A 72089-nucleotide genomic window follows, 5' to 3' on the forward strand; every position below is an offset into this window, starting at 1 on the left:
ATTTTACCTGCCGTTTCCTGCTTGCCTTTGTTCCCCACATCACTATGGAGGGGAAGGTGATATTAGGGGCTCTAGGAAACTGAGTCCATAGGTTTCTGGAGATTAGGCTACTGATAAGATTGCCTTTTTCTTGTAATTTACTAAAACATTTGTAAACTGATGGAGACTCATGTCCAGTATGACTGTGATCTCTATCAGCTGACCATTTTTCTTTTCTTTCCTTTGTTTTTGGGCAGCCAGGAGTGCCTGAGAAATATCACATATCCTACATTGGGGACGGGGGATTGTGCCAGCTTGTGTTTTGCACTCTGCTTGCCTTATGGTCCCTCAGCAATATCACTTATCACAAAGGACTCTTTTGAGAATTAAATATATGAAACAGCTTACGCAGAGCTTTGAGTAAGGCTCCCCACAAAATGTTAGTTTCCTTCCTCTGACCAAGAGGAAGTTTAGTTCCTCTGATCCTGCTGATCTCCAAGGTCCCAAAAGTTATGTGCTATCCATCTTCATGAGGCTGTTTCTGCCTCCTGGGTTGGTCTGCAATGAGCATTTAAGTAACCAACGATTGACTATATGTAATATATGATATTACCTATATATTACCTATATATATTACCTATATATATGTGTGTGTGCGTGAGAAGTAAGGGAGATGATTCATTTTCAGAAATAACAAATAAAAGCTGTGCTGTCTAGTTAACAATAGGTTTACAACCTACTGGAAATATCTACGAACCCCACATCCGCCCCCCAGTGGAGTGTCAAACCCTTAGACACTTCACTTCTTGGTTTTTCTTCCCCTCTCCTTTTCACGGGCTTATTTTCATGGGCTTTGAAATGAGCATGCACCAAAAAGCAAAGGGAGGAGGGACTGAAAGTCTCTGCATCATCACTTCAGGGAATGTATATTTGTTCCAGTCTGACTACTTTCTGCCTTACATGGGCATAGGTGACGTCAGGGTAAGGCTATAACCTCTGTAGCACTCAGCCAATGAGGAACCAGGGGAGGGACTTGCGCACTAGGAGATAAACTGCCTGCTCTAACTGCCCCGAGTGTGCCTGTCCTTCAGACACCACCTCTTGGAAGGTTGATTAAAGCCTCGCTCCATGGTGCTCCTAGTCTCCTTGTCCCTGAGGGACAAGGTGGGTAGGCTTATTTCTAATTTATGTATGTAAGTAAAATTTGGGCCCAGTATGGCTACACAATATTGTTGGGGAAAAAAATCTTCTTCTGCCATATTGGCATGGATTGTTGGAGTTTGGGAGCAAACGGTCAAGGAAGAATTCTTGAGATGTCTCCGGTGCAAAAAGGGTGATGTTATTAAAGCACGGGGACAGGACCCATGGGCAGAAAGAGCTGCACTGGGGTTGTGAAGAGTATCTGATTATATACTTTTGTGGTAGAGCCCCTCCCTAAGGAATGGGGTGAAAACCTCAAGACAGGGGAAGGCAACCTGGCTATGTACACATGAGCTACCTTCCTCACAACTCTGTAACAGACCGGCCATTCAGACTGTATGTTACCATATATGGGAGACAAAGGAGCAAAAATTGTATAAAAGGCAACCCCTTGATGTGCTCGGGGCTCAGGCTTTTGGCGTCTTAGCCCGCTGAGCCCGTGCAAGCACAAATAAAGTTGCTTTCTGGAAAGAAAAGTCCCGACTCTCTGTGTGTGACTGGCCACTACACTTTCAAGTTGGGAGGGGTTTAGGGATAGGGTAAGTCTCTAAGGAATTTGGAAGCAAGGTTTCCAGGACCTTGAGGGGCTAGCTGCTGTTAGGATAAGGTCATTTACTACTGTCTGTAAAATCTTAATCATGAGACCCTTAAATGTATATCAGAGGTGGATGTTTGGAGGATGATTGTTAACATATATCTTGAGGGGATAGAGACAAAGGAAGTTTCCAAAGGGATTTTCATAGGTTAAAGTCGACTTACAGGATCCTGGAGGTCGGGCTAGTGTTAAGCTAAAGTTGTCTCTTGCCTCTAGGGGAGTATTAACATCCAGGCAGCTAAGCTCCTTGAGGAAGGTCACGCTGCCTGTCTCAAGTACTTTTCAGTGGGCTGTAAGTCGTAAGGAAGTTTAATTTTTCTTTTTCCTTTGCTGTCCCCATCATTGTGGTCCTTCTAGCTTGACTTAATCAAATTGACACGAGACAGATTAACAGGAGAAAATCACATTTAAAAGGTGTATGTATGGGGAGTCCAGATATGCATGAAATTCCAAAGACAATGAGGCCACAGGAAGCTTGTGTGAGCTAAGGAAAAAGGTAGGGGCCTGAGGTAAGAGGACACTTTGGAAAAACAAGGTTGTCCTATTATGCAGATGAATTCCAAGCAAAGAGTAGCCTGTGTTAATACTTCTCTTCCTGATGCAGTTCTTCTTTCCAATATAAATTTAGGCAGTTATGGGGGAAGCACAGAGCTTTTCCTCCATCTGTTGGGTTTTTATTACTTTCAACTCAAAATAATCTTTATGCCAAAGTGGCACATTTTGGGGCAGCCTGCCCTGGGCCCGTATGATGTTAATGAATGGCATTTTACCAAAGTATACCTGTTTACTCCCTATTCCGTATGATATATTCATGCACTACATATGAGTAGTATGATTACATTTACATATAAGAAATTGGAAGGGATGCTTCTATTCTAGAATGAAAAACTATAAAATTCTCAAAAATTATCTCCATCTCAATTTGGGAATTCCTGATTATGGAGCAGTAGCAGCTTGCCCGTAACTTGGTAGCATTAATCATCCAAGAGCCATGCTGTGGGAGACCAGTAAGGCTTGCTACACAAATGGTCAAGGTCCTGCACAGAAAACCACAACAAGGAGATCAACCTTTAAAGATGAATTTTCCTAACAAGGATTTTTATTGTAAACTGCCACGAACATGTACTGTGAGGAAAAGCACTTACGTAACTACTTTTGCTAATTAGACCCTAACAAAACACTACTTTTAACAAATCCCCAAATCCATTATCACCCTTAACCAATGGCATGTGGGCAACCCTGTCTTTTCTGTTGCCAAAGTGACTTCCTACAGATGAGGGAGCCAAAGGCAAGCTGAGGACAAATCACAAGCTAACAACCTCCTAGCAACCTCCCTCCCTGGCAGGTGGGATGCGTGTGACATTCCTCAGGCACTCCTGGCTACCCAAGAACAAAGGAAAGGGGAAAACAAATGGTTAACTGATAGAGATCAGTCGTGCAGGACAAGAGTCTCCATCAGTTTGCAACTGTCTTAATGATTCACAAGAAAAAGGCAACCTTATCAGTAGCCTAACCTCCAGAAACCTATATACTCAGTTTCCTGGATCCCTAACATCACCCTCCCCTCCATAGTGATGTGGGGAACAAAGGCAAGAAGAAAATGTAGATAAAATTAAAATTCACTTAGGGCTTGCAGCCCACTGACAAACAGACAGATAGAGTAGAACATTTCTCTAGAAATTCCCTACTGTCTTAATGTTAATGCCTTACTGGAGAGAAAAACCACCTTAGCTTCACAATAGCTAGACCTCCAGTATCTTATGAGTCCTCTTTAGCATATGAAAGTCCTTCAGGAAAACTCCCTTTTGCCTTGACCTCCCCCAACTCCATAGTTTATAATCAGTCACTCCTCACAACCCCAGTGCAGCTCTTTCTGCCCACGGGTCCTGTCCCATGCCTTAATAAAATCACCTTTTTGCACCAAAGACGTCTCAAGAATTCTTTCTTGGCCGTCGGCTCCAGACCCTCCCTCCCCCCACCCCCACTCCAAAACCTCATCACTACTTCTTTTTATTCCAAGTTTGTCTGAGACAGGGAAAGTCTGCTGTCCATAGTCATTTGTGACAGCTCTCTTCACCTTCAAAATTGTCCCGTTTAGATAATAAAATTTATCACACTTCTTAAAAAAAAATTTTTTTTTAACATTTATTTATTTTTGAGACAGAGAGAGACAGAGCATGAACGGGGGAGGGTCAGAGACAGGGAGACACAGAATGTGAAATAGGCTCCAGGCTCTGAGCTGTCAGCACAGAGCCCGATGCGGGGCTCGAACTCACGGACCGGGAGATCATGACCTGAGCCGAAGTCGGCTGCTTAACCAACTGAGCCACCCAGGCGTCCCTTTATCACACTTTTAACACTACCTACTTTTCATAGCTACCATTTGTTGCATGCCCGCTATGCACCAGACAACTTTTATTATTTTATTTTATTATTTTTTTTTTAATTTTTTTTTTCAACGTTTTTAATTTATTTTTGGGACAGAGAGAGACAGAGCATGAACGGGGGAAGGGCAGAGAGAGAGGGAGACACAGAATCAGAAACAGGCTCCAGGCTCCGAGCCATCAGCCCAGAGCCTGACGCGGGGCTCGAACTCACAGACCGCGAGATCGTGACCTGGCTGAAGTCGGACGCTTAACCGACTGCGCCACCCAGGCGCCCCTCTTATTATTTTATTAAAAAACATAAAAATCCCCATATGTAGTGATTGTCCCCGTTTGATGGCTAAGGAAATTGAGGCTCAGAAATATTAGGAAGCTTTCCTAAAATTACACAACTAGTATTTACGGAGCCGGGACTCAAACTCAGGTCACTATCCTAACTTCAGCCTTTGTGAAAGGCAAGCAGACAAGAAAAATCATCTAAAACATCACTAACTGTGTACAGAAAAGTCCAAAAGCACTACCTGCATTTCACTAATGCAGCTGTTTTCAAATGGTGGCCCATAGATGCCTAACAGCCTCCCAAATCTTTTCATGGGGTCATGGAGATAAAACATATTGTTATATTAATACTAACATGTTATTTGCCTCTTCTGTGTTGACACTTGAACTTCTGGTGCAAAAGTATTTGTGCGCCTATGATGAGATTCTACCTTACACCCACGAGGTGTAATTTTTAAATTTTTAAAAATGAAAAATAGGGCACTTGGCTGGCTTAGTCAGTAGAGCATGCAACTCTTGATCTCACGGTCGTGAGTTTGGGCCCCATGTTAGGTGTAGACATTACTTTTATGTATGTGTGTATGTACGTGTGTACGTATATATGTATGTATTTATTTATTTAATATAATCTATTGTCAAGTTAGCTAACATACAGTGTATACAGTGTGCTCTTGGTTTTGGGAGGTAGATTCCCGTGAGTCCTCACTTACATACAACACTCAGTGCTCATCCCAACAAGCGCCCTCCTCAAAGCCCATCACCCATTTTCCCCTCTCCTCTACCCGCCCTCCCCATCAACCCTCAGTTTCTTCTCTGTATTTAGGAGTCTCTTATGGTTTTTTTTAAACAACAAAATGGAAAATCACAAGTCTGGTGAGGATGTGAAGAAATTGGACCCCTCATACATTGCTGATGGGAATGTGAAAGTGGTGTAGCTGACATGGAAAACAGTATGAAAGTTCCTCAAAAAGTTAAACGTAGAATTGCCAAGTGACTCACCAACGCTACCCCTACATATATTCCCAAAAGAGATGACAATAGATGTTCGAACAAAAACTTGTACAAAATGTTCATGGCAGCATTATTCACAGTAGCTGAAAGGTGTCAACAACCCAAACGTCCATCAACTGATGAATGTATAAAATTGTGGTATATTCATGCAATAGAATATTATTCGGCCATAAAAAGGATGGGGAGCCTGGGTGTCTCGGTCAGTTAAGCGTCTGATTTCAACTCGTGTCATAATCTCACAGTTTGTGAGTTCAAGCCCCACATCGGGCTCTGCACTGACAACTCAGAGCCTGGAGCCTGCTTCGGATTCTGTGTCTCCCTCTCTCTCTGCCCTTCCCCAGCTTGTGCTCTCTCTCTCTCTCTTTCTCTCTCCTCAAAGATAAATAAATAGGCATTTTTAAAAAAATGAATGATATATTGATATATGCTAAATAATATGGATGAACCTTGAAAATCTTGTGTTAAGTGAAAGAAGCCAGACACAAAAGTCACATAGTATCTGATTCCATTTACATAAAATGTCCAGACTAGGCAAAGCCATAAAGACAGAAAGCAGATTCGTGGTTGTCAGGGGCTGGGGTGGAAAGAGGAAGGAGAATAACTGCTTAATGCATATAGGATTTTCTTTGGCGGTAATGAGAATATTCTGTAACTACAGAGTGGTGGTGATTGTATAACATTGTGAAAGTACTGACCGCTATTTTAAAATGGCTAAATGGTGATTTTTATGTTTTTTTTTAATTAATTAATTAATTTGTTTATGTTTAAAGTAAACTCTACCCCAACCTGGGGCTGGAACTGACAGCCTTGAGACAACAGTCACATATTCTACCAGGTGAGCCAGCCAGATGCCCCATGAATTTTATAGTTTAAAATATTTTACCACAATAAAAAAATAGGAGCAAAAAGTAATCATAGGTAAAACTGCTGGTGTCTTAGCACAAACCAAGGCAGGGGTACCGAAGTATCATTGCCATTTTTATAGTTGCACACTCACAGCAAATAAATAAATGATTTTAAAGCCATTTTTACTTAAGAATGTGCTTAATGAAGCAGTAAACGTTACTAACTTTATGAAATCTTACCCAGTGAGTATACATCTTTTTCATATATATAAATAGAAATTTAAAAAATTTAAATTTTATATATAACATATATACTTATACATAATTTAAATATAATAATATATAATAGAATTTATATATATTTCTATATAGCTATCTATAAATATACATGTTAATATATAAATAAGTATATATTACATAGAACATAAATTATATGCTACATTTAATATATAAATATAAGCATATTTTATATACTTTCATGTAAATTATTATGTACAAAAATTGTAATACCTAGAGCAACGATTATAAAAGCTGTATAAAGAGGTACGCTCAAAAACATTATAGATAAACGGATAGATGGATGAATGTTCAATGTCATTAGTCATTAGGAAACTGCAAATTAAAACCACAGTGACAGACCACTGCACACTTATCAGAGTGGCTAAAATAAAAAATAGTGACAAGTGAAAGAAATCACTCTGAAAAGGCTACATCCTTTATGGTTTCAACTACATGACATTCTGGAAAAGGCAAAGCTATGGAGACAGTAGAAAGATTAATGGTTGCCAGGGGTTAAGTGGAGGGAGGGATGAATAAATACGTAGAGCACAGAGGGATTTTTCAGGTGGTGAAACTACCCTGCAGGAGAATGGATACATGTCATCTATACATTTGTCCAAACTCACGGGATATATATCACCAACAGTGAACCCTAATGTAAAGTATGGACTTTGGTCCATACTTTGGTCAATGTAGGTTCACTGATCGCAATAAACTTACCACCGTAGTGATGCTGAGTGTGGAAGACGCTGTGGGCGTGGGGGGAAAGAGGTATATGGGAACTCTGTACTCTCTGCTCAGTTTTGCTGTGAATCTAGAAGTACTTTAAAAAGAATAGGCTATGTAAAAAAAAAAAAAAAAAAAAAAAAGATAGTGACAACACCAAAAACTCGTGAAGATGCAGAGAAACTGGATTCCTCACATGCTGCTTTTGAAAATGGAAAATGGCACAGCCGCTCTGCAAATCAGTCTGGCCGTGTCTTAAAAAACTAAACATGCAGCTACCATATGACCCAGCAATTGCTATCCTGGGCATGTATCCCAGAGAAATGAAGACTTATGTCTACATAAAACCCGTACAGGGCACCTGGGTGGCTCAGTCGGTTAAGTGTCTGACTCTTTTTTTGTTTTTTAATGTTTACTTATTTTCAGAGAGAGAGAGAGAGAGCACAAGCTGGGGAGGGGCAGAGAGGGAGACAGAGGATCTGAAGCAGCCTCTGCGCTGACAGCAGCGAGCCCGATGAGGGGCTCGAACTCATGAACCATGAGATCCCAACTGAGCCACCCAGGCACCCCAAGCGTCCAACTCTTCATTTCAGCTCAAGTCACCATCTTACGGTTTGTGACGTTGAGCCCCACGTGGGGCTCTGTGCTAACAGTGCAGAGCCTGCTTGGGATTCTCTCTCCCTCTCTCTCTGCACCCCACCGTCATAGACTCTGGGTCTAGAGTTCTTTCTCGTCTAGCAAGAAAGCAAGACACAGGATTAAATGCAAGAGATGGCTAATGTCCGGGAGAAGACAAGAGCCCCGAGTTAGGGTCCTTGTTACATGTTTATTAGGATCAGAAGGCTTACAAACATGGTGATGGACGTGCACAAAGAGACAATAAATCTGTGAACATTAACTCACAGGCGTGAGGGAAAGAGGGTTTTCAAGATATACAGTGTTAGGGGTTTAGGTCAATATAAAACAAAATCCTGGCGCCAGGCAGACGGTTAACAGCAGACCTGAGGAGCTGTGTCTGTTTATCTTAGCTAGCCTAGGGGATAGGACAGATAAGGCTTGCTACCTCAGGGTCAACAAGGCAACTTTCTTCTACTAATTAGCTCCGCTCTGGGCAACTTCTACCCACAGCGGTCTATAGCGCTGTTTACCTGCTTACCTAATTTGGTCCCTCCTTCCCGTGAAAGCAGCTTTCTGGTATAGTACTAAATTGGGGGCCATTTCTGGGGGCCTGGGTGGCTCAGTCGCTGGTTAAGCATCAGATCACGATCTTCGGCTCAGGTCACGATCTCATGGTTTCTGAGTTTGAGCCCCGCATGGAGCCCTGCATCGGGCTCCGTGCTGTCAGTTTGGAGCATGGAGCTTGCTTCTGATTCTGTGTCTTCCTCTCTCCCTGCTCCTCCCCAGCTCACGCTCTGTCTCTCAAAATGTGAATAAATGTTACATTGGGGGGCGTTTCCATCCTGAATACCTAATCTTGTTTACCCCATATACCTTTGTATTACCCCATATACCTTTGTATTGGGGCCTTTGCCCTGCCGTCTCTATACCTGTTTACCTCATCTTGTTTATCCAAACTTGGATGTGAGCCTCCTATGGCTTTGTAATTCTTTACGCCTTGTTAACCCGTCAGCACAGGCTCAGGAATTCCTAAGCTTATTCCCACACACCCCCTCAAAATAAACAAATAAGCATTAATAAGACAACAACAACCCTGTGCATGCATGTTTATAGCAGCTTTATTTGTAATAGCCCCAAACTGGCAACAACCTAGAAGTCCTTCAACAAGTAAATGGTTACATTGTGCTGAGTCCACACCATGAACACTACTTGGTGATAAAAAGGAACAAACTCTTGAACATACAACCTAGATGAAGGTACAGAGAATTATGCTGAGTTTAAAAAAAAAAAAAAAGCAATGCCCAAAGGTTCTATAATGTATGGTTCTGTTAGTATAACATTTTTTTAAATGACAAAATTGCAGAAACAGAGAACAGACCAATGGTTACCAGGGGTTAAGCAGCAGGTAGGGACAATCAGGAGATGGAGTGGCTATTTGAAGGCAACTTGAGGGATTCCTGTGGCAATGAAGATGTTCCGTATTTTGACTGTATCAATGTCAATATCCTGGTAAGTATTGCAAGATGTTCCCATTGAGGGAAACTGCGAGATGGGTACAGGGATCTCTCCCTATTTTTTTTTTTTTTTTTAACAACGGCATGTGAATCTACAATTATTTCAAAGTAAAATTTGAATTAAAACAATTGACTGAAGTGAGCCTGTCACTACAAGGAAGACAGTATTTATTGTCAGTGATAAGATTTAAGCTTTCGAGCAACAATCTGAATCTTGGGAGATTTGCCTTTGCCACCACAAGTGTCAGCTTCCCGAGGATTAACGACTTTTTTAATACGATCGTTAGTGATATTAACTAACGTTATGTTTTGATATCATACAATGAAATGTGCCAAAGATTGTATGTGCCGCATAACTTAGTGAACCAGTAAGGTATTTTCTAAATGATCAATACACAGTAGTACAAAGTCATGCATAGATGAACGATCCATTTAATATACACGACAGACTGGTGGATGATACTGAACCGAGTATAAAAGTTCATTCATGCCATTTCAGGTGCCAGTTACAACTAACCTTTAAGAAATTACCATTTGTCAAGTTTTAATAAAGTATTCACAAAGAATATGCACAATTACCTGAAAAGATATTTAAATACACCTCCCTTTTCAACTACATATCTGTGTGAGGTTAGACTTGCTTTATATCCTTCAGTGAAAATAATATATCACAATAGACTGAATGCAGACACATAATGTGAAAATTTAGCTATTTTCTATTAATCCAGACATTAGAGATTTGCAAAAAAGTATAAAACACTATCCCTTCTTTTGCTAAATTTTCTTGTTTTGAAAAATAGTTATTTTTCATAAAAATATTATATCCTAACATGTAAACATTAGGCTTATTATTTCTTAATGATTAACAAATACCTAGTTTTAAGTTTTTCTGACTTGGATTTCTAATAGAGGAAGTACTAATGAATGTGATGCTCACAAACAGAAGCTCTTTGGGGCTCTCAATAACTTTTAAGAATGTAAAGGCTCCTGGGACGCCTGGATGGCTCAGTTAAGCATCCAACTCTTGATTTCAGCTCAGGTCAAGATCTCGAGGTTCATGACTTCCAGCCCCACTTCGGGCTCTTCACTGACAGCACAGAGCCTGCTTGGATTATCTCTCTCCCTCTCTCTGCCCTTCCCTCCCTGTCAAAATAAATAAATAAACATCAAAAAGCAGAAGAGGGCTCCTGGGTGGCTCAGTCGGTTAATCATTTAACTCCTGATTTAGGCTCAGGTCATGATCTCATGGTTTGTGAGTTTGAACCCCTAGTCAGGCTTTGTGCTGACAACTCAGAGCTTGGAGCCTGCTTTGGATTTTATGTCTCCTTCTCTCTCTGCCCCATCCCCACTCACACTCTGTCCCTCTCTTTCTCAAAAATAAATAATAAAACATTAAAAAAATTTTTTCTAAAAAGGAGAAGAAGAATATAGACGCTCTTGAGATCCAGAACTTGGAGAACCCACTGTTCTAGGAGTCAAAAGTTTTCTTGTTGATCACAGTTGCATGTTCAAACAAATTCTAAACCCAGCTCACATACTGAAGGGCCAATGTAAGAAAACAAGAGAGTGGTGAGCTTTGGCAAGAGGGAAAGAGAGCTGCCTTACCACCCCTCCCTATCCTGGGACAGGACGACACAGAAATGTTGAGGTTGCACATGGAAGATCATTCCCATCGGGTGTTTCCAGTGGGTTCCTAGGCAATCACTCATGAGGCCACTACACTTGCCCCCCCTCCCCCCGGGAATGATCAGGAATTTGGAAAGCTATCTCTTGTTTGTTGTGCTCCTTTTTGTGGATATTATTATACTTCCAGAGGAGCCTGAGTTAATTCCCCTCTTTGAAAAACAAAAACACAAACATGTCACCAGTTAGACTTTTAACAAAATAGTGATTTATAGTATGTCCAGCTATTTACAGAGAAGATCCATTTACAGAAGAACAAGACAGTTGTAATATATTCTAGGTGAAATCCATGATGAAGAATCCTTTGTAATTTCATTTGCTGGCCATATTGTTGAGTTAATCTTCAAAATGCATGCTGCTAAAAAGGGAAAGAGCAATTGATGATTTAATTTTTAAATTTAAAGACTGCCATTTAAATGAATCACAAGTCTAATTTTTAAATGAAGTGCCATCAACTGGCTCCTGGCATCCGCCCAGCTGGTGGACTGCCCCAGCCTAGTCTCCAGGCAGACGCACTGGCCTGGCCTGCTCATATAATTCAGATACTAAAACATTAAGAGGAGCACACAGTGCAGCCTCAGAAAGAAGGACATTCTGTTTGGAGACCTAAACTAGATCTGGAGGTTCTGTTATCAGTGAATTCACTGTAGAAATGCCTAGACTGAGGAAAATATAATTTGGTTTCTTGCTCTTGGGAATACGGTGGTCAGGGGTGTGTGTGTTTGTGTGTGTGTGTGTGTGTGTGTGTGTGTGTGTGTGTGTGTTTACTTAATGGCCCTACCATGACCAAATTACTCTGATAATTTTCCCCTTTCTTGATTTAACTTCCTTCTTTCTTTCTCTTCTCTTTATCATTTTCTTTAACTCCTTCCAGTTTTTGCTTCATAAATCCGCCCTTATAATAGCATTTATATTTTCCAGTTTCCAAAAGAATAGCATGGTGGTCCTATCCACCAGCTGCTGTCCTCTCTTTTCTAACCACGACTCTAATTTTCACGTGCATCCCTACTGGCCCAGTGTACCATGCCTGCAGGTGCAGCTTCCACCACGTTGGCCTACTAGGTCATTGGCCAATCTGTCCCTTCTATCTTGAGTCATAAAGTAAGCTGGAAATACATGTCTGAAAAGCAAACACAGCAAAACACCTGTATACATTTTAAGTACTTTTCTAATAAGCTTGTGAAATAATCAGGCCATTGCTTTACTATTAGCTTTAAACACTTCCTGACGTTGAGGAAATGTGACAGCCATGTATAGAATAAAACTGTATGCTTTCTGTTCCTTATCATTGTCCATCTTTTACCTAACTTTGCAAATTTAGTGTCTCAATACCAGTTTTTCCATTCAAAAAGTCATAGTCTTAAAACAGTATGCCTTCAATAACCATTTTTCTGGTTATGGGGCAACCCCCATCCAATGGCTGTTGATGAGGGAGAGTACAACAGCCTGGCCCCCTTGCCTAAATTCAGGACACTATCCCAGCTCCAGAGACCCTCGTAGCAGGGCCGAGGCCTCAAGTGCAAGGTCACCACAGTGCAATCTCACCCTCTGCCCTGTCCCGCTTCTCTCACTCTGTTACTCCTTTACTCTGTGTTGCCGGGAGCACTGTCTCCCAGGGAATCCAATCTGAGACCTTCAAGAGGCTATTGACATTTTAGAGACCTTCTGAGGCAAGACTTTAAACCCTCTACTTGAAAATCTGGACTCACTTCGGTGGCTCAGTCGGTTAAGCATCTGACTTCGGCTCAGGTCATGATCTCACGGTTCATGGGTTCAAGCCCCACATTGGGCTCTGTGCTGACAGCTCAGAGCCTGGAGCCTGCTTCAGATTCTGTGTCTCCCTTTCTCTCTCTGCCACTCACCTGCTCATGCTCTCTCTATCTCAAAAATGAATAAACATTAAAAAAATTTTTTAAAACATCTGGCCTCAAGGTTAGTTACTGCACATGAAGCCAGAATGAACTGGAACATTTTTTTAATGGAAAAGCATCAAACATGCCAGCACTCCCTTCCAACAAACCTGAGCTCAATCACCCCTGAAATACCTTTAGAACAAAAAACACTTATCACCTGTCACCTCTAACAGGAAGGTTGGAACTTATGGCAAAATCAGTTTTGCCTCTCAGAAGGGTCACAGACCCTCATCCCAGAAAAAATGTACAACCAGACACAATTTTAGATACAAGTCCAGGAGGATATAAACTCCTCCCCCAAAGCCTTCATGGACTCCAAGAACCGTTGACTTATAGCGAAGGTAACAGGAATGTATAGTTTCAAAGCTGTTATCCAACATAGGGAATAAAGAGATTTTTTTTTTTTAAAGTATGTAAGAAAGTCCTAATTCTTCTGCATATGATTTCATCAGTAGGTTTTGAATAACCAAATACCAGGCTCAACTTACATTTTCCAGAGTCATGTCTGTTGTATTTGAAGTTGTCCTCCTACGATATCTCTTCCTGGTACAATAGACACTGACGAGGGTGACTATCAGCATCAGGGCAAACACAGCAACGGTAGAAGATGCAGCAATGACAATGGTATCCTGGGTGGAGCCTCTCCTCTCGCACCTTTCGCCCAGGAACCACCAGTCTTCCCCTGACAGACACCTGCACGTCGGAACGTGACCCAGAGTTATGAGTTGATATTTCAGTCTGAAAATCTTCGCCATTAAGGGTGCGGCTCAACATTCGGGTCATTGGCATATGGAACTCAACTGGAGGGGAATGGATAGACTAGCTCCAGAGGGCCAGGCAAGGCCAGTGGTAAGGACATGGAATCACTGCTCATCTGGTACTCAAAATAGTGGCTCTGAGGTAGGAAAGGAAGGTGGTGTAGGTAACGGAGAAAATTTGGTTCTCAGTGTTTCAGTCCCTTAACCTCCCCCCTGTACCTCTTGGCCAAACTCATCCCAGAATTTCTGAGAACAATCTCCATCTAAAAAATAGTGACAGTCACACTTTACCACCCAAGACTGTTGTGAGGACTTAATAAGGTCTATAACACATGAGGACTTTTTCAGGCAATTACAATACAATGTACTATTTCTTCATAAATAATTTTATTCTTCTTGTGGCTATCCAAAGTCCCAAATGGAGACCAAAAAATAAATATCCCATGAATGGCTTTGAGATGAGAATCAACTGATTTCGCTCACAGAAAATATCAGTATCTAACCCCATATTGTGTAAATGATAACATTTCTAACAGGAGAATGGGGAGATCTTGTCCACATGACCCCTTACCTGCACTCGGCCTTGCCATTTCGGACAACGCAGATGCCGTCGTTCTCACATTTGAAGTTTGTGCAGAGGTCATTGATGTTAGAGGTTGGGATTGGTGGAATTTGTGTAGAATTAAGGTGGGATATGTCTAAGGAGGGCAGAGGGAGAGCATGGACGGACATCAGTTTGACTTTAACAAGGATTTGATCCTTAAGTTTCAAAATAGATGCTTAGGTTTCCCAGCCAGTAAAATAATTAATAGGTAGAAATCTAGATACAGACAGGAACTGGACCAGCCTTTGGGGTCATCAACTGAACCACATGCTTACCTGAGCTTGGGTTTGCTTGAGCTAGAAAGGGTCTAAGCTCTTATAATCCACCCTCAAGGGACAGACATGAAGACAAAGCACAGAAATGCAAGGTGACTGATGGGCTTGCCCAAGGTCACAGGATTCTTGCTCAGGGAGAGCAAGTTGGTGGATATCTGACACAAGCTACCAGGCCCCCCTAACAATCAGGGCTCTGATGCTTGTAGTGTTTTCTATTGCTTCTCATCCAAACAGTGTTGAACCGAGGTGATGAATATGTGACTTTTTCTCTGCTACATAAAAGTAGCAGTTGTTTGTCCCTCAACAAAGTTGTTCTTTTTTTTAAAATTTTTAATGACTTTATTTATTTATTTTTTAACATTTATTCATTTTTTTGAGAGACAGAGTGCTAGTGGGGGAGGGGCAGAGGGAGACACAGAATCCAAAGCAGGTTCCAGGCTCCGACCTGTTAGCACAGAGCCTGACGCAGGGGTCGAACTCATGAACTGTGAGATCATGACCTGACCTGAAGTTGGATGCCCAACCGACTGAGCCACCCAGGCACCCCAAAGATTTTATTTTTTTAATGTTAATTTATTTTTGAGAGAGTGTAAGTGGCAGAGGGACAGAAAGAGAGGAGGACAGAGGATCTGAAGTGGGCTCTGTGCCCACAGCAGTAAGCCTGATACAGGGCTCGAACTCACAAACCGTGAGATCATGACCTGAGCCAAAGTTGGAAGCTCAACCAACTCAGCCACCCAGAGGTGCCCCTAAAAGATTTTATTTTTAAGTAACCTCTATATCCAACATGGGGCTTGAACTTACAACTCCAAGATCGAGCGTTGTATGCTCTACCAACTGAGCCAGCTAGACACCCTGCAACAAAGTTATTATTGAATAATTTTTTCCAAGAAGTATCATCTAGATTTACTCTAATTGACACTGACATAAAAATTTCATGGGTTTTGGGGCAGCTGAGTGGCTCAGTCAATTAAGCATCCAACTCTTCTTTTTTTTTTTATGTTTATTTATTTATTTATTTAAAGAGTACTCATGTGGGCAGGGGTGGGGCAGAGAGAGGGAGAGAGAGAGAGAGAGAGAGAATCCCAAGAGTCTCCACATTCTCACAACTGTGAGATCATGACCTGAGCCGAAATCAAGAGTCAGATGCTCAACTGACAGAACCACCCAGGTGCCTCTACTATCCAACTCTTGGTACCAGCTCAGGTCATGAATCTCACAGTCGTGAGATAAAGCCCTGCATTGGGCTCCATGCTGAGTGTGGAGCCAGCTTGGAATTCTCTCTTTCCCTCTCTCTGTGCCCCTCTCCCTGCTTATGCTCGCACGCTCTCTCTCTTAAATAAACTAAAAAAAGATTTCATGGATTTTAATTGCACCACCTTTCATCACAAACAAGATTCTGATTTACAGAGCTGTAAGAGGGTCTTTAATAGTAAATGACTTTAAATTGTGCTACATGAAACACAGAAACCACCAGTATTCCTGAAAAATGTATTTACTAGCTGCCGTGGGTAAGAAATTTAAAAGACAATAGATTAATGCTATTACTGACAAAATATATATGTGTATGCTTATATATGATACATAAAATATACATTTGTGTGCTCATATATATGTATATATGTATGAATATATATTTTAAAGACACAATAGAGACAGTTCATTTCCAGTTTCATTTCATGTGCTTGTGTGATATTTCTATTTCTGGAATCTTAGAGTATAATTTAGGGTATAGTAGCTATACTTTAACTTGTTTCTAGAGAAAATTTCTGTCCTAATTTTCCATTGCTCCATGTAGTGGTAATTAAATTCTATCCTGGAATGGTCACTGTTTTTATTTAAATTACTTTCCTATTGTTAATAATTTATGCCAGAAAGAAAAACTCCCACTCATGCCCATTTACTCCTATACCTAAAAATGGGACCCAGAAGAACGCAGTCAATAATCAATGGCCACGACGACAACAACAAAAATAGCTTGTATAAAACTATTTTTGCTGACATACCTTCCACGGTCAGTAGGATATAAACATCATCTCCTTTTATAAAATCTCTGCTTTTCAGCCTCTTGTAGGTTATAAAGGCAGCGGTTCCAAAGCCCATACCTCTTCTAAACTCCGTTCCATTAGGGAAAAAAGCCACTAATCCCACTTTGGATGGCCTGTCCCAAAAATAGTTTCCATTATCTGAAAAAGCAATTTATATTAATGGATTGTGTTTAGCATCATCATAGCTTTTTGTGGTAGGAAAGAACGGGCAATGTGAAACGCAATTAGGATAGAGCTCAAAATAATTAAATGATGCTATTGACCTGTGATGTATTCTCTGGCAAGTCACTGAAGCTTGTTCATTTATACTGTCCTAAAGAAAATGAGATTGCTAGTAAGGAGGAGCACATTCTGGAATCTGAGTGGAGAGATACCAAAATTTTCCTAGATGCGGTATCACACGTATACTTCCTGACCAGTATAGAAACTCCCTCCCCATTAAAATAATTTCTCAGTTGCCTCGAGTCATAGGTGTTCCTTTTAACGAAGTTGAATCAATACGTTTCTGAGAGAGGTTTTTTTTATTGTATTTTTTAAGTAATCTCTACAATGTGGGGTTCAAACTCATGACCACGAGATTAAGAGTCACATGCTCTACCGACTGAGCCAGCCAGGTGTCCCGAGAGAGTTTTGAATATTAACATAGCACAATTCATCTCATTAACTGAATTATTCACCTAACAGCAAAGTCCTTCTAGAAGACAGTGAGAAGCACTGCTTCTGGGGAAAGGTGATGACCCAACCAACTTTGAGCCATTTTCAATGTCATTCAGGCAAAATGCTTTGGGAAAAAAAAAAGTGAAGAAATCTGAGCATCAAGTTCCTGCAATCCTCTTTGTGAATATTTTTTTTTTTCCTAACAAATTAATGGTTTTCCTTTTTCCTATGTCACACAGGTCCATTTTTTTTTTCATATATAGAATTCAGATTTGGCAATAATAGTCACCTTGCCATAATTTCATTTTTTATTAGGCTTCCAGAAGGCAAAGGATTATTAAAATTAGAAATGTGATCATTGCCTTCTGGGAGCTGTTCCTTTTTGAGACTGAAAAGATGGGGAATGATGTCACCATTGGCGAGCCCTCCAGAATTCTTTAGTAAGAAATTATGATCCATTCTCACAGCCTTCCCAACACTCCAGGAGCTCAACGTCTTTCCTCTCATCAGAAACCATCCCCTTCTACAAGAGCTGAATTTTGTTTGACAGTCCCAGTGGCAAGGGGTGGTTACTATTACTGCCCCAGTTTTCCTGCTGAGGAAACTGAGGCTCCAAAAGACTATTTAATCAACATCACATAGCTAATGAGAAGCAAACCTTGGATTTTAACCGAGGCATGCCAGACTGCAAGACCAACACTCCTTGGACAACTGGAATTCAGGTATGATCAATTGCCAGGAATAGTCAGTGTCTTCTCTATTTTTCAGAGACAGTGCCTCTTGACATTCTTCACAATGGCCTGCCTGGGGTACTCTGTCCACACCTGCTGAAGCCCTTCCCTTCAATGTCTTGTGTTCCTAAAATCTGGGGCTCAGAAATCCCTAAGTACCTGACTGTGCAGTCTCTCATTCCCAAATTGTCCGTCCCTCCTAGACAAATGACCGTGTATTAGCAGTAAAGGAAATAAGTCACGAACCGGTGGTCATAAATGGGTCTGTAGTTATACTCCGCTGGTTGGACATACGCTGTCGAATGTCAGGATTTTGATCCAAGAGTGTCATCGTGGCTTGTTGCCAAGGACATGGCCATTGTAATTGATCATCATTGGCTCCAGAGATCAAGTGGAAATATATTCCTGCGTTAGTCGAATGATTCAGATTCAACTGAATCTGGAAGGCATAACCTTTAGAAGAATAAAATGGAGGGCTATATATGGTTTCATTCAAGCTGCCAATAATCTGTGTGAAATTCTTTATATGCCAGATATGATGAGGGCACTGTGTTTCTGAAAGATTGATGTCATCAAGAGACAGGCCACCCAATGATGCACCAGTGCCTCTGACCCCTCCAAACACCACTCTAAATTTGTTGGTCACTTTCAGTGTCACATGGTAAAGCTGCCAGCTTCCAATGGGTATATCTGCAAAAGAGACATTATTATTTCAAAGAAGACAAAGGACTACGAATCATGCGCAAATCAACATTAGAGTTTTAACCTTCGCAGGACAGATTATCATCCTAGAGCTATTGGTTCCTACAGGTCTGCAGTGTGTTTTTCTCACTTCTCCAGCCCAAGCCCATTCACTTCAAGGCATTTCTGTGGGGTCAAACTGCTCCCTGGAATATCTGGATGTTTATCTGCTTGTTTCTCAGGTAGTCACCTGTGTCCAGCGAAGGGTAAGCAAACACCAACATCTAACTTATGAGTATTCCATGCCCTAAATAGGAGTTGTCTCTCATTATATGTTAGTTAAAACTGATATCTACACTGTGCCCAGGATTCCTGGGATACTGAACCAAAGCCTTATTTAACGTATTTATAGTTTGACTGAAATACTTCCTTCACATGCCCAACTTTCAGTCAGTGTTTTGGCAGTATTACACAGAAATCCACCCAACCCTAGAAAGCCCACACCCACAATTGAGTCCTTAGATCATTTACCAGTGACTCAACCTTATAAATATTTATCTAGTATTTGATAGCATCAGCCTTCTCCCCGGTGCATACTTCCCCCTTCGCTATCATCCCCTACCCTTAGCTAGCAGCACAGGCTATGTTATCTTGTCTTATTTTCTTACATCACATGCCCAAATAAGGAGCGATACATTTAAAAAATTTCAGAAGCCCCCAAGTAGAGAAAACAGCTCAGGAATTCATGTCGAACTGGTAGTTCACACGATGACTTCAAACTTAAACGTACTGGCACTTAATGTGAAGCACAATTATGTGAAAATAAGACAGAAATATCCAAATTACAGAAAATGCTATTGTCCATGGATATACTCTGGATTGAACAAAAATCTTTCACGAGAGATTCCACTTCATTAGTATCAGTACTGTTCATTTAAATTCTGTTAAATTCTTTCTCATAAGCAAGTTTCTTAAGTACCCTTTGTGCTATTGATCATTAGTGATAACACCCACCCACAGATTGTTAATGGAAAGGATTAAATATATACTATATATAATGTGTATATATATATGTGGTATTATATATGGAATTGTACAGTATATATAATTACATTATATATGTACAGCATGTGATATACACATATATGTATATGTTTATATAAAATGATATTAAGACCTTATTGTAGGTGTTCACAAAAGAAAGTATCATCTGTGTTGCAGATTGTTTCCCATTGTTAAATGGGAGGAAAATGGTATGACACATAGCATAATGTAGATCGATTTTATAATAGGTTTTACTCAATTCATTCAAACCAAGTGGTCAATATGTGGAGAGACAGTGATAGAGTTGGCAGCCCACGGCCCCTCCCTTCCTGAAATTTCTTAACCATCTGCTTTTAAAGTTGGTCAACATGACCCATCTCTCTGCCACATGATTGGAATGAGTGTTGCTTTCTCTTCGCTCAGGAATTACTCTAGAAGTTGCACTTAACCCAAATCATAACAATTAGAATTCTTCACTGGGTTTTTTTTTTTTTTTTTTCAAGCTAGAAATTAGAGGAAGTGTCCCTTTTCCAGGCTAATGGCACATTTGATTAACTGTAAGCTGGGAAGTAAAATACCCAAAGCACCAGTTTTGTGGACCGGGCCCATCTGACATAACATGAGAGGTCTCCAACCATGTTCAGGGACAGGTCCAGTCCTGCCCGAGGCCAGTTCCTTCCTCGTCCATCCCACAATTCGTTTACATTCAGTAATTCTTCCCATTTTGGCTAGTTTTCATTATATTTGTATTACGAGCCAAGAACTGACCTCCTCAGTGCCAGAGACTTAAAGAATTAAGATGGCCTTATCTGGACTCAGACAATAAGAATGTCAATATTGTACCTTTTATTTCTTCCACAAGCGTTAGAGTACCATTCACGTGGTCTGCAGAATACTTCCTGATGTAGATGTTCAGTTGGTCGTTTTCACTTCCACTGTTATATAAATAAAACTGCAAGCACTGAAATCCTCTTTTAGGGTAGAATGTTCTACTTTCCAGTACTGCTGTGGCCCCCACACTTACAGAGCTACTGTTGAAATGCATGAAGAAACCAGAACCTGTTATGAAAACAAAAGCAGAATTGAGAGAAAACAGATACTAGATATAGGAATGCACGTCTTGTGGGCACAGTAGTTCCCCTCAGTACCCGCTGTGTGTAAAACACTATATTGGGCATTTAAATGAAGCTCCAGGAGCAGGCAGTTTCGAAAAGAGACATTAGGCCACCTTTTCCATACTATAGCTTTCAAAATCAGAAAAAAGCGTCACCTCCTTGGTCTAGTCTCTCTCTCTCTTTCTCTCTCTCTCTCTCTCTCTCTCTCCTTCTCCCTCCCTCCTTTCTTTTCTCCTTCCTCTGGCCTATGGAGGACCACTACCCACTATCCAAATCTGCATTTGATTTGATTTGATTTGATTTTTTAACATTTTTATTTATTTTTTGAGAGACAGGGAGAGACAGAGCTCAAGGGGGCGAGGGGCAGAGAGCGAGAAGGAGACACAGTATCTGAAGCAGGCTCCAGGCTCTGAGCAAGCGGTCAGCACAGAGCCTGATGTGGGGCTCGAACCCACAAACTGTGAGATCATGACCCAAGCTGAAGTCAGACGCTTAACCGACTGAACCACCCAGGTACCCCTGCATTTTATTTTATTTTTAGTGTTTATTTATTTTGAGAGAGAGACAGAAAGAGTGTGAACATGAGTGTGGGAGGGACAGAGAGAGAGGGAGAGAGAATCCCAAGCAGGCTCATGCTGTCAGAGTAGAGCCCAATGCAGGGCTTGATCCCACAAATGGTGAGATCACAACCTGAGCTGAAATCAAGAGTCAGACAACCAACTGAGCCACCCAAGTGCCCCCTAATCTGCATTTTAAAAGAAAATTGTATTTTTATTGATGTATATTTGACATATAGCATGGTGCAAATTTAAGGTGTATAAGATGTTAATTTGACACATTTATATATTATAAGATGACTGCTACTGTAGCAATAATTAACAACCCCTAACATGTCACATAATTATTATTCCTTTTTTGTTGTAAGAATAATTAAGTTCCAGTTGTTAATAATGATTAGCATATAATATTCCTGTCTATAGTCACGACACTGTGCATTAGATTTCCAGGGCTTATTATTACTGATTGCAAGTTTGTACCCTTAACATCTGTCTTCTCCGCCGTCCCCCCCACCGCACCCCACCATCCTCCAAGAAAGAAAAAGAAAAACACTTTTTGCTGTTAGGGACCTCAACCACTGCCTAGACTGGCTGAGCTCTCATGCAATGACCCTAAGTTTTGAAGTCTAGTTTTACATCTTTATTGCCAGAAGTGAGCAAATAAATAAAAATTGAGTACTTGTAGCCAAATAAATGACCATTTAATTTAAAACAAAATTATTATGGAAAAGGATACTCATCTGAAAAAAATTAAATCAATTGTACTTTGACTCTTCATTTTAAGGATTCTTGTAACAGGAGCATGTAATCACAACCAGCTGGAATTCTGAAAGTGATTAATTCACAACATTGTGCCGTTGACTGCAAAGTATCTTGTATCTGGCAAGCTTTGAGAAAACCACCCCACTGCCCTATAGATAAGAGTCTTTCCAGGAGATACTGTCCCCTCCTGCTGTGGGCACGTATAGGTAGAGAGGCTTCACAGAGCCCAATTCTGAATCACAGAAAGACAAGTCAGAGAGTAAAAGCAAAGAAATGAACCATGTCCTTACAAGGCACAGAACTGTTTCCTTAGTAGCAACTAAATGGGTTATCATTAATAGTTCAGATAGAAATTAGAGACAAAATCCCAGTCTTTCATGGCCAAGGAAAAGACTGGAGCCACCAAGTGTAAAATCTAGAAGTATCTCACTCCTGTTACCTTTGCACTGGCCCATGTTGGAGTGATCGCTCTCTGGGCCCCTGGGGACCTGGGAAGTCCGTTGCCAGTCAGCACTATCACCTGAACTTTGAATCATACCGCACACGTTTTCCAGTTCAAAGTTGCACGAGTCCAGAAAGCTCAAGGAAGAGGCTACAAAAGCAAAAACAAACAAACAAACAAACAAACCACACACACACACACACACACACACACACACACACAGTTATTGACACTCCTACAACATGATAATCTAGGTAATAAAAACTGTCATGGAAGTACTGGGAATGCCAGGATGGCGTTAAAGGGAACACCTCGCTGATTCTGGAACGTGAGTCTACACTCTTCTCGTTATCCAGATTATTAAACAGCAACCCAGATTATAAAATCCCATTGATATGATGGCTCCTTCTTTAAAAATCGACATGGGGCATGTTACTATAGGACCCAATTTGTTTGTAGAGCTAAAGGCCAGAACTTCTAAGAAGAAAAATATTGCTTCCCAGGTATGGATTGGGATTTGGGTGTTTATATGTTTGTTATTTTTTTTTAATATCAAACTTCAACTATAAAAACTATAATTATCAATTATCAAACCATAATTGCAGAAAAGCCAGCAATGCCGGACAAAATGGCACGGCACGTCATTTTCCCCTCCATGACAGAGAGACACAGAAAACATTTCAAAGAACCTGCCACATACAGCAATTATACAGTCGATTCAACTTTAAGAGATCATAGTCGCTGAAATCCATTCGCTGGCCGATCACATCCATGAAGTCTGAGATTCGTGTTACAATTGTTGGTTCTGTTCCATTTTGGAAAGCCGTCTTACTGTAGTGCATTACTGACGTGTAGTCATAGGGAACATTCAAAGAGTCTGATTCTTGGTCATCGTAGGTGTTAAAATTGTGCTCTCTGCCTAAATGTTAAATTTAAAAAGATCTTTAATTACTCGATGTTCACAAAATTATAGCTTACCTTACTCTAGGCTTCCATCACTGCCCAAGATTGGACATTAGCATTTAGTGTAAGGTTCTAAGAACTTCTATTAGAAAGGTAGATTCTAAAAGGTGTTATCGACACAGTCAAGATCATTGGCAGGTGCTCGTGGGAGGGTGGGGCACCCAAAGCAGATGGAGGTGGAGGTAAGAGGACGTTGGGAAGTGTGGTGGGAAGGGACCTCGGAATGATAATACAGGCAGGAGTCCTTAGAAAGAACTGACGTACTCAAGGATTTCACGGTTACTGGAACACGTGTGCAAGTTTTTAAAACGAATACATTCAGAGAAGATACCTGGTTGTTTAGCATCACACTGATGAGCGTCTGGTTGCAACTTGAAATGGGATGATTTAGGGGAAACAGTGAGGTGGAACTGATCTCCAAAGCTTATAGATGTGTTATCAAATCTGGACAGAAGTTTCTGTCAAAGACCCAGGGAATCTTAAAGAGTGAGATGATGGATTGAAGCTAAGCACTTGTCTTGCTCCAGAAATCTTGTAGTCCACTGCTGTGCCTTACCTCAGTTGAGATCACCAGACAGCAATATCACTGAGCTGTGATGTTCAGGGGTCTCAGTACCGAGCAACCCCCACAATGCCTCATAGGACAGCAATACCACTCCCTCCACCATACCCTCTGCAGGCAGGACAGATGGGGACACTAAGCGTCCTTGTGGAAAACATGAGCTTCAGTTGTACAATGTTATTAAGACATTTCTGACTTGGACTAGAAAGTCCCAAAAAGTTCCGGCTCATCAATTGCTGCAGTGTTTCCCAGTATGGGCTCCATAGAACAACAAACACAAATACTCAAAAAAAAAAAAAAAAAAAAAAAAAAAAAAAGGCGATGATCAAGTCAGTTCGGGAAATGCTTCTTATTTGGAGATTTACAATATGTGTTACTCTAATGGAGACTCTGAACAGTAAAGCGGTATCAGTAACTCAAGTTTAATGTATTTTAACCTAGGATTTCCCAAACTAATTGGACTGCGGATCTCTTTCCGCACACATCTGGGAGCATTTTGTGGGACAGCACTCCCTAAAAATGTGTTTTGGGAAACACCAGTTTCTTAGATCCCGTCCAGCTCCAATGCACCAGGGGTCTGGGGTATCAGTGCCCCAACAACCTTCAGGCACGTGAACTCATGCACGTGAAGTAAAGCATCACTTCAGTTTTCCCATTATTAACGGTCGGCAGGAGATAGCACATGCTTAGAAATTCAGTTTGTGGCCCAAAATGTAAGAAAACAAAAGAAATGTACCTGACAGAATCCTGTCCCACATTATCATGACGTAGTCATCCCGATCGGAACGAGACTGCTCATGCCAGAACCCCAGGGCGTGGAGGAACTCGTGTTGAACTGTCGCTATTCTGTCACAGTTCTCCCCGATGGAGAGTTCTTGCTTCCCAACATGCATGTTGCCCACTGAAGACCAGCAGCTTACAGGAGAGTTCACGGGACAGAGGGAGAGAGTGTTCTCACCATGCAGGCCGAGGCCTCGGGGCACAATCCCCAGTGCCCGGTCCTCTCATTTAACCCACCTACATCCTTCACTCTTTTATCAGGACACTGCCTCCCTCTCATAACCTCACAGATCACATGATTTTTGGAGAAGTGGTCCTGCCACCAAATATTACACGGGAGCAAGGCATCCCCCGATCAACCGAGTCCTGATTTTTTTCTAGAAATGTCCAAGTTTTTCACATGGTCCTTGGTATGTTGATGACCACTCATAAAGTTTTATAGGTGTAGAAACCACATGGAATTGCCAAGCCCCAGGCAAATAATACTCAGTGTAACTCAAGCAGTAAGTGTAGTTAGGTTAAAATAAATTGAAATACGGGAAATCTACCCCCAAAACCAAGAGCACACTATATACAATGCATGTTAGCTAACTTGACAATAAATTATATTAAAAAAAAAAAAAAGAGCATGGACTCAGGACTTAGCCATTCCTCTAGCTGAGCCCATTTCTTCATCTGTAAAATGGGAGAGAAAACCAGTACCTATGTTGCAGGTTAGCTCTGAAGACTAAATTAGTTAATACTTATAAAACTCTTAAAATAATGCCTGGCACAATTTAGTGCTACATGTTTTGAATTACACAATCAAATAAAAAATATCCAAAGCCTTTAAAAAAGGAGAAAGAGAAAGAAAAAGAAAATAAATTGAAATACATGTGCATACACACGTTTTACTGAAAGAGGGAAATAAAACCTATGTAAACTACGAATGGTTGAAGTTCCTTAAGTTATGGGCTGGATGGCATGCAATCCCACCCTCCTTGTCTTAATGTGGGTAGTCTGGTTGCATGTGTGAAAATATTATTTTTATGGCTAGAGAAACTAGATGTAGTTTGTCTTTTACGCTCCAGCAAACAGCTAAGAAAGCCCCCACCCACCCTCAAGGTCAGGGACTAGGGCAATTGTTGTGACAGGCCATACCTGCAATGGTTGGCATTTGAACCCTTAGAAGACAAACTTTCCACCTTACCCACTGCCCTTGAACACTGATATATAGTTAGCTTCTCCAGTCCAAGGCTTGAAGTCAATGCATGTTTTTAGGCGATAGCGTTCAAATGCGTTAAGGATAACTCCCTTAGCATTCATTTCTGAAGGAAGAAAACCAACAAAAAATACACTTATTAACATTATCACCGTTGAACAATTCACCATGGAAATGGGCTATGCATTACATTGTTTATCATGAGTTAGTCCCTTCCTGAATGTTTAGTGTTTTATTTTTACCAAATTTAGTATTCAGTCCCAATTAAGTACGTATCATGTGCAAGTATTTGGTTCTTCTTCAGATCCTTGATTTTGCCCCATATTTGTTTCTTTGGAACCACTAGAGGTGCGTTACCAAACAACAACAAAAACCATACCCTTACCTCAGAGCACAAATACCTTGGATCACAGGCAGCCAGAGTGAACCATCACTGTCACATGCTTCATCTGAGAAGCTACAGTATGTATTTAAAGCCTCACAGCAGAGCTTGTAATTTGAGGACCTTGAGATGGGAGTCCAGGAATATTCCGGAATGGTAGGTGCAGCATCCATATCTGTACTTCTATCATCTGTATCTATTCTGTATCTATATCATCTATATATCACCTATGTATTTATATCTCATCTGTAGCTGTCTATACCTATATCTGCAAAGTGCATTTCCTGGGGAAACTGTTCATAAGATTCTCAAGTGAGTTCAGGACCCAAATTAGAGTTAACCATTGTTTCAAAAAAGGCAGAGGCATGAAAGCAACAAAGACATTCAGGAAAAGAAGCTTGGAGGGCAACCCCGGAGGAAGGGGTTTCTGGGAAGGATGGTGGTTCCTGGGAAGTGGGAGACAGTGTGGCCAAGTGGAAAGCACTTAGACTCTGAGCCAGAGACGCCTAAGTTCTTTCCCATCCTCATCACTTTTGATGCGTAACCTTTGCCAATTCAATTCACCTTCAGAGTTTTCTAAAATTATCAGCTAAGTGAGGAAATAAAATCAACTTTGCAGGCGCAAAGTTAAGCATCAGACTCAGCCAGTTAGGTGTTGGACTGTTGGTTTCAGCTCAGGTCATGATCTTGAGGTAAGTGAATTCAAGCCCCACATTGGGCTCTGTGATGGCAGCTGGCAGTGTGGAGCCTGCTTGGGATTTTCTCTCTCTCTCTCTCTCTCTCTCTGCCCCTCCCCGACTCACGCTGTCTCTGTCTCTCTCAAAATAAATAAATAAACTTAAAAATAAAATAAAATAAGGCGTGTTGGTTAAGCGTCTGACTTCGTATCAGGTCATGACCTTGCGGTTCATGAGTTCGAGCCCCGCGTCGGGCTCTGTGCTGACAGCTCAGAGCCTGGAGCCTGTTTCAGATTCTGTGTCTCCCTCTTTCTCTGACCCTCCCCTGTTCATGCTCTCTCTCTCTCTGTGTGTCTCAAAAATAAAAAATAAAATAAAATAAACATTAAAAAAAATTTTTTTAATAAAATAAAATCAACTTTTCAGGAGATAATGTGAGGATAGGAGAAAGCAGAGAGGCAGTTCCAAGTAAAATGAGCATTTATCGAATGTTCATTTCCTTCCTCCCTTCTTACATGACCATTGCACTTTTGAAAACAATTAGTAGGAAGGTCCTCTGTTTCGGTGAGGATCAAGAACAAGACTCACATAGGGGGCCCTAAAATCCATATGAATTTATATGAGGCACCCAGAATTCCACCTTTTATAATACCACACAAATAAAACATGTTCATTGCAAGTAAGTTAGAAAATGCAGATAAACAAAAAGAAGGAAATTATAAAATCTTATCCCTTCAGAAATAATCAGCCACTCTCATCAAGCTTCTTGCTTGTAGGTTGTATACTCACAATATACACATATTTTTTAGAAAATACAAATCAATCTACATATTTTATAAACTATGTGTTTCACTAAATAGTATATCATTAAAAGCTTTATCAAGTGTTCTTTTTATCATTTTAATGGCTACCTTATATGGCTGTAACATATACAAGTAACTTCCTATTGTCAGATATTTAAAGTGTTTCTGGATTTTCTGTACGATAAATATCATGTTTGCATTCTTATCTCAAATCTAACACTTCCTTACAATAAGACATGATGATACCCACCACCACAAGCCTGTCTTAAGGACAGACTATAAAAGGAGCATGCAGGTCTAGGCCTTTTATCAAAGTTTAATGAGGATAGCTTTTTTTTTAAATTTTTTTTTTTTATCTTTGAGAGACAGAGAGTGACAGAGCGGAGTCGGGAAGGGGCAGAGAGAGGCAGACACAGAATCCGAAGCAGGCTCCAGGCTCTGAGCTGTCAGCACAGAGACCAACGCGGGGCTCAAACTCACAGACTGTTAGATCATGACCTGAGCCGAAGTAGGATGCTTAACCGACTGAGCCACCCAGGCGCCCCACGAGGATAGTTTTTACCCTTCATTGAATTGAGAGTCAAATAAGGAAACATATGTGAAAGTTTTGTGAAAGGGATATAGCCCTCTACCAAGATAAGCTCTCCATTTACTGTGTGCCTTCATTACCAAAGGCTAATTATCTTTGACTCATAGATGCAGGAGCCCCCCCACCCCCACCCCCACCCCCACCCCTGCCCTGGGATCATGTTATTTAAATCCCCAGGCTCTGAAGGCTAAAGCAGGTCCTAGATAAGCCTAGGAATTAAGCAAGCAGCTGCTCAGGATTATTTTTCTCTTTAGCCCTTTCAGGTTTCTAGCACCTTGATTTTCATTTCCATCCCCCCTCCTTTTACCCTGTCTGCTCTCTACCTGCCCCACACACGTCAAGTCTGACACCCAGGCAAGGAATGATCACTTATTCACAGGAAGCTATCCATGGCTGCCTCAAGAGTCACCCCTTCCAGAAAAGCTGCATTTAACAGCCAGGTAACACCCGGAATGTAAGCAAAAAGACTAAAGCAGAATTGAATATGTTGGTTAAGAGCGATTTCTGGAGAGCCCGAAGTCACTTCCAGTAAATCCTTCATAGGTATTTACTAACCCTTCATAAGTATTTACTTTTGCTACCTGTAAGGGTGGCTTTGCTTAGTGATTTCCTCAGTCAGAGTCATTTCAAGATGGTATAAATTTCAGAAATATGAGGAAATCCTCTTCTCACTTTAAGCATAGAGAGTAAGTTCAACGCTACAATATTAAACAGGGGTAAAGTATTTTCCAAATAAGAAAGAATCAAAATCATGGAATTAAAAAAATGACCTAAAAATTTGGGGTTTAATCATATTATAAAACTAGCACAAAATAATGCTGTAATATCAATTGAAAAAAGCAGATTAAAAAATTTAAAACGGGGGCTCCTGGCTGGTTCAGTCGGTGGAGCATGTGACTTGATCTCTGGGTCATGAGTTCACGCCCCAAGTTGGGCACAGAGTTTACTCTTAAATAAATAAAGAAAGAAAGAAATAGAATAAAAAATGAAACAAAACAACTTAAAAATTTTTTAAGTTTATTTATTTTGAGAGAGAAGTTGGAGGGGCAGAAAGAGAGGGAGAGAGAGAGAGAATCCCATTCTGCATAGTCAGTGCGGAGCCTGATACAGGGCTCAAACCCACAAACCATGAGACCGTGGCCTGAGCTGAAGTCAGACGCTTAACTGAGTCACCCAGTGCCTCTAAAAAAATTTTAAAACACTATAGTTATACCCATATAAAAATGTACACAGTTTGGATGGTAAGATCTGGACTGAATTTTTTACCTGACATGTTTGATTCGTATGTGTTTATCAATTTATTTTCATATTTTTATTTTTTTTTAGTAAACTCTATGCCCACCGTGGGGCTCAGACTCACATCCTTCGGATCAAGAGTCACATGCTCAAGGAAGCTGGGTGGCTCAGTTGGTTAAGCGACTGATTTCAGCCTAGATCATGATCTCACCATTCCCGAGTTTGAGCCCTGCATCAGGCTCTGTGCTGACAGCTCAGAGCCTGAAGCCTGTTTCAGATTCTGTGTCTCCCTCCCTCTCTCTCTGCCCTTCTCCCACTCACACTCTGTCTCTCTCAAAAATAAATAAACATTAAAAAAAAAAAAAAGAGTCACACGTTCTACCAACTGAGCTAGTCACCCCAGTTTATCAATTTAGTTTTAAAAATATTTATTAACTGCCTATAAAATGTCAGAGACTATGCTAATCCTCAGATATGCAAGATGAAAAATAGCTCTGGGCCTCAAGGCATTCACTATGTTGTTTTATAATGTGTAAAAACAGGTACATAAAGCTCATAAAGTTACAATAGCTTTGGTTAAAATTCAGGGCAAAAGTAGCCAAGAGATACAATGAAATTTAAAGCTCACTGGTATTTCATAGAACACCTTAGGAGAACAATTTTTCTAATTTTTATGAATAATTTGAAAATAAAAGAATTTTTATATTTTTAATCAAAATATTAAGACCAAAAAACATTATAAATATTTAAAGGCATTCAGATTCCCCCCCCCCCCATTCCTAAAGTCAGTGACTATCTTTCCCTTCCACATTATAGTTTCTAATCCCACCTCTGGCCTTGGCTTTTTCTACCTCCTCTTGGTTTTTCATCTATGTTTCTGGCCAGTCCTCCCTTCTCAGTCACTTCTAACAGATCCTCCGTCTATATCAATCCCAGAAAGTTGTTCTCCCAGCTGAATTCCAATCTTGGCCATCTTCTCACTCAATACAATCTTCTTGGGCCACTCAATACGCTCCATCTATCTAAGGAGTACGTGTTATATGCAGGGCACCGTGCAAGGGGCTCATCGCACCAGTGGCTTCAACCACCTCCCACAGCCTAAGAACACCCAAATCTCTCTCTATCCTGAATGATTAGGCTGTACGCCAACACTTCATATGATCTCTCCACCACAGTGGGCCTGATACATTTCGATCTCTGCATGCCAATTTCCACCACACTTCTGTATCTCACCCTCTTTCAGGCATATTCCCTCTTCTTGTTACAGGCACTACCATGCACTCAGTTGCCTAAGACTGAATCCTGGGCACCAGCATCTCTTTACCTCGATCCCTTTTCTTGCAGTCAATCACTAAATCTAACAATTGCCTCCTAAGGCTGTCTTAGAATTGTCCATTCTTGTCTATCCTCGCTGAGAGAGACTTGGTTCAGAAACTCTCAATCCTTCCCTGAATTTCTTCTATAGACTCCTTATTTGATCTCTTTTCCCCCCCCCCCCCCCCCCACTAATGATACATCTTCTCTACGGCAACTAGCTTGATCACAATCTCACACCCACATTAAAACTTCTGGAGGTTCCGTGTCACCATCAGTATGCACACCAAGTTCTTTAATGTGGGAAACACTCAAGTCTTTCCAAACTAGATTCTGCCTACCTGTTCAACCTCACTAACACCCCATTTCCAATCGAAATTCCAGTTAAGGGTTTACCCTTTCCCCATGCCCTTGCGCATAGTGGTCCATCTGCCTGGAGCACCCTTCCCTTGCTATCAGAAGCCGTGCTGGCCCGCATGACGCCTTTCCGCGGATTATTACAAAGGAGCACTTTGTCTGGGCAGATGCTGCAAGTCTTGACGTGGCAGGTAGTAAATAGCACTTCATGCAAAGAAACAAATGCCTCTTGAACGAAATGCAAACCTGATTTCAGTCCCCCTTCCCCCTTCCCAGGCGCCTATGTACCATGTACAACTTGCATAAATGTCCTGGTAGCCCTGCTACGTAGTGTCACCTGCCCCCTGATGCCTTTACATCTAGGCTGAGTCACATGCCCCTGCAATGCTTTTCAACATGTCATTAAGCAAAATATGTATCCCGTTCTATTATAATTAACTTTTGGCCGATCTGAATCTCCACTGAAATGTATGAACTTTAAGAAAACTTTCCAGGGGCACCTCAGTGGCTCAGCTGGCTAAGCATCTGAGTCTTGATTTTGGCTTAGGTCATGATCTCACGGTTGTGAGACTGAGCCCCATGTTGGGCTCTGAGCTGACAGCTCAGAGCCTGCTTGGGATTCTCTCTCTCTGCCCCTTCCTGCTTGTGCGCTCGCTCTCCCTCTCTCTCTCTTTCTCTCTCTCTCCCTCCCTCCCCAAATAAATAAATAAACTTAAAAAAAAAAAGAAAAGAAAAGAAGAGTTTCCCAAACAACAGTTCCTAAAATGATTCTGGCAACTGAAACCATAAATAAAATGAGGACCACATTTAGAGTTTTCCTTTGCAATTAAATTTCTTCTATACTGTCTTTTGTTTTGGATTGGGTTCTTCTGACTTTTTTAGTGTTAAAATATTATTTATGGTATGAAAAGATGATGATAAAGATAGTGGGTTCTTATTGTTGGGTAAGTTCCTCGCTTGGCAAAATAAAATTTTGGCAAACTAATGCCAGTCCCTAAAGTTTTGTTTGGTTGTTTTATGTCTGCTTATTTTGGGTTTTTTTAATATAATGTTTGTTCATTTTTGAGAGAGAGCCAGCGAGGGAGCGTTGTGGGCGAAGGGGCAGAGGATCCAAAGCTGGCTCTGCACCAACAGCAGCAAGCCCGATGCGAGGCTGTAACCTACAAACTGTAAGATTGTGACCTGAGCTGCAGTCGGACACTCAGCTGGCCGAGCCACCCAGGAGCCCCTGGTTGTTTTTGTTTTCAACTCATACGTAAAACCTGACCATAGAGGAAACCGCTGCTTTCAAATAAAGACTACCTTCCTGATCTTTGTGTCCCCAGCAGCCAACACAAAGTAGGCTCTCCATAAATGTTGGTTGCGTTAGTCCCTTTCTTGGTCAAAATTCAGCAAATATTTCAGACAAAATCACTGTGGTTCTTTTCATTGTTCATTTTGCTTATTTTTATAAGTAAATATTTGTCCATAGCCACATAAAGCAACAAATAAACAGATCCTGAAAGCCCGTAAGAGCCTACTCGTGAAAATACTGTGATTATATTCTGTCAGGAATATACATCAGTTATGGATTCTCCAAGGTATATACTAACCCAAGCTATCTTCTAGAACATATGGGATGGTATGAGGCCATCTGTATTTTTCTCCGATGATGGAATTTCTATCTTGTGCCTGTCAAAAATAAATGTGAAGGTTAATTAAATGAATCAGGCAAAAACCTAGGGAACAATGAATAGTTAATCTAGAAATAAATGAAATTTAAAATGTAAGAAAATAAGTAGGTTTAAGTAGGATAAATTTAAAGGTAGTGGAAGAAGGCTGCTAGTTCTGAGGGGCGAATACACTCGGTATGTTCTGAGTCTGTTTTGAGGCCAGTAGCCTAAAGAGTTAAGACAGAAAAGAGACGCAGTAAGAGAGAAGGAGGAGATGGGAGGACAGTGGGCAGGAGTTAAATTATGCAAGTTCTTGAAGGCTGCGGGTAAGTTTGGCTATTATTCTACATGCAGTAGGAAGCTGTTGAAGAGTTTCAAGCCCGGAAGTGAAATGATATCATTGCTGGTTGAAAAGACCACTTTGTGGGGCTCGTGGGTGGTTCAGTCGGTTAAGCATATGACTCTCGGTTTCGGCTCAGGTCATGATCTCATGGTTCGTGAGATCAAACCCCACATCGTGCTCTGCATTGACAGTGCGAAGCCTGCTTGGGATCCTCTCTCTCTCTCTCTCTCTCTCTCTCTCTCCCTCTTTGCCCCTTCCCACTTGTGTTCTTGCTCTCTCTCTCAAGATAAACAAACTTAAAAAATAAATAAATAAAAGACTGCTTTGCTGGGAGGGGGGTGGGGAAGGGACAGGGAGAAAAAAATTATAGGGGAGCAATATTTGAAATAGAGAGACAAATTAAAGTGGGTTATTTGGGGCATGTGTTGCATTGGAAATGACAGAACTTACTGATGGATCTGATGGAGGGGTGAGAGAAAGAGCAGAAGCAAAGGTGACTCCTGGATTTTTTACTTATTCAGAGGAGGAGGGTGATGGCTTTGCCAAGAGCGAAGGTCAAGGAGGAGCAGTTTGCGTGAAACTGGTGTCCAGTTGAGAATGCCTTACATGTGAGGCACCTCATAAATGCGGAAATGGAACTGACCGGTTGGCACCTGGATAGACAAGTCTGGAGTGCAGGAGAAGGAATGGATAAGAGTCACGCCTCTGGAGTCATCAGCAGAGACATGACGTCGCAAGCCCTTGGACAAGGTGAGATCCAAAGGGAAAGTGTACAGATAGAACAAGCCCAAGACTAAACCTGAGACACTGCAACTCTGCTTCTTGAGTTGAAGTTCCCAGCGGAACTACCTGTAAGTAATCTATGCTCATCCATGTGTCATATACTCTTCACACATAGATTTGGCAAGATCTTTACTTGGCAACACTATCTTTAGCTGTCAGGATAGAAGTCACAAAATCTATCTTTTACAGTAAAAAGTCTGATTCATTGATATGTTTAAAAATTCAGTTTAAGTTGGCCTCAACAAGATTAATCAGGGAGGTTTTATTTAAAAATGAAAACATCAGGGCACCTGGGTGGCTCAGTTGGTTAAGCACCTGCCTCTTGGTTTTGGCTCAAGTCATGATTTCACAGTTCATGAGTTCGAGCCCTGTGCGGGGCTCTGTGCTGACAGCGTGGAACCTGCTTGGGATTCTCTCTCTTCCTCTCCCTCTGCCCCTCCTCTGTTCCCTTGTGCTCTCTCTCAAAATAAATACATAAAATTAAACAAATGAAAATAAAAATGAAAGCATCATATTGTCCCAATAATGAAAATTCATCAGACCAATAAGATCAAGGCATACATAGTGAGTGATGATGGCTTTAACCACACAGAAATCTGAGTAATGGATAATGAAGGCATTATTATGCAAGTCCCTCAGGGTATAATGTATTTATTGAGTACATCTGTCTCTATGATACTGTATCTCTGGAGACAGTTGGGCTTAACAAAGCCCATGTTGTCCAATCATTCTCATATACTCTGTACTTTAATTTGCAGTAATTAATTTTTTTTTTCAACGTTTTTTTATTTTTATTTTTGGGACAGAGAGAGACAGAGCATGAACGGGGGAGGGGCAGAGAGAGAGGGAGACACAGGATCGGAAACAGGCTCCAGGCTCCGAGCCATCAGCCCAGAGCCTGACGCGGGGCTCGAACTCAGGGACCGCGAGATCGTGACCTGGCTGAAGTCGGACGCTTAACCGACTGCGCCACCCAGGCGCCCCTAATTTGCAGTAATTAATAGAAGATTCTTCCTTGCTTTGTTTCAACTCACCCCATCAAGTCTGATGTCTCCCTCAAATAGATCCAGCCCCAAATCTAAGAGGGAAGATAAAAATTCACGTTAGCAAATTGGATTCAAACCCTCTACTTACTAAAATATGTAAAAAAGAAAATCTACAAACCTTCATTGATATCAAATATATCTTGATCAATTCCACCATCGACATCTTTAACTAAAGGAAAGAGAAAAACACATTGAGCATTATGTTTTGAAAGAAGACAATCTTTATCAATTACCAAATTAAAAGTAAGGAAAGTTCTTTGTATCAGGTAAATGACTACTAGGTTCTGATTCAACATACATTGATTGATTGATTGATTGACTGATTGACTGATTGAGAACCTGTCATGAGCCAGGCTTGGGACTATGGGGCTTTTGCATGTATGCTTTTGTCCTATCCGTGTCCCTTGAATGTCAAATGACTTCAGGAATAAGAAATTGGTCACTCTGTATAATATTAAACTGAATTTGAAAGACTAGACTAGATGACTAGATTAAATGAGAAGCAAATGTTTAAATCTGGTCAAACCAGCCCAATCTACCCATTTGTATATATCCCTTTGCTAGTAACATATCTTGGAACTCTCAAGCAAAAGTCCTAATTTAAATTTGAATTACTCTTGTAAGTTGCAAAGGAGTAAATAATAGGGCCAAATCTCTAAGGGTACGACAGAATAGGATGGACATCGGGTCCATCTGATTTGATGCAAAATAGCAAAAGTAGTAATAGCAAGCATTTATGGGATGTCTCATGTGAGTCATTGTGTTTGGATTTTCCTATATCACCATCTGTTTTTCTGCTGGGTATGTGGAACCCTGGAACAGGAACAATAAAACAGTTCTCAATAAATCAAAAGAAGCCAGTGTTTGACTAAAGTTCAATGCAATTATACAATTATGCATACGTAATTATGCATTGTGCCTAGCATTAAATGTGTCCTAAGTTATTCTGTCCTGTTGTTCTATCATCCACACGACTTTCTTTTACTATAACTTAGAACAAAACTCAAAATAGACTCACCAAAGTTTTCTGGAGTTGGCTGAGAAACAAACACATAAAAAAAAAAAAAAAAAGGCATTATTATGACACCCATGACATAAAAGATCTTCTTGGTTCCAATTTATATCTAGTAATTTGTAGAGGGAGGGGAGTTCTTTAATATTAATATATTAATAATTTCTGGCTTATATCTAAGACAGCTAATTTGGAGTCTAAAATAATTTTTGGATGAAAGGGTCTTCTTATCTCACGTAAAAAATAAAATTGGCTGTTGTATGGATTTGAAGGTGAAAGAAACAAGGAACTAACTTCACAGATTGAAAAGAAGGCAGCATGTAAGACTCCAGCCCTCAGATAAATGTTCACTTTAAACATGATTCTCTGAAGGATTCATGGAGCAATGTTTGAAAAACCTAATAATTTATCCTCATTGTTGAAATATTATTGTAATTTATAACAACCCCTTATAAAGAAATTTTATTGAAGACCTCATTAATCATGGTTTACTTTCACGTTTTTCTCAAGACGCTGCTTGAGAAATGTTAAGAAAAAAAAAATCAATGGATATACTTTGCAATTAAAAAAAAACCTTAAGGGGCGTCTGGATGGCTTAGTCAGTTAAGTGTCCAACTCTTGATTTCAGCTCAGGTCATGATCGTATGGTTTGTGAGTTCAAGCTCCACATGAGGCACTGCACTGACAGCGTGGAGCCTGCTTGGGACTCTCTCTGTCACTCTGTCCCTTCCCTGCTCAGGTGTGTGCACTCTCTCTCTCAAAAATATAATAAACGTTAAAAAAAACATACACACACTAAGGAGCGCCTGGGTGGCTCAGTCGGTTAAGCGTCTGATTTTGGCTCAGGTCATGATCTCACAGTTTGTGGGTTCGAGCCTCGCATTGGGCTCTGGGCTGACAGCTCAGAGCCTGGAGCCTGCTTTGGATTCTGTGTCTCCTTCTCTCTCTGTCCCTCCCCCGCTCTTGCTCTCTCTCTCTCTCTCTCTCTCAAAAATAAACATTAAAAAAAAAAAACACTTCTGAAAATAGGTTCTCTACAAGTGACCAAATGAAAAACCTAGACTATATGCCCAATGGAAAAAATGAAGTAAACCTGAGAAATTTCTTTTTTTAATTTTTTTAAATGTTTATTGATTTTTGAGAGAGAAAGAGAGCACAAGCAGGGGAGGAGCAGAGAGAAAGAGGGAGACACAGAATCTGAAGCAGGCTCCAGGCTTTGAGCTGTCAGCACAGAGGCTGACACAAGGCTCGAACCCACGAACTGTGAGATCATGACCTGAGCTGAAGTCAGATGCTTAACCGACTGAGCCACCCAGGCACCGCTTAAACCTGAGAAATTTCTTAGGGAAGTCTAGAGTCTAGTGAGAAAGCTCATGGGACTGGCAGGCAGCAGGTCTGGGTTTTACGCCTGGTTCCACCAATTCACAGCAAGTCAGTTCACCTTCCAGAAACTCAGACTATCTGTAAAATAGGTTAATACAGCTTACATATCTAAATACCAGAATCATATGGACTGTTTGGCAAGCAGTAGGAATGAACTGGTTGGATAGTTACTCCTCTTGATATGAAGAAGTGCCTGTTTGTCTCACACATTAGCCACACGTAGGCACACTCACAGAGGAATGCTAATGTGCCTAATGATAAAAGTCATCAAGAGGTGCCTGGGTGGCTCAGTCAGTTAAGGGTCTGACTTCAGCTCAGGTCATGATCTCATGGTTTGTGAGTTCGAGCCCTGCATCGGGCTCTGTGCTGACAGCTCTGCTTCAGATTCTGTGTCTCCCTCTCCCTCTGCCCCTTCCCTGCTCATGCTCTCTCTCTTAAAAATAAATAAACATTAAAAAAATTTTTTTTAATTATCAAGTATTTGTTCATAACTACAGTTATAATGTGTCTTAAATGGCATCTCTTGTTCTCAATGTTGTAGGTCCTGTTCATAGAATATCAGCTCAATATAATAACTTATTTTAAAATCACAACTAAAATTCCCCCTAGGCATTTTGGTTTTTAACCCCCTAGGTTTGTTTTTTTTTTTAATTTTTTAATTTTTTTAATATATGAAATTTACTGTCAAATTGGTTTCCATACAACACCTAGTGCTCATCCCAAAAGGTGCCCTCCTCAATACCCATCGCCCACCCTCCCCTCCCTCCCACCCCCCATCAACCCTCAGTTTGTTCTCAGTTTTTAACAGTCTCTTATGCTTTGGCTCTCTCCCACTCTAACCTCTTTTTTTTTTCTTTTTTTTTCCTTCCCCTCCCCCATGGGTTTCTGTTACGTTTCTCAGGATCCACATAAGAGTGAAACCATATGGTATCTGTCTTTCTCTGTATGGCTTATTTCACTTAGCATCACACTCTCCAGTTCCATCCACGTTGCTACAAAGGGCCATATTTCATTCTTTCTCATTGCCACGTAGTATTCCATTGTGTATATAAACCACAATTTCTTTATCCATTCATCAGTTGATGGACATTTAGGCTCTTTCCGTAATTTGGCTATTGTTGAGAGTGCTGCTATAAACATTGGGGTACAAGTGCCCCTATGCATCAGTACTCCTGTGTCCCTTGGGTAAATTCCTAGCAGTGCTATTGCTGTAACCCCCTAGGTTTAAAACTTTGGGTTGGTCTACGGTACAAACTACCTGTCACTGTAGAAAGATTGGTCTAACTTGACAAAGAGGTAGACGAGAGACCCCATGCTACAAAACTGTAAGCGATGGCTTTGCCTGTGACATCCACCATTCATGTCTTATGGCACCGTAACAGTAATATGCATTTTACTCGGCAGTAAAAAATGGAATGCTTTTCAAATTGCACATTTTCCACCTTATCAGGAGAAAACTTGTTACACAAAAATGAAACTGAAAGAAATATATAACTTTATGTCCATGTCCCTGACTCTGTCTCTGACGGGGCTGCTCCTCACCCCGTGACCCTGCCTGCCCCAGCTCGCCCCGCTCATTTCATCAACATCTTGAAATTCCTAAAAAGCAAAAACATGAACAAACAGGCAACAGGCCCCCAATTTTTCTCACTGTTTTCCAAACACAGTTTCCTTACCAAGCCAGGAACCAGGAAGAGAATGGCAAAGAACAGAAACCAAGGCAGATACCATGAATCCATGTTGTGGCTTCCAGTTGAAATGTGCAAACTAAGAAAGTCAGAGTAGCATTTACTTCTTAAAAGGCAAACGTCATAATTTATAGCCTTTGATCTCAAAGATCCATCTTGCATGTCAGCTCGCTGTAGTAGTATTACCTGCAGTCAGAGAGTTAAAGTCCAGTATCCTGAACACAGCTCTGCAGCCTTGTTTGTTGGCTTTTTTTTTTCCCGAGTCAACATTCAGTAGGTAAGTGCCTGGCTGAGACCTGTTAATGAAATAAGTTCTCTAATTTATACATATTTGTCCTCAGAATTATTGACGACCACTTGAGCAAAAGAAAATATCACATTAATTTTTATTGATTTTTTATTTATTTATTTTTATGTTTTCCTTTTGTGAATTCCTGAAATTAACTTTTAATCTTCCAAATAGTAACGTTTGTGAAGCTCCTTCTGCTCATCTAACCCTGTGCTGCTTTCATATATCCAGTTATGTCCAAGGCTTTTTTTTTTTTATCATTCATTCATGTATTAGAAAATTTATTGAGTTTCAAAATCCATTTATGTGTTAGAAATCTGGCATATTTTGATCATTATATATAAAGTAGCAAAATAGCAACATACCTCACTCGTGAAAATTCCCATCAAGCAAACCTAAGGGGGAGGGTCCAAAGCTAGGAATGGTCACCGGTTTTCTGATAAACTAGTGTTCCAATCCATCTCTCAGTTCTTTCCCTTTTTCCTTGTTTTCTTGGGCTAACTTTTCTTTAGAGACAACCTACTCTCTGTGTTCCTACGATTCCACTCTCAACTGTGATGCGATATGGTATCTTTGCAACACCACTTTTTCCCTCAGCAATTCCCTCCCCACTCAGGATTGGTCCTTGCCCCACTCCGCGCTCATAGGAAGGATGTCAAAAGATGCATGGTAGAGACAAAGGACTTGGGAGGATGCTCTTTGTGAGTTTGAGCCAGTCATTCCCAACCTCTGAGGGGAGGGTAAGTGTTCAGAGGGAAAGTTACAAACCCAACTCCTCACTTGTTCCCAGGGATTCTGCGGATGGTTTCTGGGATCCCCAATCAAATGGGCCTGTTTCCTGGCTAGAGCTACAAGGAGACAAAAACACTCTGCAAAAGAAAGCATGTCTTGGAAAGAAGGAGAATAACTCCTAAGAGACCAGAGTGGCACACAAGTATCAGGGAAAGCCCCACACCTGCGGGGCCATGTGGATAGGAATCCGAGTGTCTCCATAGAGGGTTGGATAGAAGGACAACCAACGACCAGACGAAAGACAGATGTTTCAGAGCATGCCTGAGGGGGGATGCCACCGGGATGAGATGGGGCCTTGGGCTGTCAAGCTTAGGCATGAGCCTCAGAGTAAAAGATGGGAATCCTTAATCGGCAGCAGTTAAATTTCTCCCATTTATGTGGTTGGGGACTCAAAACAATACTTACAGTTACCGAAAAATAAAGGTATTTATTATGCACATCTGCTTTTGTGAGCCACGTGCAACTGAGACCCCTGACTGCAAGCCATGCGTTAGGGCAGACGGCTCACATTCCAAGTTAGGAAGTTGCAATCAGGGAGGTAGGAAGCAACAGTTCCGAGGACGGTTGTAGTCTGCTGTGAACCCTACCTAACACAGCACATGGACAGCCCCACTAGGAATCTCATGGACAGTCATGGGGGCGTGGCTGAAATCCAACTCCAGAAATGTGTTTTGACTGCAATTAATGGGTAGATTTTACATTTCATTCTTCCTGGGATGGTCACTGAGGCTCTAATGCAGAGGCTACCCTTGGCTGGTCTAACATAGCTCCAGCCCCGCTCACTTGTCTCCTGGAGAGCGTGTCTGCCTCTGGCTGCTGGTCCTCCTCTGGTCTTCATTTCTTCCGGGGACTATCGCGAACCATGCTCAAGATCCCAGCCATATGGATTGTTCTGAGAGCTCCTGGAACTATCAGAAAAGCACATTTCTCTCAGGAATGTGATTCTCAAAACCCCCCATGGAATACGAGAACATTCTAGACCTAAGGATGGCAGATCTCAAGAATGAAAAGCTTTCTAACAGGAAATAGTACAGAGGTTGCAACACAAGATCCACAAGACTTCATATCTTTCCTCTTAGAACGCCCACTTCCTTCACCCAGTTCTTCTTCCAAAAACAACAACAAAAAGTTTTTGTAAGTTACGTCATGTGTTCCCCAATGGTGGCTCTTTATGAAATCTTATCAACACTTCTATAAACTTATTAGGGAGGTGCATGTAATTGAATTTAAATTAAATTAAATGGAACTAGGAAAAAAGGAAGAAAATGGAGGTGTGGTGACTAAAGAAGTTCCCGGGCAGCAAGAAGAATACAAATTCATTATGGCCCCAGCCAATTAAAGGGCAAAAGAGCTCATAAGACATCTGCACCCCCTGCGATTGAGCACAATAAATCGCATTCTTCTCAGCCCCTCCCTGAACTCCCATCTCTTACTCGATTTTTCAAAAGTGTGCTATATTACTGTATTAGTCAAGGTTCTCCAGAGAAGCAGAACCAATAGGATCTGTATATAGATAGAGAAATTTACTTAAGGAATTGGCTCACATAACTGTGGAAGCTGGCAAATCCAAAGTCTGCAGGGTGGGCTGGTAGACTGGAGACCCAGAGAAAAAGCAATGTTGCAGCTTGAGTCCAAAAGCAGTCTGCTAGCAGAATTCTCTCTTCTTCTGGCAATCCTGGTCTTTTGTCTCTTAAGGCCTTCAACTGATTAGATGAGGCCCACCCACACAAAGAAAGGAAATTGGCTTTGCTCAAAGTCTACTGATTTAAATGTTAGTATCATCTGGAAAGTGTCTTCACAGTGACGTTTAGACTAGTATTTGACCAGATATCTGGATACCATGGACTAGCCAAGTTGTCACATAAAATGAACCATCAGTTCTCTTTTCTGTTCTCTTCTTTTATAGGCCAGACTCTTCACAGTCACCTGTTTATGGGCTAACTATTGGTTACACTAAAGGTGGCTATTATGGCCAACTCAACACAATTGGCTGGACTGCCAGCCACACCCCTGGCTGAAGACAAAGATGCTATCTATTGTGTTTCATGGTGAACATCAATGACAACATGGTCACATCGGTAACACTGGGAAAATACCGAGGGACCGAGAGTTGCTCTTCAGATTTCAAACCCAGTTGGCTGAGGCGGTGAGGAACAATTCTATTTTTACACAGTATGATCCTACTTCAAATTCCTGGACTGTTTTGTTTTGCTTTGTTTTGTTTTGCAAGTAACTGTTATACCCAACATGGGGCTTGAACTCATAGCACTGAGATCAAGACTTACATGCTCTACTGACTGAGCCAGCCAGGCACCCCTCTGGACTGGCTTTACACAGGGAGCTTTTTGATGCTGGGAGCTAGCCCACAAAGAAACAGTGGGGGGAGAATTGCAGCAGGATGATGAGATAGCAGCTTCCTCCCACCATCACAAGAGGATCACCAGGTGGCCCGAAAAGTTTGGCAACCCTACTGTAGCTCAGCGGGCGTGGTGCCATTAAAAATTCACCCCAAGCCAGAACAGGTCTAAAATGGGTGTCCATTGGGGTGCCTGGGTGGTTCAGTTGGTTGAGCGTCCGACTTCGGCTCAGGTCATGATCTCACGGTCCGTGAGTTTGAGCCCTGCGTCGGGCTCTGTGCTGACAGCTCAGAGCCTGGAGCCTGCTTCAGATTCTGTGTCTCCTTCTCTCTTTGCCCCTCCCCTGCTCATGCTCTGTCTCTCTCTCTGTGTCTCTCTCTCTCAAAATTAAATAAACATTAAAAAAAAATTTAATGGACGTTAAGCATTTGCTGCAGGTGGGAGAAGATTTGCTGGACAGAAGCAAAAAAAAAAAAATTGAGAGAAAGATAGTCTTCTTTCTTCCTTCTTTTTTTGGGCTCCAGCTTTTAACCCGCAGTAACATTCAGCCTAGGCTGCTTTAACCACAAAAATGACTGAGAAAGGAAAGATGGAATGTACGATTGATCTCACCACAGTCTCCCATGAATGGAAAACGTCTTGGGCATTCTGCTGGAAGTGTTTGCCTCCTGTCCCCTCCTGTCACATGTGCCTTACTCCACAGCAGTCCTCAAATTTTTTGCCTTGAAACCCCTTTTCATTGTGAAAAGTGACTGAGAACTCACAAAGAAATTTTATTATTTTATCTATCAATATTGACCTTCTTAGAAATTCACACTGAAAAATTTTTGAAATATTATTAATTGATTAAAAGTAATTTTAAATAAATTTTAAACCTATTATATGTTAATATAAATAATATATTTTAAGGGCTCCTGGGTGGCTCTGTCAGTTGAGCATCCAACTCTTGATTTCAGCTCAGGTCATGATCTCACAGTTCGTGAGATCGGGCTCTGCGCTGACAGGGTGGAGCCTGCTTGGGATTCTCTCTCTCCCCCCCTCTCTCTGCCCCTCCCCCACTCGCTTGCGCATGCTCTCTCTCTCTGTCAAAAATAAACTTTAAAATATATATTTTAATGAAAAGTGAGCACATATTCAAAAAATAATGGGAAGGGTGGCACTGCTTTACATCTTGGCAAATCTCTTAATGTCTGGCTTACTAGAAGACAGTTGAATTCTCAGATCTGCTGCGATACGTTGTCACAATTCAAGCATATGAAGATAATTCAGCCTCAGACAGAAATGTAGTTGAAAAGAGGAGCAGGGGCGCCTGGTGGCCCAGTATGTTGAGTGTCCAACTTCGGCTCAGGTCATGATCTCCCAGTCTGTGAGTTCAAGCCCCGCGTCGGGCTCTGTGCTGACAGCTCAGAGCCTGGAGTCTGCTTCGGATTCTGTGTCTCCCTCTCTCTCTGCCCCTCCCCCGGTTGCACTCTGTGTCTCTCTCTCAAAATAAACGTTAAAAGAAACAAAAAATCCTCTCATGGTTACCAAAAAAAAGAAAAAAAAGAAGGAAAGAAAAAAGAAAAGAGGAGGAGTATTTTAACAGCCTTTTTAGATGATTGTGGCTGTTCTTCTTAAATACTACACCCAAATTTCACATGCCACAGTTTCTTCATTCACAACGATGAACTTTTCATACTTTGTCATATTAAAATCCATTGGTCTAATCTTGCATTTCAAATGGATGCTTTCCCTATGCATAATTTGTTTTTTTTAATTTTTTTAAATGTTTATTATTTTTGAGAGAGACAGAGCGTGAGCGGGGGAGGGACAGAGAGAGGGAGTCACAGAATCCGAAGCAGGCTCCAGGCTCCAAGCTGCCAGCACACAGCCCAACGCGGGGTTCAAACTCACAGACGCGGGGTTCAAACTCACAGACTGTGAAATCATGACTTGAGCCGAAGTCGGCCGCTCAACGACTGAGCCACCCAGGCGCCCCTCCCTATGCATGATTTGTAACACCACTTGTCCTTCAGAAAATCTAGATCTTCCCAATGTTGACACATTTCGTATCCCTTATCAGATAAATCTCTTGGTCGACACCACCAATCTCATCCGAAAAGGTGATAAAGATTTGGGAAACCATTAAATTTGCAGTGACGAATTTCTGGACACAGGTGTTCCAAAAATTCTATCTCTTGAAAGGTCAAGTTTTAGCATTGGTAATAAGTACTGTCAGTTGGTTTCCTGGATAGGTTAAGCCCACTCCATTCGTTTTCAAGAACATTTCTGCGAAATACCTAATAATCACAGTCTGCCTACTGCTTGTTCTATAAGCAAATACGGTGTTCTATGAAAAAAGCAGCTGGAGCAGCTCACGTCTCAAGCAATCACACAAATGCTTTGCCCAAAACAAAGATCATATTTTGGAATGCAGCACAAGTGCTCTGTGTGTACTTCCCATTTTATGACACAGAATATTAAAAAGATGTGCACTCAAGGGCCTAGATTTAATAAAATTAATTTTTATAGCTTCATCAGGACATTTTCAAGTGAGACTGTGGTTGTTTTTACTGCAAGGGCATGGTGCTGAAGAATTCAACAGCTACTAGGGACGCCTGGGTGGTTCAGTCAGTTAAGCATCTGACTCTTGGTCTCAGCTCAGGTCTTGATCTCAGGGTGTTGAATTCAAGCCCTCTGTTGCACTCTGTGCTCGGCAGGGAGCCTGCTTAAAAGACAAAAAAAATACAATGGCTACTACTGCCACTGCTTTTGCATCAAGGTGCAATTGTCAACACATTAAAAAGGCAACAACAACAATAAAAAACAACAACAACAACAACCCCGGGGGGCCTGGGTAGCTCAGTGGGTTGAGAATCCAACTTTGGTTTCAACTCTGGTCATAATCTCACAGTTCATGAGTTCGAGCCCCAAATCGGGCTCTGTGCTGGCAACAAGGAGCCTGCTTGGGATTCTCTGTCTCCTCTCTCTCTGCCCCTCCCCCGCTTGTGAGCATGCATTCTCTGGCTCTCTCTCTCTCAAAAATAAATAAACTTAAGTTTTTAAAAAAGGCCAAAATGTCAGTATTATTATGAAGATAGTTTTGGCTTGCGGATCCCTTCAAGGGTCTCTGGGACATTTCAGGAGTCTGTGGACCACACTTGGAGAACTATTGCTTTATAATCATAGGAAGGTAGAACAAGACTCAGAAAGACAAGGGTTTGGGCCCTTAGATAAGAGGTTCATCAATTTAAAGGCAGCTGGCTGGCTCAGTCACAAGAGCATGTGACTCTTGATCTTGGGATAATGAGTTTGAGCCCCACATTGGGTTTAGAGATCACTAAAAACATAAATAAACTTAAAAAAATAGAAGTTCATCAATTTAATAGCTACCTGAGCATGAGAAAGTTAAACTCTCTGGGTCTGTATACACACACACACACACACACACACACATATACACACACACACACACACACACACACACACAATGGAATATTACTCAGCCATCAAAAAGAATGAAATCTGGCCATTTGCCATGATGTGGTTGGAGCTAAAATGTATTATGCTAAGCAAAATAAGTCAATCGGAGAAAGACAAATACTATATAATTTCATTCATATATGGACTTTAAGAAACAAAACAGATACACGTGGGAAGTGGGTTCGGGGGGATGGAGAGAAGAGAGAGAAACAAACCACAAAAAACTCTTAATGATAGAGAACTATGGTTTGATAGAGGGAGGGGGGTGGGAGATGGGTTAGAAGTGTGATGGGTACTAAGGAGGGCACTTGTTGTGATGAGCTCTAGGTGTTGTATATAAGTGATGAATCACTGAATTTTACTCCTGAAACCAATATTGCACCATATGTTAACTAACTAAAATTTAAATTAAGAAAATAAATCTGTTCCTCAAAAAAAGAGTATGTTCAGCATATTAAAAATTATGTATATAAAGTTAGTGCCTAGAATATAGACAACACTAGAATACGGACCAGAGATGTGTACATAGGGGAGTTCATGAACAAGTGAAATTATTGGAGAAAACCAAAGTATACTTTAATTAACATATTTATTCCAAAGTATTTATAGAAAGCCACAACCAGGCCCTATGCTATGTGGAGATATAGAAACAAGTGGCATGATCCCTGCTCTTGAAAAGTTTATAGGGGTGTTTAAATCAACCTGGCATTAAAGTCATCTGTAAAGACTCAACCTGATCATTGTTACAAAGAAAGGTAGGTACCAAGGACCAAGGTCCAACAGTGAAGTACTTGCTCGTAGTCTATACATGGATAGGAAGCCAACTGAAAAGGGAAGATGGACTCTTGGGCCAGTCCAGGGGAGAAGGTGACAGCCTGGTTTTTGGCAAGTTTACTGGTCACCAAGGTACCTGATAACAGGAAGGTGGGGAACCCCATCATTCTGAACTAAAGACTATGCCCTTGGATGGGGAAGACAGTCATAGCTCCGGATTTTCAGATCCCTGCCATAATGGTGAGAAGCAGCAGCATCTGATTCCTCACCCATCCATCATGGAATCTTTGGATATAGATAAATAATGCTCAGCCGCTCTGTGACCAGGGATTTATGCTTTGACAGGTGCTGCTGTGGGTTCTGGGCCCTCCAGCTGTTGCCTTTGCTCTGTATGGCCTGAAGAGCAAGGTGTGCATGGAGTAGGTGACATGTGATTCATTGCAATTAGGGTAAGAATAAAAGGGAAAGAACAACATTGGCTTCAAGAGTCATCATTCAAGTGTCATAATTGAAGCTACTTGTCAGTGTTTCCATGGAGTTGGCTCTCCAGATGAGCGTGCTGTAGGGTTATGCCTCAGCCTAGAACATGAAAGAACAAAACCTCACAAACACTGCAGATGAAGTCATTGCCGTTTTCTGACAAAACAGACAGGAAGGACAGGCTGCGGTTCCTTCTTCATCTAAGAGAAGAGAGAGGAGAAAGAGAGGTAATGAGCAGTCATGGAAAGGAGCGTCAGCTTACACATACGTTGGGGGATTTTACTGCCAACCATTAGACATTTCAGAACTGAGGACCGAGAGCCAAGAGTAACCTGCTTATTTCACAAATTGGCCCTAAAAACTAGTCCTGCATAGTGATGTGACTTGATTTGCTTTGATAATCCTAGAGAATGGATCTATCATAGATGATCCTTTGCACTAATGTAGATATTTTCTGGTATGAGGTTATGAGCAAGGGAGATAAGTTACACATTCATATCTTTACAGCATGGTATCATTATTAAATGTATGATTAAATGTTTAGATGGATGGATGGGTGGATGGGAAGGTAGGTTGTTGGTGGTGGTTTGGTATGAAATGTGAACTTTAGAGCTAAAGGTGAAATAAATTTTAGGAAATTAAAAACTTCTAAGGTGGGGTACCTAAGGAGAGCTGTCTGGGGAATCATTTGCTCAAAGAATAGAGTACAGTTCAGAGTCCTACCTCTAGCCTTGAACTAGAAATTAGAAATCACTTCAAACATCTCAAATATCCAAAGGTCTGACTAATACTACAACAGGAGAGTTGGGGACAGTGGTTCTGGGGGCTAAGAGAAGCAGAGACTCAGCCCCAGAATCTGGTAAGGTCGAGAGTCATTTGGTGTCTATAATCCTCCCATATAATAATTCATGATGGTGGGACCTCTCTCAGCCACCATTGATCTTAACTTGAGATCCACATTTATCAATAGAATTTAGGAGTTCTGTGAATTTGATGGAGAAAATAATTATGCAAAATAATTACATCTCAATTTCATTGACTTTTAATTAAAATGTAGGATTTCCTTCCATTGCAAAATAAGCACAAACCTTAATAGGTATCAATACTTGTGACTGTCACCAATAAAAATAACAAATATTTTCATATCAGATCAGAGTAAGTGTTAATATCTCAAAATGTTGTGTATGCTCATTGCTGCTTTGAATTATGGCAGTCATGGAGCTCATAGCTAGGTCTAGTCATTTACTACATTAACAAACACATGTATTACTGTATCACAAACATTCTTTTTGTTAACTAGATTTCAATATAATTGTAGGTTTTTTGGTAATCTTACGTATTTTATTTTATGCATTTAAAACATTATTCTGGGGCCACGTGGGTGGCTCAGTCGGTTGAGCATCTGATTCTTGATTTCGGCTCAGGTCATGATCTCACGGTTCATGAGATTGAGCCTTGAGTCAGGCTCCATCCGCTGCAGAGCCCGCTTGGGATTCTCTCTCTATTTCTCTGTCTCCCTCTCCCCTGATCATGCGTGCTCTCTCTCTCTTTCTCAAAATAAATAAATAAGCACAAATAAATAAATAAATAAAACATTATCCTGAGAAGGGAGCTTCTGAGGAGCTTCACCAGACTAACAAAAGGTGTCCATGGCCCAAAAATGTTAGGGTGACAACAGCATGGATGGATCTAGAAAGTATAATGCTAAGCTAAATAAATCAGTTAGAGAAAGACCAATACCATACGATTTCACTCATATCTGGAAGTTGAGAAACAAAACAAATGAACAAAGGAGAAAAAAGAGAGACAAACCAAGAAACTGACTTAACTGTAGAGTAAAAACTGATGGTCGCCCGAGGGGAGGCGGTGGGGGATGGGTAAAAGAGCTGATGGAGACTAAGGAGTGCATTTGTGATGAGCACTGGGTGATGTATGGAATTTCGCATCACTATATTGTATACCTGAAATGAATATAACACTGTATGTTACTTACATTGGAATTAGAACTTAAAACCTAATAAGAATGAAAAACAATGTTATGGTGAGAGAGCTGCTTCTTTCCATTGTGCCTCATCTTCCCTGGATGGACATCACACTGAATTCTCATGAAGGGATAAGCAGTTTTTTCCTGACATTTCCAGGAAGCAGCTCAAACCATCAAGCCCAAGGACTGTAAGCAAGCTGTTTTATCCATTAGGCACCATAGAAACGGGGCCTAGGGCCAATGAGCTTGAACAATGCTGTCTACAAAAACACTTAAGACAGAGCTAGGGGGAAAATTTTTTGCTCTAAACTAAAAATAAAGCTACAGATGTGCAATTAATAAATGTCTAATTAAATGTACCAAATTTCATATGTCAAATGCATCTGTCATTACATTTAATATTCACAAATATTTTTGCATTTGAAAAATTTACAGATCAGATTTTCTCACTTTGCAAGAAATCTCAAATAAACATGATTATGAAGAAAAACAATAAAAAATTAAAGTTACAGCCAAATATTTTCAAAAGTAGAATTATATAAATACACATAATATTTTGTGAGCGGGGGTGGAACTAGACTAATGGAATGTGTAATGTCAGTGCATTTAGTACATTTTACTATGTTTGAGGGGTGCCTGGGTAGCTTAGTCGGTTGAGCAACTGACTCTGGCTCAGGTCATGACCTCATGGTTTGTGCGTCCGAGCCCCCCATGGGGCTTTGCTCTGACAGCATAGACCCTGCTTCAGATTCTCTGTCTCCCTCTCACTCTGCCCCTCTCCCACTTGTGCTTTCCCTCTCTCTCTCTCTCCCTCTCTCCTCCCTCTTTCTGAAAAATAAATAAACATTAAAGAAAAAGTACGAAAGAAATGTCAGGGGGTGAGGGGGTGCTCCAAAGAATCAAATGGACCCAGGCCTTCAAAGGTCTCAAAACCGCACTGGCCTGAAATTGTAAACCTGTCCTCTTGGACCCTCAAAAGGAGCACAGCCCCAGAGTTTGGGCCCTTGGAAGACTCCTACCGTCTCCATCCCTTGCCCCATACACCCTCCCAAGGCTTCCCAATCCTCCCCCACTCTTCCTTACCCCTCAAAGTCCACCTCACTCCCTGGCCCTGGGCACTTCAGCTTCTCAGAAAGATCAAAGAATTCCAGCCTTTTTTGTTTTGGTGGAGATGCCTGGAATCAAACGCAGGGCCTCACTCCTTTGGGGTTTTGCAAATAGCACTAGGAGGTTAGCTGGGTTCTCCTCTGCCCAGCTCTCTGACCCTCTAACAGGCAGGCCTGGACCTCCACCGGTCGGAATTCTCCCAGGTCATGTCTCTTGGCTTTTCCTCTTTTCATCAGAAATGCTCTGTCTGGTTTCCTGAAAAAGCACTGGACAAGCCCACCTTTGTCACCTTGAGTAGTGACAAGTTACGTGGAGGAGAAATTGTCCTTGCTGTCCTTCTTCCATCTGGATGTCATTGAGCATTCACCTGTGGTTGGTGGTACGGTTGAAGGGGCCATCTCCAGAGCTGAAAAGGAGAAAGATACTAGAGATCTCAGATAGGTCTGCTTGTCTGTGCCCTGCCCATATGTAAGAGATACACAAGAAGCCGTCAATAAGAGCTCTGAAGAAAGGAACCAAAACATGGGAGCAAGAAAAGGGCCTTTTTTGTTTAATTGTGGACCTTAGAGTCAGCTGGACTAAGTATTTGCTTGAAGCCAAAAAAAAAGAAGAAAAACAATTGACAAATACAGAACATTTGCTGTATTTATTTGAAAGCATTAGAGAAATCAAGTAAACTCAGAACTTTGGTGTACTTTCTTATGCTTAACTGTAAGAATAGTGTAAACAAAAAAAAAAAAAAAAGGTCCCAAACCTGGACTTGGGAAGAACTTTCTCCTGGGGTGAAGTTAGCACTGCTGATAAAATGCACAGGCCATCTGCTGATGAAGGTTAGTGGGACTAAGTTTTGTCCCCAGAATCTGGTTCTCTACCCACCCGATGGAATATCAGGTGCCTTATACCAATGTTGTGTTGTTTTTTTTTTTAATGTTTATTTTTGAAAGACAGAGAGAGAGAGAGAGAGAGAGAGTGTGTGTGTGTGTGTGTGTGTGACTGGGGTGGGTCAGAGAGAGAGAGGGAGACACAGAATCCGAAGCAGGCTCCAGGTTTTGAGCTGTTAGCACAGAGCCTGACATGGGGCTCAAACCCACGAACTGTGAGCTCATGACCTGAGCCAAAGTCGGATGCTTAGCCATCTGAGCCACCCAGGCACCCCAATACCAAACTTTTTTTCTTGATGTATTTGATCTTACAGTAATTATAAAATGTTCTTTTTTCCTAGGGGCACCTGGGTGGCTCAGTCGGTTAAGCTTTCGACTTCAGCTCAGGTCATGATCTCACGGTTCATGAGGTCAAGCCCCGTGTCTGGCTCTCTGTTGTCAGCATGGAACCTGCTTCAGATCCTCTGTCTCCCTCTCTCTCTGCCCCTTCCCCGCTCATGCTCTTTCTCTCTCAAAATAAATAAATAAATAATAAAATATTTTTTAAACGTTCATTTTCTAGAAGATACCCCTACTGAGAGTAAATCTTTGAATGAGCCTCCTAAATGCTTCTTCCTTTGTATCTGTGATATCTGCTCATGTCTGAAAAGTTGTGATATCTGTGATATCTGCTGTTTTGTCTTAAAAGTTGTCTTTACCATTAGTATTATTTTTAATTTATAATTAAAATATAATTAAACCCCTTATTTAACCCAATAAGGGGTTGGACATTATGATCTTGCCTGGGTTTAAGATATTTAAGATTGCTGGCTTCTGTATCATTGAATTGCTTTATAATCATATATGACATATATAGATTAATTCCTCCAAAGATTATAGGCAAAAGAATTCTGCCTTAATTACATTTCCCACATAGTCTGTTAAGGCACAATACTGCTTAAGTGTAATTTTCAGAAAAGTAAAATTATGACTCTTATGTAAATATAAATGTACACATGTCCGAGATTGTATTCAGTTAAGTACTAAAGAACCAGTAAGATGCAAGAACCATTTTCAAGAAGAATTTGAAGAACAGTCATTTATAGAGACAATCATAAATGCTGAAATAAGTATGCTAATAATATTTGCAAAACTGGTGGATATTATATAGGAAAATGATGTATAATATTGAAGTTATCCTTCTAAAGGGCAGAAGCCAATTGTATCTCTACTGGACAAGAGTGTTTGCACTTCTATTGCCAAGAGCCATTTGCATGACCACCATTTTCTACCACTTCCATTTTGCCTTCCTCAATAGGAGACAATCAAAGGTATGCACCCCTACAAAATCAGAGAGTGTTCTCTTGACAGTCCCCAGAGCTCTTTTAGAAGATAACCCCATAATCTCTTTAGCCAATTCCTGAATCTTAGATCATTTTGCTTGACAAGAAACCATTTCTCAACAATTGCAGGGGTGCCTGGGACTCTTGATTTTGGCTCAGGTCATGATTTCATGGTTCAGTTCCTGAGATTGAGCCCCGCATTGGGCTCTATGCTGAGAGCTCAGAAACTGGGATTCTCTCTCTTTCTCTCTCTCTCTCTCTCTCCCTCCCTTCCCTTCTCCAGCTTGTCTGCACATGCTCTCTCTCTCTCTAAATAAATAAATAAACATTAAAAAAAATCGCACCATATCAAAAAATAAAGTATAGAACAAATTAATGTTGGGTGGGGACTATGAGAATTACAGCAAACAATTGTTGGCCCCTCTGCTTTCCTCTTCCTGACTTTACAGTAATAACAAAACAATACTTTCTAAAATGGCTTATAATTATAGTACAATTTCAATCTAAATCCCATTTTTTGAAGAGGGAAAAATTGAAAAATGATTCTGGAGCTCACCTGGGAAAATGAGTATCTGAAAACAGTCAAGAAAATTTTGAAAATGAATTGAAAGAAGGGGATGGGTGTCAGAGGCTATGCGGGAAGAAAGTAGAGAAGCTTGCTTTCACCTGATGATGTTAGACATGAAAAGTCATTTGAAATTTACAATAATAAAAATAGGAACATATTAATAAAACAATATAAATCCCCAAACCATACGCAAGTTTAAGAATATGCTAGATGCGACATTTAAAATCAGTGGACAGATGATTCAATAGATGATATTAAGACAACTTGATCCATAGTTGCTCAAAAAAATTTTTATCTTTATTTTTTTTAGAGGTTTTGTGTTTAAGTAATCTCTACATCCAATGTAAGGCTCAAACCCACAACCCCGAGATCAAGAGTCACATGCTCTACTGACTAAAAAAACATGTTTTTAAATTATTGAAGCATTAGTTGGGGCACCTGGGTGGCTCAGTCGGTTAAGCCTCTGACTCTTGCTTTTGGCTCAGGTCATGATCTCACAATTCATGAAATTGAGCCTGACATTGGGCTCTGCATTGACAGTATGGAGCCTGCTTGGGATTCTCTCCTCCTTCTCTCTCTGTCCCTGCCCACTCATTCTCTCTCTCTCTCTCTCTCTCTCTCTCTCTCAAAACTAAATAAATAAATGTTCTTCTAAAAAACATCATTTGCAATTAGCTAGTTGGGGATGGGGAGGGAGCTCTGATATTTTAGACAGAAGGCAGCCAGAGCAAAGGAATTACAGTTCAAGCAAGGATAAAACAGTGGGTCCAGATGGAAAGCTAAATGCCCAACAGAGTAATGGTGAGCTGAGCAGAGGAGAGTGGTAGGAACCAACCACATTGGAGCTGGGGGGTGGGGGGACAGGGGTGGTGTGGCATGAAAAACAGGCTTGAACTTGATCTTCAAACGGATGGAAAGCCTGGGAAGGTTTCAAGTGGGAAATTGTGATGATCAAGTTTTCATTTCAGAGCATTTACTCTGCTATTTAGAGGATAGATTCAAAAGGTTAAGAAAAACCATTTTGGATATAGTTGCACAAGGAGAAGTTTCCAGAAATATTTGGGAATGGGAGACACATTGCAAAAGTTTAAAGGAGGAATACATGGAAAAAAGATGGAAGTTATCAGGACATTCCGCATGTTAGAGAATTTGGATGGTGAGAAAAAGGAGAAAGGTAGGGAGTGACTTAAGGGAGCAGCAGGTTCTAACAAAGGTTGTTAAGCAAAGAGAGACTCAAGCACGTTAGCAGCAAGGCTTGAGTAATGGTGGGAAGGGGGCAGACCTGGAAAGAGTCAGAAGGGAAGGGTTAGGGGAGCCATGGGAGAGCCATCTGTCCATCTATGTAGAAAAAGAGAAGGGGGCACCTGGGTGGCTCAGTCTGTTGGGCGTCAGACTCGGCTTAGATTATGATCTCGGGGTTCCCAGGTTCGAGCCTCACATCGGGCTCTGTGTGGACAGCTCAGAGCCTGGAGCCTACTTTGGAGTTTGTGTGTCTCTCTCTCTTTCTCTGCCCCTCTCCTGCGTGTGTGCTCTCTCTCTCTGTGTCAAAAATAAATGAATAAACTTAGAAAAAAAGAAGAAGAGGAGGCTGCCACGCAGTCCTAGTATCAGCTCTCCTGTTCTCGTCTTTATCAGTTTCAGATCCACCTACTGCTCCAGAAAGCTCGTAACCATCCAGTCCACAGGTTTCCTGCCCCTATTTTACACCGGTGTTATTGGCAGCACTGGGGATAAAGCAATGAACGAAACAGATCAGGTCCTGCCCTCACGGCACTTATGTACTCATGGGAGACAAGACAACCGTCAGATACGTCACCACGGAAATCCCTGTGAGGAAGTGGTACATGCCCTCAAGAACGGTATAACTGAAGGGAAGGAGGGCTAGAGTGACTGAGGGGCACTATTCACATGAGGTGGCCAAAGGACGACTCTCTGGCCAGATGACATTTTTTCTGAAGCCAGCGGGGCAGAATTTAATGAATGATGGATAGGAAGTCAAACTTTCAAAAGTCGAGATCCTATAAAACAACACCTTCTAGGAAAATCAGTAAACAAAAGTAGCCTGGTCCAGTTATCGGTTATCCTGACAGCGGTATTTCTGGACTGAAAATGTGGGCTGCAAATCAACTTTCCGTTAATCCCAAATGTGACTTGTCTCATTATACAGTACCACTTAATATTTATTTCCGATCCCCCAAACAGGCCTACATGTTAGCGAACTGAAGGACAAAACTAGTATTGTAACAGTCCAATTTCTGTTAAGATTCCACGGAAAATGCTAAGACAGAATACCTCTGAGGAAAGCCTGAGATAAATTGCTGGAATGTCTAAAATGTCTTAAATCTCCTTGTAATTTAATTTTTCATCAAATGCATGCTGTGCACCTACAGGTGCTAAGTACTAGCCTGAGCACCAGGGGCACAGATTTTGAACAACAGCCGTGTCTTCGAAGAGACCTTCTGCCAGAAGGTCTGGCTGGCTGAAAACACACTGATTATATCACGTGACTGCAACAGAAGATGGCCAAAGAGCAGAGCTTTGGGAATCTAACTTCCAGAGCAAGGAGATACTGGGGGTAGGGGAGCTTCTCAGAGAAAATCCCTTATAACTTTCCTAAGTGCCCCATTCCTCCCTCCCACGCTGCGTTCCTTCATTCATTCCCTCACCCCCTCCAGTAAATACATATGGAACAGCTAGTGAGTGCGACGCCTGTTCTGAGAGCCAGAGATACAGCAGTGAACAAAAACAAGCAAAAACCCCTACCTTGATAGCGTTTACATTCCAAGCTGGGAGACAGATCACTAAAATATGTAGCATGGTAGAAGGTGATGAGAGCTACGGAAAAAATGTCAATGGGTCTATTAGACGAGGCACAGTCAGAGTAGCAAGTGGTGGACAGGAGCTGCTTAGGACTGGCCCGAGAGAGCTAATTGCTAGCATCTCTTCCCCAGTCCCCATTTACCGATATCACATCAGTAGCTTAAAATGGTCACAGTGGGCAGGGGCGCCTGGGTGGCTCAGTCGGTTGAGTGTCTGACTTCGGCTCGGGTCATGATCTCACGGCTTGTGAGTTCGAGCCCCGCATCGGGCTCTGTGCTGACAGCTCGGAGCCTGGAGCCTCTTCAGATTCTGTGTCTTTCTCTCTCTCTCTGTCCCTCCCCCACTCGCACTCCGTGTCTCTGTCTCTCAAAAATAAGTAAACATTAAAAAAAATTAAACACACACACACACGTGCACACATGCATTTAGTCTTTGACTGCATGCACTTGTGGAAATGGGTCTCTATGGCACTGTTGCTTCTGTGCCTGGCACTGGTGCCTGAAGTCAGCAGGGCGGGTAGCCAGCAAGGAAAGGCGGATGTGAAGTAAGGGAAGAAGATGAAACCCAGAGGATGGACTAGAATGATCAACTATCTCTCTTTGCCTCCAAGCCTCTGTCTTCAGTGATGTGGCAAAGTCCTACGCGAGAAGCCAGCACCCTTCATCAGGGAGCTACACACACCCTTGACCCAGGAGTCTGAGACACTAAAGGAGGCTCCAGCGAGAGAGAGCTGTAAGAGTTGTGGGGCCAGCCACAGCCTGGTGCCAGCCAGGTGAGACCACAGGTAAGCGACACCACAGCTGGCTGCACCAGCGCTCTGCACGCTGTACCCGTCCTCTACGTGCGAAACCAGTATGTCCATTCCTTCACCGCCGCCTTCCACATCTCATGCAGCCTGACAACTCTGTAGGGAAGGCACTCTGGGAAACCAGTCTGGCTAAATAATAATAATAATAATAATAATATAAGCTAAACTGGTAATGCAAACCCACCACGGTTAGGAAAGAGAACAAAGAGTGTTGGTGGCAATTTTCAATTGGATTTTCAGGGCAAGGTTTACCAAGAAGCTGACATTTGCATAACAATCTGAAAGAAGTGAGGGAGCGAGCTTTGGGGATTGTTATGGGAAGAGAGTTCCAGGCAGAGGGGTAGCGAATGGAAGACCCTGAGTTGAAGGCACACCTGATACGTTCAAAGAACAGCAGGGATGACAGTTGGCTGGAGTGAATGAGGGAGAGAGTAGAAAGAGGAAGGGTCAAGAAGGCAACTGTGTGTGTGTGTGTGTGTGTGTGCGTGTGTGTGTGTGGAGAGAGAGAGGGGAGGGCTTGTAAGACTTTGCCAAGACCTCGGCTTCTACTCTGTGTGGGATAAGCCTTCAATGGATGATTTTGAGCAAGGAAATAACAAGATCAAATCAGTCTTAGCAGGACCATTCTGGCTGCTATACTGGGAATAGCTTGAAACATCAGCAAATGAGGATTATTAAAGGGTTATTGCAAAAATCAACAGAGAAGCAGATGACAGCTTAGACCAGGGGAGCAGCAATGGGGATGGAGCAAAGAGGTGGGATCCTGGATGTGTTTTGAAGGTCAAGTCAACAGAATTTGGACTGGGATGTGTGGTATGGGAGAGCTGGAAGAATCAAGGATGAGTCCAAGTTCTTGGGCTGAGCAACCAGAATATTAGAGGTTGCAATTAACTGAAATTGCAAGAAATGAAAGACAATCGAGTTTGGATGGGAAGAGGGAGATCAAGAGTTTAGTCTGGACAAGTTGAGTTTGAGTTTTCCTCTAGACATCAAATCGAAGATGACAGTTGGATCTGTGAATACAGAATTTAGGGAACAGGATATAATTCTGAGATTAACAACATACAGAGAGTATTTAACACCATGAGGCTGGATGAGACCAACAAGACGTAAAGTAGAAGAGCGAAGAACTGGAAGGACTGCATGCAGGGACCCTACCCACTAAACCCACTAAATGCTCAGGGATATGAGGAGGAATAAGCAAAAGTTGCTAACAAGGAGTGACCAGAGAGGTAGGAGAAGATCCAACGGACTGTGGTAGCCTCCAAAGCAAGTAACAAAAAGAGAGAGGGAGCAATCAACTGAGTCAGATGCTGCAGATGCGTCACATTAGAGGAGAACTGAGAGCTGATCCTTGGATTTAGCGAAACAGAGGTTTTTGGCCACTTGCTAAGGACAATTTTGGCAATAAAAGTTATATGAACTGAGTTCAAATAAGAAGGAAATAGAGAAGTTAGGGACAATGCATAGAGGCAACTCTTTTGAGGTGTACAAGGAAGAAGAAAAAGGAGACATGAGCAAGAAAGCAGAATGGGGATCAAGAGAGAGTTTTGATCTGCTTTTCTTTGGACTGGGAGAAATCATTGTGTTTGTAGGCTGGCAAGAATGATCCAGTGGAGAGGGAAATTTTTGTGATGGATGGAGAGAGGGGACAGCTGTTGAAACAGTGTCCAAAGTGAGCAAGGATGAGATCTAGTACTTAAGCAGAGGGATTGCACTCTGAGCAGAGTGACCTTCATCCACCGTAGACCAAATACTTGAAGCCAACCGACCACGTACATGAAACAGACAGGTAGGTTTGGGGGGAGGTTATAGAAATTATTATTCCTAATCTCTCATATCTCCATAAATAGGGTAAAAGTATCGACTGAAAATGTTTGTGGGAAGAATCAAATAAGTTAATGCATATGAACTCCCAGAAAGTGGGTAATGAATGTGAACAGCTATTCAATATTATCATACATCAGTTTGGGTGATTTAATCTGTTCTTGTGCTTTCACTGACCTCTTATCCGTAAGCTTCAGATCCAAGATCCAAGATGTGGACATCTCTCAAAATCAACAGGTGTAGAACTCAATTCACTTTGGTCTTCTCTGGGCAACTCCACCTTCCGCAAGCTTGTCGCAGTTAAGGGCTCCTTCCACCTGGGCACATCAACCACAATGCTAGATTTCTGAATTTCTTCTTCTTCCTCATACTCCTTCCTCAACATCTTGGAAATCCCTTCTCTCCTCCCTTCTCTCCTCTATCATCCCTCCAACTGTGTACCCTTTCACTCTCTCAAGCATGTCTTTCTTCTGGACTTTGGCCTCCAAACTGATCCTCTCGGTCAATATGGCCTCCTGTGACTCTCTCTTCCCCATGTACAGAGTGATCTGTCCGAAATGCAAACACTGTGTCACTTTCTGGAGTAAACGCTTCCATGGTCCAGGCTATACAGCATGGCACTCAAGGCCTTTCATGCTATGTTTACATCTTTAGCTGCATCTCCTGCCCCTTTTAATCTGGTACTTTATTCACCAATTATACTAAGCATATATGGCTTCCCTGCACAGCGCTCCCCAAAACTACCCCCCCAAAAACTGTTGAGTACCACCATGCCGATGACTGATTACTCTTCAACTCTCAGCTTTGGCACCATGTCCTCCAGGGAACTCTCTCTGATCCAGTTTGAGCCAAGTGCCATTCCTTAGGGCTTTCACAATATCACATCCAAACACCCAGCGTGTTATCAGTGCTCAATGAATTGGTTGCCATTATATTAGATGAACTACATCTAATTGATTAAACTATGTTAGATGATATCTTGAAATCCTAGGGGCGCCTGGGTGGCTCAGTCGGTTGAGCATCCGACTTTGGCTCAGGTCATGATCTCACAGTTCGTGGGTTCGAGCCCTGTGTCGGGCTCTGTGCTGATGACTCGGAGCCTGGAGCCTGCTTCGGATTCTGTGTCTCCCTCTCTCTCTGCCCCTAACCCACTCGCATTCTGTTTCTGTCTCTCTCAAAAAATAAATAAACATTAAAAAATTAAAAAAAAAAAAAAAAAGAAAGAAAGAAATCCTTTCCAGTACCATGGTACTGCAGCAGGCATTTTTCTTTTGGTCAGTCTTTTTTTTTTTTTTTTTAATTCCAGTATAATTAACATACAGTGTTATATTCATTTTAGGTAGACAATATAGTGGTTCAATAATTTTATACATCACTTAGTGCCCATCACAGTAAATGGACTCTTAATCTCCTTCACCTATTTCACCCATTTCCCCACCCACCTCCCCTCTGGTCACCATCTGCTTGTTCTCTATAGTTAAGAGTCTGTTTTTTTGGTTTGTCTCTTATTTCTTTGTTTTGTTTCTTAAATTCCACATATGAGTGGATCCATATGGCATTTTATTTCTCTGATTTATGTCATTTAGCATTATACTCTCTAGATCCATCCATGTTGTTGCAAATGGCAAGAACTCACTTACTTTCATGGCAAAGTGGTACTTCATTGTATCTATCTACCACCTCTTTATCCATTCATCTACCAATAGACGCTTGGGTTGCTTCCATATCTTGGATACTGTAAATACTGTTGCAATAAACATAGGGGTGCATATATCTTTTCAAGTTAATGTTTTCGGATTCTTTGGGTAAATACCTCGTAGTGGAATTACTGGATCATATGGTAATTCTATTTTTAATTTTTTGAGGAGCCTCTATACTGTCTTCTACAGTGGCTGCCCCAGTTTGCATTCCCACCTACAATGCACAAGTGTTGCTTTTTCTTTACATCCTCACCAACACTTGTTGCTTCTTGTGTTTTTTATTTTAGCCATTCTGATAGGGGTGAGGCTGTATCTCATTGTGGTTTTGATTCGTATTTCCCCCATGATGAGTGATGTTGAGCGTCTTTTCCTGTGTCTGTTGCCTTTTTTGGGTTACAGTCTTACTGACATAAAATTCACATGCCATATAATTCACCTTTTTGAAGTGTAGAATTCAGTGGCTTTTAGTATATTCACAGAGTTGTGTAACTGACACCACAATCAATTTTACAACATTTTATTACCCCCAAAAGAAACCCTGTACCTTTTAGTTGTTACTCTCCTTTTCCACACGACCCACTCGACCCTTGGAGATACTGATCTCCTTTCTGTTTCTGTTGATTTGTGGATTTGCCTATTCTGGACATTTCATATCAATGGAATGTTACAATATGTGGTCTTTTGTGTCTGGCTTCTTTCAATTAACATAACATTTTCAAGATCCATCCCTATTGTAGAATGTATCAGTATTTCAGTTCTTTATTGTCAAACAATATTTCATTTATATGAATATACCACATTTTATTATTTATCCATTCATCATTTGATAGACATTTGGGTTGTGTCCAATTTTTGTCTACTATGAATAATGTTGCTATGAACATTCTTGCACAAGTTTTTAATGTGGCTATATTTTTCATTTCTTTCGGGCATATACTAGGAGTGGAATTGTTGTGTTCATAAGGTAACTCTGTATTTAATCTTTTGATGAACTGCCAGACTATAGCAGATGTATTTTTCCATTACATAAGTGAAAATGTGGATACCATTTGTCTTTACAAAAGGTTTGTGCTCCTGGGGCACCTGGGTGGCTCAGTCGGTTAAGTGTCAGAGTTCAGGTCATGATCTCGCTGTTCCTGAGTTCAAGGCTCGTGTTGGGCTGTGTGCTGACAGCTCAGAGCCTGGAACCTGTTTCAGATTCTGTGTCTCCCTCTCTGTCTCTGCCCCTCCCCCAATTGTGCTCGTGCTCTCTCTCTCTCTCTCTCTCTTAAAAATAAACATTAAAAAAAAATGGTTTGTGCTGCAGTTGGCTGGAGATCTTGGACAAGAGAACTTTTGATTCAGGTTAGCTGGCCCTTTGACACCCCATAGTGTATAGCGACCCACTGCCCTGCTGGCCACAGAAAACGCCTTTCAAAACTAAGATTCTGGTCTCAGCCCTCCAGGTAGGGTTGGGAATGTGACTTCCAAATGAAGTCATAGCCATTGTTCCTCTCATTCATCATCCACTCCCCAGTAACATCTGAATTTTAAAATACTGTATTTAAAATAACATGTGATTCTCCTATTTATTTTGTGACTTAGTTATAATTGTGTAATAAATCTATTGACTATAATACGTTTGAACATTTACATACACATGGCAGCTACAGATTGTATTTTATGGTGTTTGGATAATTTTTAAAAAACACAATAAAATACCATCTAAATCTCTCATCATTCCCAAATCAACATACACCGCATAATCTTTCAAGAGTTCAGCCTCCACCGGTCACTACCCTCTTCAAAGATCTTCAGTGCCTTTAGGATAAAGAACAGACTTCGTGAGCTTGGCCCCCAGGAAGCCTCAGCTCTGCCCCATATGTATCTCTGTCTTATCTCATGCCACACCCTCCACGAACTTCTGTTCTGTGACTCTAGTCTCCTCACCCTCCTAAGTACACCTTCCCGAGCCTGTTCCCTGGCCCTCTGCTCCAACCATGTTCCCCCTCCTGGTATTATCTATGTCTGAGTCATGTTACAAAGTGCAGGTCAATGTCAGTCTCCTCTGTGAATGCTTCAACGTCAAAAAAAAAAAAAAAAAAAAAAATGACCTCTCCCTCCTCTGGGATTCTACAGCATTTATTTTTGCCATACATCATTGAATTTTTTTTTTTTTTTATGGACACATCATCCTCTGCCACTAAGTTATAAGTTCCTTGACGGCAGGGTGATATGGTAACCTTTACCCTCTCTATAGACATTGCTTTTAGCCTAGTGTGTGTCTGGGGAAAGGTGACTTTGCTCAAATGTAATTGTGATTTGTTGGATACTTAACAAAAGCTATGTTTAAAGGAGTATATAAATGGTTTACCATAAATAACATTTCCTTTTCAGTCCTCCAGTAATTCCCTACATTCATGTGGTTCAGTGCTTATCTCCTGAACTTCTTTTTGGAGGGGTTGGGTTTGTAATCAGTCTTTATTAAGTACTTACTCTGTGCACAGTACTGGACATATGAGTTCAAACTGCATGCTTACCCTCAAAACTTTGCCTTCTGGTAATCAGCTTCATGGTATTCTTATTTTTACTGAAGTTTCATATTCATCTTAGAAGAACTGGTGTTCAAATCACTAGAAAGACATGTAGACGTGGTGACAGTTTGAATCCAACCAGAGGAAGAGACCCTGAGTCTCACGGCCTCCTGGATGTGGTAGTTTTGCTCTGAGAAGAGGCAGAGAAGTGGGAATTCTCTTTTTCCCCTGTTGCTTGTTGACCTGTCTACACTATGTTGAGTAGTGTATGACCCTCTGTACTGTGGCCTCTGCTCTATGACATTCGATGACTTCTACATTGTGTTGAATTTTTGCTCTGCTGCTAAGTCTGTACCTTCCTTTTCCTAGACACTTTATCTCTGTTCCCCTTCAGTTCAGTAAACATACATTGAGCACCTACTGCATGCAAGGAATGATGGAAAACATTGGTTTCCCAATTTATCATTATATGTTAGATATATTTATAACACATAAGATACATTTATGTATAATCTACATACACATTTGTAAAAGTATATTTTCATAAGCAGAGTAGAGTAACATATTATAAGAGGGTTAGGCTCAAAAGTAAATACTTTAGGGGTGCTTGGGTGGCTCAGTCAGTTGAGCATCCGACTCGATTTTGGCTCAGGTCATGATCCCAGGGTTGTGGGATCTAGACCCTGCTTAAGATTCTCAATCTGTCTCTCTCCCTCCCTCTCTCTCTGCCCCTCTCCCCCTCTCATGCTCTCTCTCTCTTTCTCTCTCAAACTAAAAAAAAAAAAAAAAAAAAGAAAACAAATATGTTAGGTGAAAATCAAATAAAAGCACAACTTCTCTCAGGAAGTCCTTAAATAGTCTTGAAAAATCATACCCTAGAATGGATAAAGAAATTGTGGTTTATATACACAATGGAATACTACGTGGCAATGAGAAAGAATGAAATATGGCCTTTTGTAGCAACATGGATGGAACTGGAGAGTGTGATGCTAAGTGAAATAAGCCATACAGAGAAAGACAGATACCATATGGTTTCACTCTTATGTGGATCCTGAGAAACGTAACAGAAACCCATGGGGGAGGGGAAGGGAAAAAAAAAAAAAAGAGGTTAGAGTGGGAGAGAGCCAAAGCATAAGAGACTGTTAAAAACTGAGAACAAACTGAGGGTTGATGGGGGGTGGGAGGGAGGGGAGGTTGGGTGATGGGTATTGAGGAGGGCACCTTTTGGGATGAGCACTGGGTGTTGTATGGAAACCAATTTGACAATAAATATCATATATTTAAAAAAAAAAAAAAGAAAAAGAAAGATCATATCCTAAATGGTACAAAGGAAGTGACGTCCACCTGAGAAAACACGTGAGGAAACAGCCAACTCACGCATGAAACATCTCAAACTCATGTAGGGCTTCTTGAGAGTGAGGCAAGTTATCACTCATATGAGGACTTTAAGACACAGAACATATGAACACAAGGGAAGAGAAGCAAAAATAATATAAAACAGGGAGGGGGATAAGAGACTCTTAAATATGGAGAACAAACAGAGGGTTACTGGAGGGGGTGCGGGAGGGGAGATGGGCTAAATGAGTAAGGGGCATTAAGGAATCTACTCCTGAAGTCATTGTTGCACTATATGCTAGCTAACTTGGATGTAAACTTAAAATAATAATAATAATAATAAAATAAATAAATAAAAGAATCTCAGAGAGCGAGGCAAGTTAAGCGTGCATTCGATGAGACTTTGCCGTGTCTGGGTGTATGTGTGTGTCTGGCTGGCTTTTATTCTAGGGGACAGAAAATTCTAAAGATGAATGCTGTAAGTACTACAATCTCTTTCCCTCTTTTCCTTTTGGATTGCCTCAATAGACCTGCTCTCCATTCTCCGCTCTGGAGAGTGTTCAAGGTGTTCGGTCTTCGAACCTTTCAGCCGTCATGTCCTAGTTCTAGGCTGCCACCTTGTGGCTATTAAGTGGATGTGCTTTAGCCGGCCTGTTCAGTGTGCCGCTTGCCTACACCCTTAATTAGACGCCATTCCGCTTACCTTCTGCATGTTCGTCGCTACAGCTAACTCCACCTGGTATTTAAGAACAAGACGTTACTTACGTGACAGATAAAAAGTAGAAATGCGTGCTTCCTTCCCCCAGAGCTGCCAGTTTTCCTGTCACAGAATCATGAAAATGTATCACAACACTTCAGGATAATAACTGTCCCCAAAGCTTAAAATCATGGCAGGGTTGCACAGTTTTTTTTGGAGTCTACACATAGAGTTCTCCTCTATCCCCAGTTGCCATGTAATCTTTATTTTATTTTAATGTTTATTTATTTATTTTGAGAGAGTGTGTGTGTGCATGAGTTGGGGACGGGCAGTTTCTTCCGGGTATCTTTTTTTTTTTTTTTTATAACAGGTTTTCAAAAAAAATTTTTTTTAAGTTTATTCTGCGAGAGAGAGAGAGAGAGAGAGCAAGCACGAGTGGGGTATGGGGCAGAGAGAGAGGAAGAGAGAATCCCAAGCAGGCTCCACATCACTGCAGAGCCCAATGCTGGGCTCAAACCCACAAACTGTGAGATCATGACCTGAGCTGAAATTGATTCGAACATTTAACTGACTGAACCACCCGTGCGCCACTGGGGTATCTTTTTCTTTTGTGCAACTTCTTCTTCTGGTTTAGGAACAATCTGCCCTTCTTCAGCAAGCATCATCTCACTGTGGCACGGAGAGCTCATGTAGGGTTAATCCGACCAGGAGCCAGCCCTGTAAGTTCTACGTCTCTTCTTAGGGGCTTTGTCACCTGGATGTGCTCAATGACCACAGAATCTACATCTAAACCCTTAAGTTCAGCATTACTCTCTGCATTTTTAAGCACCTGCAGTAAAAATTCTGCACTCTTTTTGGGCCACCGACCCTGTGTCCAGCCCCACTGTTTGCCTGGGCACATGTACCAACTCTACCGTTGTAGTGATGGAATGGCACACAGTGCTTCTGTAAAGTGACATCCTTTGGATACTTGGTGGCTTTTCAGATATGCATACCCTTGATGGCCTGGACAGCTTCATGTGTGTTCTCAAGGTGAACACGAAGACTTGAATCTCTTGATTTGAATCATTTTGCAGGGTCTTCTGGTCAAGTGAGTAGCAAACCATTTCCAGAGATGACCTCAGGCCACTTACAGGAAGAGCTGGATATTGCCTGTTAATTTTTATTGATTATGCATCGTAATCATTACCTAAAATGAATCCAATTCCTTCAAGTCCCCTTAGAGACTATTATCTCAACATCATAGTCCCTCAGTGAAGGGAGAGCGGTGCCATTTCTCCTTACTGCCACAAAACAGTTCAACAAACACGTGTTGATTGCCCACTGTGTGTTAGGTTGGGCAATACCAAATGAGCAACATTATCATACCCTCAAAAACTTCATAGTCTATTCTGGTGCAGTGGTTAGTTCTCAACCCCCGGCTGTATATTAGAATCATGTGGGCGTTCCCCCCCCCCCCCCCCCCCCGCCTGCCAAACCAAATAAATAAAAACCTCTGGAGATGGAATCTGAGTATGGTTGTTTTTCCAAAGGTCCCAGGTGGTCCTAGTGAGCAGGCAGTGTTGAAAACAACTGGTCTAGTTGGGAAAGAGACTTAATACAAATTAATTGTAATGTTCCATTAGAGGTATAAATAAATTGCTATTGAGTAATAAATTCTGCCTAAAGATCAAGCAGAATATAAGCTTCATGAAGGCAGAGATTTTTGTTTTTTTCATTGATACATCATAAGCACTAGAACATATCTAGGTTAGTCATTTAATTTATATTGTTGAGCTATGAATGAATCAAATTTCGAAATGAGGTATGGGAAAAGAATTTAAAGGAGAGATACTATAGGGGCACTTGGGTGGCTCAGTCGGTTGAGCATCCAACTTCGGCTCAGGTCATGATCTCATGGTTTATGGGTTCAAGCCCCGCCTCGGGCTCTGTGCTGACAGCTTGCTCAGAGCTTGGAGCCTGCTTCAGATTCCGTGTCTCCTTCTGTCTCTGCCCCTCCTTCACTCGTGCTCTCTCTCTCTGTCTCTCAAAAATAAATAAATGTAAAAAAAAAAAAAAACTTAAAGGAGAGGTACTATAAAGAAAAAAGAAAAGAGACTAAGTGAAGAGTATTTGGGGAGAATTTCAAACAGTTAACTTAAACCAGATTGTAGATTGTGTAATGGAGACTAGTGGAAAATTGCATTGATTTCCATGCTAAGGAATTTATTATTTTTATAGTGTGCAGAAATTGGTAAATACCAAAGAACAAAAGAACAAAACAGTACACACAATTTATAGTTTTCAAAAATAACACTCAAATTCTAAGATTATCAAATATTTCTCCTTATGTTCTTGCATTCCTATGGACAAGAAAACGGTCTGCCACCATTTTTATAGTGGAAGAAAGTTGATGAAATTAATCTTCCTGTGTTCAAAACTTCACTAATATTTGGACCAGAGAAGCTAAACTCGCAAGTGTCTGGCTTCATTACAGAAGCACAAGATATGAACAGAGATTCAATATTGGAAGACAGTGAAATATGTAACATTGTTGGGAATAAATATCTCCTAAAAAAAGACAGATTGTCAAATTATCAAGGTACAACTGAAAAGAACTTTGAATGGAATGTGTTAATAGATTGGGAAAAAAATCTTTAAAGGAAAATTACTCATGAATTAGTGGGGGACAGAATCAGATTTCAAGAGTTCAGATAAAGGTAGCATGATCCCCAGACCAAAGACATGAAAAACAAAAAAGGTATTAGAAAGGAAATTTTAATAATGTTATCATAAACCGATCTCAGTAAGAAAGGAAAGTGGGAAATAGTTAAAGAAATCAAAGTACCAGCATGTCTGAATAACATCAATTTTTTTTTAATGGGATCAGTCTTGTATATGGAATGTATAGAAGAATAAAAAGCAGTGATGGTCTAAAACTCTTAAGAATCCTTTCAAGATGGTTAGTGCCCCCAAATAGCTAAGATTATTTTTAAAATTCTGAATATTATATTTTTTAACTTTTTATTTTTATTTTTTTAAAGTTATTTATTTATTTTGAGAGAGACAGAAAGAGTGCTAGTGGGGGAGGGACAGAGAGAGAGGGAGAGACAGAGAATCCCAAGCAGACTCCACAGGGTCAGTGCACGGAGCCCAACGCCAGGCTTGAACTCTGAAACCATGAGATCACGATCTGAGCTACAATCAGGAGTCAAATGTTTAACTGACTGAGCCACCCAGGCACCAACCCCCCCCCCCCCGTTTTTGTTTTTGTTTTTTAACTTTTTAGAGATATATTTGGAACAAGGGGGAAAGAGATGGGTTTTCTGTTTGGGACACAAAGTATCACTTACTCCAGTGGTTCTATACTTCAAGGTGCATGGGAATCACCTCAAGGCTTTGTTAAAACACAGATTGCTAACCCCAACTTCAGAGCTACTGTATCAGAAGTCTGGGTTAAAACTTTGCTTTTCTAGGGAGCCTGGGTGGCTCAGTTGGTTAAGCATCTGACTCTTGGTTTCAGCTCAGCTCACGATCTCATGGTTCGTGGGTTCAAGCGCCCTGCGTTGGGTTCTGTGTTGACGGCGTGGAGCTTGCTTGGGATTCTCTCTCTCTGTCCCTCCCCTACTCACGCTATCTCTCTCTCTCTCTCAAAATAAATAAATAAACTTAAAAAAAATTGTATTCCAAAAAAGAATTTGCTTTTCTAACAGATTTCCAGATAATGTTGAGACCGCGAGGCCAGGCACCACACTCTGAGACACACTGTGAGATTTATTGCATATCTTGGTTTGAGGTTCATAAGAAGTAGATGCTGATCCAAGGACTCAAGTGTTAGTACTTAGTTTAATTGGGAAGCACAGAAAACAGCTGTCGGGGAGGTGGGACGTGAGTGCTCTGAGAGCATAGGGACGTCAGGACGCCCGTGAACAAATAAGGTGAGAAGTGAGCTTTCAGATGATTAGATCGTAGGTAGCTAGCCGGGGAAGGGCATGAGGGGGGAGGTGTCCTATGTTGAGGAAACAGCATGTGTGAAGACTGTGTTGGGGATGCATGTGGCAACTTCAGGGGATGGGAATCTGTGGCTCTCCCACCCTGCTCTCTAGTAAGGAGGGTGGTGTTAGATGAGGCTGGGAAGGTTAAAGAAGAAGCAAACCGGGGAAGTCTGCAGTCACGTTAAGAACTTTTTTTCTTTTTCTCATGAGAACACTGGATGATTTTAACCAGCAAATGATGACCACCTGGAGGATATGTATACTAAGGGGAGCAAAAGCAGATTCAGGAAGACTGATCGCGGTCCACAAGTAGGGATGATGTCTTTGGGTAGTGGGAGGAGAGTAGACAGGAAGAAAAGCAAAGAACTATTTAGGAGATAAAATAAACAGCATTTGATAATGAATTGGATATGTGACATAAGGAAAAGACAAGTTCCAAGGATGACTCCCAGGCTTTTTCGGCTTAGGCAAGTGCTAGAAGGTACTATGATTCTGGGTTCTGGAACACGGAAACCTCAGTGTGAGTAGAAGATAGCTATCGTGAACTTAAGGTGCCTGCAAGACAATCAGAGATGCTAAGCAAATAGACATACAGGGCCGGTGCTCAGAGGAGAGGCACAGAGGAAAATTTGAGATCGGTTAACATAAAGATGGTACCTGAAACCTGCACAAATATGATCACTGATGTGCAAAGATGAGATCTCTGATTAGGGACAAAGAATGCAGGAGAAAAGAGGAGGGGATAGGACTGAGCCTTCCAGAACTCTAGCATGTAAGTAAGTGCCTGGTCGAAGACGGTGAGCCAGCAGGGAAGGAGTAGGAGGGGAATCTAAGGAAAACCAAGGAGAGTTGAGTGTCACATAGGCCAAGAGAAAGCAGTAATTCAACACAGTAAAATAAAACAAGTACTAACTAGCTCCGAGACCGCCATCTAGGAAATAAGGGACTTTTCAGAATTAAGATTCTCAGGATATAAACCCTGACTTCCATCTTTTCTACTAAGGAAAATAATACTTAATATACACTTAGTTACTAGAGAAATTGAAGCTCAAGATACATGAATACAAGTAAATAATATTTCATGTGTATTCATATCTCTAGTTCCAGATAACTGAGTCTCAGTATAAGAGGGACAACCCCATGACAATGGTGACAAGGACAGCTGTTGGCTGAGAGCCTCCCATGTGAAAGCTTCATATCCAATCATCAGGTGGCATGAAAACAATGAAAGGGATGCCCGTGCTCTGAGAATCCACTTCTGCTAAGGTTCACCGAGCCAACTCCACAGCACCGCGTGCTCAGACCTCATTCCTTCTTTTCTTGCTCTGGGTCTGCTTCCGGGACTAACATGTCCATCGCCGAACCACAGCACTGCAGTTCATCTCCTCCCTCTTGGCTCAGTGCTTTTGAACTGGTCATACATGAACTGACCTCTGGCTTCACCTCAAGATTTTGATTTTTGGACCTGGCTCCACAGATAACCCAAGATAGACAACGCCGAGGGCCCAGCCCTGTCATGTTCCCAAGGTGGGTTGAATATCAATCTATGACGATCATGACAATAATCACTTTTAAATTTGTGATGTTATCAAGGAACTACCACAAATAATCCTTGAGCAATGATAAGGGCAAGACAAGAGACAAGCCTGTAAGTCCCAGGTTTCTTTTATTGTTTTTAAGTGATCTCTATGCCCAACCCATGGGGTTTAAATTTTATTTTAATGTTTTTATTTTATTTTTGAGAGAGAGAGTGTGAGTCGGGGAGGAGCAGAGAGAGAGAGAGGCAGGAGATCTGAAGGGAGCTCTGTGCTGACAGCAGAGAACCTAGGGGCTCAAACTCACAAACCGTGAGATCATGACCTGCCAGACACTTAACCGACTGAGCCACCTAGGCGCCCCATGCCCAGCGTGGGGTTTGAACTCACGACCCAGAGATCAAAGGTCAAGTGCTCCAACAACTGAGGCAGCCAGGTGCCCCCAGTAAGTCCCAGGTTTAGAATAACAAAGGGACAGGCCTTGATTCCATGTGTACATTTCCATCCCTGGATTAAATAATGCGATGTCTTAAACCCAACTCAAACTGTTATGAAATAAATATAACCTTTCCTGTATTCTAGCTTTCATTAACCTCAGATCAACTTACCTCCTTAACATCATATTTGGCTACATCACATAGTAAGCTGCAGGGTCATTTATCAGAAATCTGAAAGGAATAAGCCTGACATTGAACTTCACTTCTGTTTAGACATGCTTGCACTGAAAAGTGTTGTACTCATGATATCATAGGCCCTCAATAAGCACCAACCACTCAGTACCTAAGAAACCCTATCTGGATCAAACTGCTGAATTTTGTGCAAGAAATACTTCTTCAGAACCAGAATGTCCTCCCTAATATTCTTTTTTTTTTTTTAATTTTTTTTTTAACGTTTATTTATTTTTGAGACAGAGAGAGACAGAGCATGAATGGGGGAGGGTCAGAGAGAGGGAGACACAGAATTGAAACAGGCTCCGGGCTCTGAGCTGTCAGCACAGGGGCCCGATGCAGGGCTCGAACTCACAGACCGCGAGATCGTGACCTGAGCGCAGTCGGCGCTCAACCGACTGAGCCACCCAGGCGCCCCCTCCCTGATATTCAAGAATATAACAAACAGAAGAAATAAAAACCTCCAGCTCTATTGAAATCATACACCTATCACTAATGAAGAGCATACAACATCCCACATGCAGACACCTTTAAGTATTCTTAATAGAACCAACTTTCCAAAGACAGAGGCAGAGTTCTCTGGAAATTACCAGTGAGAATTATGTTGCTTGACAAAATTCTAGAGTAGCTGGCTTGTAAGCAATTAGAAAATGGTACAATAAAGGACCCACTGTATAGTCACTAAGTCAAATTGAACTGAATACGTTTCTTTTTTGAACACATTT

At 41.4% G+C, this 72089-nt stretch overlaps 1 protein-coding gene and 1 pseudogene across 1 annotated transcript; both read right to left on the bottom strand.

The window, feature by feature from the left end:
- Positions 1-13143: 13143 nt before the first annotated feature.
- MEP1B (meprin A subunit beta) lies at positions 13144-59327 on the bottom strand. Its single transcript, XM_049619560.1, has 18 exons — positions 59198-59327; positions 56251-56322; positions 40541-40608; positions 39326-39382; positions 36407-36425; positions 35507-35551; positions 35377-35420; positions 33157-33235; positions 26195-26312; positions 24962-25140; positions 23401-23619; positions 22698-22850; positions 20668-20883; positions 18346-18789; positions 16670-16849; positions 14356-14482; positions 13515-13719; positions 13144-13158 (listed from the first exon to the last, which is right to left on the bottom strand). The coding sequence occupies exons 1-18, from the start codon at positions 59325-59327 to the stop codon at positions 13144-13146; spliced, it is 2370 nt and encodes a 789-aa protein (XP_049475517.1).
- A 5842-nt stretch (positions 59328-65169) lies between these two features.
- On the bottom strand, positions 65170-66625 carry LOC125914321 (60S ribosomal protein L17-like; annotated as a pseudogene).
- Between the last annotated feature and the right edge of the window lie 5464 nt (positions 66626-72089).

Source organism: Panthera uncia (assembly GCF_023721935.1).
Source record: "Panthera uncia isolate 11264 chromosome D3 unlocalized genomic scaffold, Puncia_PCG_1.0 HiC_scaffold_8, whole genome shotgun sequence".
In the NCBI taxonomy this organism is placed as follows: Eukaryota; Metazoa; Chordata; class Mammalia; order Carnivora; family Felidae; genus Panthera; species Panthera uncia.

Bases quoted from the DNA above. Each gene is read 5' to 3' on its own strand.
- MEP1B (XM_049619560.1), bottom strand. From the start codon at position 59,327: ATGTTGAGGAAGGAGTATGAGGAAGAAGAAGAAATTCAGAAATCTAGC. The intron at 26,313-33,156 runs GTTAGTATATAC...TTCTTCCTTCAG, and splicing joins TGTTCTAGAAGATAGCTTGG to AAATGAATGCTAAGGGAGTT. The intron at 13,720-14,355 runs GTAAGGGGTCAT...TCCGACGTGCAG, and splicing joins AATGGCAAGGCCGAGTGCAG to GTGTCTGTCAGGGGAAGACT.